This window comes from Salvelinus namaycush, chromosome 16 (genome assembly GCF_016432855.1).
Source record: "Salvelinus namaycush isolate Seneca chromosome 16, SaNama_1.0, whole genome shotgun sequence".
NCBI lineage: Eukaryota > Metazoa > Chordata > Actinopteri > Salmoniformes > Salmonidae > Salvelinus > Salvelinus namaycush.
The window spans coordinates 22,344,943-22,415,627 of record NC_052322.1 but is presented as its reverse complement, the minus strand read 5'-3'; the positions used below and the strand labels follow the sequence as shown (position 1 = coordinate 22,415,627).

Here is a 70,685-nt window from a genome sequence, read left to right as displayed (position 1 = left end):
GTGTGTAGATGGCTTGACAGAAATGGTAGCAGAAGGTGAATGTTGCATAAATATCCAGATGATGCTGCATACCGTTTTGCGCAATAAAGCTTGAGGCGCTGTGCATACAGTTTGATGCATACAGATTCGATAAATCCAACCATAGCCTTGACAAAAGCTGAAACAGGCAGGTATTTACGTCCACTCAGAACATTACTACTTTTCGCAAATATCTTAAAGTACATTACATAATTAACCTATGAACTGTAGACTAATCATCATGACTGCTGCTGATGATACTGATGTGACGTCACCAAAAATATAGGAAACCATGTACCCTGAAAAATACATGTAAAAATATAGAAAATCATAACACTCAAACCAAATGGTATACGCACACCCGCACAAAAACATATTCATGTTGAATAATCAGGGACGTTTTAATTTCTCACCGCTGCGCTGGATACCATATCAATACGCATGCGTCGGTCTCTCCGGCTCCGGTCTCAAAACGAGAATCAAGGTAGAAAAGCGGCCTACTTTGATTATTCTGTATTATCTCAAACATCGTACGAAATTGCGTTGTCATAAATTAAAGTCGTGTTTGAATTGTGCTTCTTTAAATAGTCTAACGTCTATTTATGCTTGAATGTTGTTTTTTGGCCCTAAACGTCTGTTTGTAGCTAATGTTAGCTACACGACTAATAACTATGTGGCGGCAGCTAGCTTGCCCTGTGTTTTCCACTGATACAATAACACGATTTAGCATTACTGTGGTGGCTTTATAACTAGCTAATTATAGCGTTCTAGTATATCCCGGTTTATTCCTTTAAACATTTATCGAGGGACCCAGGAAGTAACTAATGGGTTAACATTTGCTAACTAACCAGTTGAGAACGTTAGCAAAGCGAGTAACAAGCAGCTAGCTGTAGACACTAATTAGCTAGCTAACTATGCCAAATTGCCATGACGCACTGACAAGTCCTCAACCTTTCTACCATATGGTTCGTATCTTTTGTGTGGTCTATTGGATGCTAGCTAGTTGTCCCAAGCTAGAAATGTTTGCTGCCAACTAGTTAGCGCTAGCTCACGAAGTCAAGTTAGTTAGACGTCTTGAATTTCCGGATACACACCCAGAATCAGACATGTTATATTATTTTGATGCAGGCAGTGGGTCAGGTCAGCTGCAGTATGCCGCATTCAGGTGCTGGTCGGAACTTGGAAATGTTCGACTTGTTAACTAGTTGAACGCAGCAGGTGTATAAATGCGACCAGTTTGCAGGAACCCCTCTTTATACTTCTGTTGGTCAGTTTTTATCTTAGGACAGGCGGGAGGCAGGGGTGCTCCAGTAGTTTTTGTTTGTTTTGTTTTTTGCTCACTTTAATACATAAAAAAAAAATATATATCAACAAACAAAAGAGGAATAGTCACATGCAAACAAGCATACAACAAAATATTTACATTGCCAGGAATCCTAAACAAACAAATCATATTCATTAATAATACAACAAGTTTGAATTGCCTTTTTGTTTTTCATTTGAGTTAAAGTGGTGCCATATTGTTGAAACTCATTTATAAAGTGAAAAAAGTTAGGTTTTGAATTAGACCATTTGCATTTGTGAATTTGAAATTTACCTAGTATTATTAGCAGTTGAATTAAATATACTACATCTTTATCTATGTCAGAATTTCTGAAATAAATCATATCATAACCATTAAATAGTACAACCGGTCCTATTTTTTTGTAACAAAATTATGTATGTCAATCCAAAACATTCTACTATAAATACAGGCAAAAAACAAATGCAAAATGGTCTCCTCCATTCTACAGAAATTACAGTTATATTCAATATTCAGCTTGATGTGCTCCAGTAGGTGACAATGCACAATAACTGTTGGTTGACAGCCACAGATAAACCCCATAGAAGAAGGGGTGACAAAGGTAGCTAGCTAGCCGTACACCGGTAGACAAGGTAATTTGCCCCGCCTGTCGGGCACTGTTTTCACACAGTTCTGTTAAGGACTGCGAGGGCAGGCGGGAGTGAAGGACACTGTGCTAGCTTAGCCAGCTAGACCTAGGGAGGACTCTGGTACGCTGGAGGAGGGTGTGACACTGTGGTAGATAACTAGCATGCTAGGTAGCACACGGTGTCGCCCAAAGATTTGAATAACTAACCGAGCCTGTTGTTTCCAATGGGAGCAAATTAATCATAGTGGGAAGAACAAGCAAGGAGTTGAGATCGTCTGCGTTGCCAAGCGCTAAAATAGAAGTAAGTTCTATTTGTGAAGCAGATCGCGCTGCAAGTCCTGCCTCTCCCATCTCCTCATTGGTTTATAGAAGCAGGTACCCACGTGCCATCTCCTCATTGGTTATACCCACATGGGTGACTGAAAGACGAACAAGGTCAGTGGCGGTAATGCACCTAATTTATGAAAGTTGCCAATCTCAATATAAAGTTGAGAAGAAAAAGCCTAGGAGGAGAGATGACTAGAAACGATTCGGTTGACCGTTTTATGTGTGGATTAATTGTCGGAGTAGAGGACCTTGTGCATTTCAAGTAAAGTAACAACTCAATGTTTATATACCAGGACAAATTAGCTAGCAACAGCAAGCTAGCTAAATAGGACAACTTCGCTAGCAAGTGCAAGCTAGCTAGCTAAATTGCCATAAATGTTAAATGCTTTTTGACCTGTCCCCAAATTTATGTAATTGGTTCAGAGTTTGTTTTGATATTTTAACCTGCATGTCGTGATCGCGTTTGGTGTGGGGGGACAAAAATAATTTTATGCACGATGGCGCACAGCCGGTTTGGGTTCTGTGTTATTCTAAACAATGCAAAGGGTAAAGTCTACAAAATGCAGTCCACTCTGTTTGTTACAGATTCAAGTTTTGGAAAATTGTAATTGTTTGGAGATCAAATGTTTCATTTATAAGAATATTTTCAGAATGTTATCCAAAATCCATCTCGCTCAATCTTCTCCCAATGCCAGCCCCTGGGCTTCCTCTCATCACCATATTTGGAAGTGAGTGGAAATGCTTCACATTTATACATCTGGTGAAATATCTGGCTCATTGTTTTATCTGTGGTATCGCCCCAGCCTTCCGTCTTCTTTGCTAGCGGGAGGCGTGGATGACCGGTAGACAGTGTGCTTTGCCCCCACCTGTCGAGCACAGGTTTTCTCCGGTACACAGCAGGCGGGAGGCGAGGGCAACACCGTGTGCTAACTAGCAAGCTAGCACAGAGTGTCGCCCTGGGGGTGACAGGTAGACAGTGTCTTTCGCCCCCGCTTGTCGGGCACTGTTTTCCTCAGTTCTGTTAATGACGGTGAGGGCAGGTGGGAGAGAAGAACACTGTCTACCGGTGTTTCTCCCGATCAAAACTGAAAGCGCGAACCACTGCATTTAACCACGGCAAGTTGACTGGTAATATGGTTGAATACAAACTGTGCAGTTATGCCCTCCGTAAGTCGATCAAACAGGCAAACGTCAGTACAGAGACGAAGTGGAGTTGCAATTCAACGGCTCAGACACGAGACATATGTGGCAGGGACTCCAGACAATCACGGATTACAAAGGGAAAATCAGTCATGTCACAGACACTGACATCTTGCTCCCGGACAAGCTAAACACCTTCTCCTGCTTTGAGGATAACACAGTGCCACCGACACGGCCTGCTCCCGAGGACTGTGGGCTCTCGTTCTCTGTGGCCGACGTGAGTAAGACATTTTAAGCATGTTAACCCTCACAGGGCTGCCGGCCCAGACGGCATCCCTAGCCGTGTCCTCAGAACATGTGCAGACAAGCTGGCTGGAGTGTTTACGGACACATTCAATTGCTCCCTGTCCCAGTCTGCTGTTCTCACCAGCTTCAAGATGTCCACCATTGTTCCTGTACTCAATAAAGCAAAGGTAACTGAACTAAATGACTATCACCCCATAGCAGTCACTTCTGTCATCATGAAGTGCTTTGAGAGGCAAGTTAAGGATCATATCACCTCCACTTTACCTGTCACCCTAGACCCACTTTAATTTGCATACTGCCCCAATAGATCCACAGACGATGCAATCGCACTGCACACTTCCCTATCCCATCTGGACAAGAGGAATACCTATGTGAGAATGCTGTTCATTGACTACAGCTCAGCCTTCAACACCATAGTACCCTCCAAGCTCATCACTAAACTCAGGGCCCTGGGTCTGAACCCTGTCCTGTGCAACTGAGTCTTGGACTTCCTGACGGGCCGCCCCCAGGTGGTGAAGGTAGGAAACATCACCTCCACTGCGCTGATCCTCAACACAGGTGCCCCACAAGGGTGCGAGTTCAGCCCCCTCCTATACTCTCTGTTCACCCATGACTGCATGGCCACGTACGTCTCCAACTCAATCATCAAGTTTGCAGACGAGTAGTGGGCCTGATTACCAACAATGATGAGCCTACAGGGAGGAGGTGAGGGCCCTGGCAGAGTGGTGCCAGGAAAATAATCTTTCCCTCAACGTCAACAAAGCTAAGGAGCTGATTGTGGACTTCAAGAGACAGCAGAGGGAGCACGCCCCCATCCACATCGACGGGACCGCAGTGGAGAAGGTGAAAAGCTTCAAGTTCCTTGGCCTACACATCACTGACAATCTGAAATGGTCCACCCACACAGACAGTGCGGTGAAGGAGGCACAACAGCACCTCTTCAACCTCAAGAGGCTAAAGAAGTTTGGCTTGGCCCCTAAGACCCTCACAAACCTTTACAGATGCACCATAAAGAGCGGTTACTCAACCCTGCACCTTAGAGGCTGCTGCCCTATGTAAATAGAAATGGAATCACAGGTCACTTTAATAATTGAACACTGGTCACTTTAATAATGTCTACATACTGTTTTATTCATTTCATATGTAAATTCTGTATTCTAGTCAATGCTACTCCGACATTGCTCTTCCTAATATTTCTATATGTCTTAATTCCATTCTTTTACTTGTATATTTGTGTGTATTGTTGTGAATTGTTAGATACTACTGCACTTTTAGAGCTAGGAACACAAACATTTCGCTAGACCGCAATAACATTTACTAAATAGGTGTATGTGACGAATAAAATGTGATTTGATAGCTAGCAAGGAGGACTCCTTTTTTGGGGGAGTGTTCATGCAGGAACCAATGGGGAAATTACAGAGTTTCGACTAGCACGTGAACGCAGCATTCGCTGCCGTATGACCATTATCTTATTACACTTCATGGAGGTCTCAACGGCACAGCTGATACATGTTGACATGAGCTTAGCATGTTCAACAGGTGACGGACATGTTCTTCTCCGCCCCTCCAGATGCTGATGCCCAAGAAGAATCGTATAGCCATCTACGAGCTACTCTTCAAGGAGGGGGTGATGGTGGCCAAAAAGGATGTGCATCTGGCTAAGCACCCGGAGCTGGCCGATAGGAATGTGCCCAACCTTCACGTAATGAAGGCAATGCAGGTTAGATTTTGTACTTTCTTCTGGTGCCTCATATAGTGTTACATGATGGAGAGTGAAAATAGAGACTAAGATGGGATAAACTTTATTGTCCCCAAGGGGAAATTTGTCTTTGACACGCAATAAACTGGGGCGGCAGGTAGCCTAGTGGTTAGAGCGTTTGGCCAGTAACCGAGCTGACAAGGTAAAAATCTGTCGTCTCTGCCCCTGAGCAAGGCAATTAACCCACTGTTCCCCGGGCACCGAAGACGTAGATGTCGATTAAGGCAGCCCCCCGCACCTCTCTGATTCAGAGGGGTCCGGTTAAATGCGTTAGGCACATTTCATTTGAAGGTATTGAGTTGTACAACTGACTAGGTATTAGAGGTCGACCGTTTAATCGGAATGGCCGATTAATTAGGGCCGATTTCAAGTTTTCATAACAATTGGAAATCGGTAATTTTGGACGCCGATTAACTAGGCAAGTCAGTTAAGAACACATTCTTATTTTCAATGACGGCCTAGGAACGGTGGGTTAACTGCCTTGTTCAGGGGCAGAATGACAGATTTTTACCTTGTCAGCTCAGGGATTCAATCTTGCAACCTTACGGTTAACTAGTCCAACGCTCTAACCACCTGCCTCACGAGGAGCCCGCCTGTTACGCGAATGCAGTAAGAAGCCATGGTAAGTTGCTAGCTAGCATTAAACTTATCTTATAAAAAACAATCAATCAATCAATCATAATCACTAGTTATAACTACACATGGTTGATGATATTACTAGTTTATCTAGCGTGTCCTGCGTTGCATATAATCGATGTAGTGCGCATTCGCGAAAAAGGACTGTCGTTGCTCCAACGTGTACCTAACCATAAACATCAATGCCTTTCTTAAAATCAATACACAGAAGTATATATTTTTAAACCTGCATATTTAGCTAAAAGAAATCCAGGTTAGCAGGCAATATTAACCAGGTGAAATTGTGTCACTTCTCTTGCGTTCATTGCACGCAGAGTCAGGGTATATGCAACAGTTTGGCCCGCCTAGCTCATTGCGAACTAATTTGCCCGAATTTTACGTAATTATGACATAACATTGAAGGTTGTGCAATGTAACAGGAATATTTAGACTGGTGGATGCCACCCGTTAGATAAAATACGGAACGGTTCCGTATTTCACTGAAAGAATAAATGTTTTGTTTTCGAGATAATAGTTTCCGGATTCAATCATATTAATGACCTATGGCTCGTATTTCTGTGTGTTATTATGTTATAATTAAGTCTATGATTTGATAGAGCAGTCTGACTGAGCGATGGTGGGCACCAGCATGCTCGTAAGCATTCATTCAAACAGCACTTTTGTGCGTTTTGCCAGCAGCTCTGCTGTTTATGAATTCAAGCCTATCAACTCCCGAGATTAGGCTGGTGTAACCGATGTGAAATGGCTAGCTAGTTAGCGGGGTGCGCGCTAATAGCGTTTCAAACGGCACTCGCTCTGAGACTTGTAGTAGTTGTTCCCCTTGCTCTGCATGGGTAACGCTGCTTCGAGGGTGGCTGTTGTCGATGTGTTCCTGGTTCGAGCCCAGGTAGCGGCGAGGAGAGGGATGGAAGCTATACTGTTACACTGGCAATACTAAAGTGCCTATAAGAACATCCAATAGTCAAAGGTATATGAAATACAAATGGTATAGAGAGAAATAGTCCTATAATTCCTATAATAACTACAACCTAAAACGTCTTACCTGGGAATATTGAAGACTCATGTTAAAAGGAACCACCAGCTTTCATATGTTCTCATGTTCTGAGCAAGGAACTTAAACGTTAGCTTTCTTACATGGCACATATTGCACTTTTACTTTCTTCTCCAACACTTTGTTTTTGCATTATTTAAACCAAATTGAACATGTTTCATTATTTATTTGAGGCTAAATTGATTTTATTGATGTATTATATTAAGTTAAAATGAGTGTTCATTCAGTATTGTTGTAATTGTCATTATTACAAATACATTTAAAAAATCGTCCGATTAATCGGTATTGGCTTTTTTGGGGTCCTCCAATAATCGGTATCGGCGTTGAAAAATCATAATCGGTTAACCTATACTGGGTATCCCCCTTTACCCTAGCAGAATATGTCCTCAACTGTTGCCCTTGTCCTCAACTTGACTGTGACCCTCCCTCTGCAGTCTCTGAAGTCAACTGGGTACGTGAAGGAGCAGTTTGCCTGGCGCCACTTCTACTGGTACCTGACCAATGAGGGCATCCAGTACCTGAGGGACTTCCTGCATCTGCCCCCAGAGATTGTTCCCGCCACTCTGCGTCGTCAGATGCGCCCGGAGACCGCCCGGCCCAGGCCTAAAGGTATATCTTGACCATGTCTGTGTCACCTGGGGCCTGTTCAGGAGGGTTCAAAGTTCAGATAGAAATATACGCTTCATGGATGAATAGTGGTGAATGTTGCAGGTGTTATAGTAGTGTGCAGATCAGAGGAGTGGTGTAAAACATATCTTTCTGTTTCAGGTATGGAGGGTGAGAGAGGTGAGCGGCCAGCTAGGTTTAACCGTGAAGGAGGAGACCGAGACAACTACAGACGTTCTGCTGCACCACGTGAGTACTCAAGTCACCTGTTTATTACGTTCGATAACGATGCACCAATATGGAAACACTGAGCCGATGCTAATATTTGCTTTGCCATTGTGGCTGATAGGGCATTGCAGCAAATGGTAAACTTTATGTAAATTACCTGAATCTCTACTTGTCTGATGATCATACTTTCTGTCCTTTTAGCTGGCGCAGACAAGAAGGCTGAAGCAGGCGCTGGTGCAGCTACTGAGTTCCAATTCGTAAGTAAAGTATTTAAAATCAATAGTGGGTACCATGCCTTATTGTAGCCTAATGCCCAATTGTCAATTGAGATCTTCAAGGATTGAAAACTTACCAACTGGTATTGTGTGTTGCAGAGAGGCGGATTTGGACGTGGCAGAGGACAGCAACCACCACAGGAGTAAAGCACTGACTCTGTTCTTGTACAGTATAATAAAAGGGGATTGCTGTAATCTCAGTGTGTCATGAATTTCTAATTGCATTGGATGGTGATCATAAGATATATACACTTCACAGGAGGTTGGTGGCACCTTAATTGGGGAAGATGGGCTTGGGGTAATGGAATGGTATCCAGGAGTTTGATGCCATTCCATTCGTTCTGTTCCAGCCATTGTTATGAGTCGTCCTCCCCTTAGTGGCCTCCTGTGATACACTTGAAATTGTAGGTGGTAATGAGACAACTTTTATTTTTAATCTAGAGGAGTTGGAACACATTTCTCCAACTGGAGTCAACAAGAAAATACAAAGAAACCCAAAGAAAAGGGAACACTGGGTGTTTTATTAATTGGCAGAATTGTTTTACAATCTTCAGTCTTCACATTTTGTTCTGTAATTCCCCATTGAAGAAGAAATCAGTGATATGTGTATTTGAGTTACCCCCGAATGGACCATTGCATGTAATGATTTGGATTTGACCATTTTTCAGTTTACATCAGTCATCACGAAAGATACATATTTCATCATTGGATTTGCTTTATATGCTGTTAAGACCATTAAACTTACCAGTAAACTGAAGTCATCAAGAACAGGAACATTTTACCCAGAACTGCCATCACATAGTTAGATGACCCATAACCACTAGATGGCGCCATCACAAAATCTCATGACACGGTTGGGTTCAGTATAATAGAACTTTGCGCAATATTGAATTCAATGGAAACTTCTGTACTGAATGACCAGTTGAAAAACACTTATGGTGGCCCAGCGGGACATTATCATATGGTGTGCATCACGAGCTTTACGATTTCAGATGGTCACACCCACCAAACGCACCTCAAAGGCTGTTGAACTGTGCACAACGTTTTGGGGGAAACGTCATTCAGTGCAAACGTTAAAGCGAACTGAACACACCCCAGGACTCACAGACAAACAACATGGGGCATACTGAAATTGCCAATCCCTACTGGCCATATAGTGAGAAATAAAGCCATGCATGTACTTATAAGAAAGTAAGGGGGATACCTAGTCAGTTGTACAACTGAATGCATTCAACTGCGAGTGTCTATAGTCATTACGTCCTGGTGCAATATCATATGACTATCTTAGGTCTACCATGAGTAGGCCTGACCTTTTCTATTTTTACAAGTAAAAAAACACCACATATTCCCTATGTTCAGGTTCCATGTAAAAAAAGAGGAAAGGAAAATCTAAAAACCTCACCAGGCAGTTACTAGTACATAAATGTTGCATAAACAGCTAAAAAGGAAATGCAATGCATCCATCTAACTAAGCAAAGCTAGCCAACTGAGGGCCCAATATACCATGGGTCTAGGGCCATTTCAAGGTTAGGACTAGGCTGTTGTGTAAAACTTAAAAACATTGCCAGAGGAGATGAATAAGGCTGAGAACTAATTTAACAGCTCTTTGTGCCAGATCAGTTGGGTCAATGGGTACGTTTGGCACGATCCAGCTCAGCAAGAATAGAATATTCTCATTCTTTGTGCCCTAAATTATGCTCAGTTGAGAAATCTTCTGCCAGAGCCAGTCAGTTACATGACAACTTACATAGTTTTTTCTTGGGAGGGTTGGGGTCCTGAAACAAGATTTTATAAAACATCATTATCGAAATTGGCACATACCTACTAGCCCATCAGGGCAAAGTACAGCGTGAAGTAGAATCTACACATCAATTTCCGTGGGCCAGGGAGACAAGCAAACAACAGTACCAAACTCCAGGGCCAGTAGTGGAGAGTTGGTCTCTGCATTGACATATGTTAATGTTCTATAGCCTATCTACCAATCCCAGTTATTCTTGTTCACTAGTCTTGACTGGGCCAGAATCACTATGGTTCTGAGACTTATCAGCATCCATCCATTCATCAGATCAATGGCATGATTGATTTAAATGATCAATTTGAACAACCAATGATGAACATACCTAAAGTAGACAAATAATTAATTAAGACCTATTTAAAAAGTGCCTTTCAAGAAACAACAAAAACCTAACAAAACAAATATAGCTAACATAAAAACAAAAGTCCAGTGTTCATTTAAGGGAAACTGCAGAATTATATCAGTGTAAACATTTGTTAGAATACAATTTAGAATTGATGGATTCACATGAGCGTAAATTTGCCCTCACCAAAACGTGCAGGTGATTTACCTTGGTATTGCATCTCCTGTTGTGCAACATCTCTTCCTGCATCACACACACACACCAATCAATCAACAGCCCTCACCTTACATCAATACACACACCGAGAGATTAGTACAGACTGAAAAACGTCCGTCATATGCAATCAATCACCATCATACCATTAGAAAATAAATATGAATATTAACAACAAAGTAAATGGATATAGAATTATCAAGTGAAAACCATGAAGACATCAATTTTAGTGGGGTCCAGAGTATGACACACACGTTATCCAGCAGTGGCATAATCTTCCAAGTGCCATTTTAAATTAGCCTTACTATTCAAGCACAATAAACAACACCTAATTACATTACTACCCACCTCCTGATGCACAACATGATTCAAAAACTCTGCAAGAGCACGTCTCCTGCACCAAAAACTAGTTTGGGTTCTTGTTCCTTTCCCCTGAGGATCAGATAACATGCATAATTCTGTTTTTCTGGTCATTTAATTGTAAAACCAATCAATATATTATCTTTATAGTCTAGACAGACAACAAGACGTGCAGATTATTTACATTTCAATGTTCGGGTTAGATGTGCCCTAGTGTGATAACAAAAGCCAAAGCTACTATGGGAGTGTTTTTTTATGTCAGCCCCCTTATCAAAACTTCTCTCTCCAATCACCAAAGCTTGTGCTTTCATCACAATGGAGCCCGTTTTGTACCAGATAATTCCATTCCTACAGATTACATCACACAAGACACACCCATGTACTTTTACCACACATACAAAACAGGAAACTTTCCAACAAGCCCATCTAACCATTAACCAAATAAATGCATTTTTAGATGATTAGAAAAGATATGAAAAGAAAACAAACTACAGAAAATGTCATACTGAAAAAGCCTGTCATACTGTATAACTCTTAGACTAACGATCTGTCACGGTACATGGTGAGAGGTTATGTCATTCTTATGACTGCCATATAAAGGGGTGTGGCAACTAAATGGTAAACACATAGCATACCAATACTTTACATCACCACAGCAGAGAGTTGCATTCAACAAACCTCACATTTATGACAGAGAGGAATGAGGGACAGAGGAAAAGGAGGAAGAGTTTGGGAATACCTCATGCAATTATTAATAAAAATCAAGAAAAAAAACATTTAAATTACAAAGTATTATATCTTCTTCACCCAACACTTCAAGTCTGTACCTCCACTCTGGCACCACAAAAAAGGCTGTCAAGGCAAACATTTCTGTTGATGTTTTGAAGTTGAAAAAATAAGTAGTAGTAGGAGGAGGAGCACGATTAAGTAAGAAAAGGAAGCGGGTAAAAGTTGTGGAGAATTCTCCAGGAGTTTCTGTGTTTTAGCTATCTTATACTCGATCTAGAGTTATGGTTGATGTTGTAGGTAGGGGAGTGGTCTCCTCCCCCTATTGTGGCCACCAGGGGCGGCATGTTGCTGCTCAGGCAGCCCTGCTGTAGGGCCTCAAAGTACGAGGCCTGCACAGGCTTGTGGCACTGCAGCACTCTGCTGGCATCATCTGTCTTAAACCATTCCCTTTTTCTACCTGTCAACAGAGGGACAACGAGCGGAGTTAGAAAGGGGGCTACAAAAACAGGTTAAGTCTAGATTAACTCAGGAATGAAATGCCTATGAAGGATCTACAATAGTAGTAGTAGTAGTAGTAGTAGTAGTAGTAGTAGCAGCAGTTGTAGCATCTATTATAATCAGCTGGTCAATCTGTTGCCGATTAATCAATTTGATCACACATAACAAAATAGATTTCCAGTCATCACAGCTTTCACAAACACCACAAAAAACGTGTAAAAATGTACCAATATTCACAGAGTCCTCCCAGTCTTCTAACATCTCTGTAACCATTAGGACATAGACATATGTTCTGTGCTTCCTGTCTGTGTTCTGAGAAAGAGGAAATCAAGAAAAATTGTTAGTGCTCAAGGTTAGGAGGCAAACAGTGGAAATAAACTAGCAGTCCCTCCCACCCCAAGTTTAAAGACAAGCAACACAAAGACATGGAAAAACACAAACTTTTTCAGCTCACCTCGAAAATTCCTAGTAGTCGCCCCAATGTCCCCTTGACACCAGCCTGGAAATACAACATGTTCAGTAGAAGTGAAACAGCAGATTAAACCTTGAATAGCGATTCTTAGTAAAAGCAGGACACTACAATGTTTTCACCCGATGAGACCTGGGGGTTCTGAGAATTGCTGCCATTTTCAGTCCCAGAGCGGAGGTAACGTCATGGAGGAGAGGGAGGGAGGGATCAGCTCCTATTAACATGGTGTCATTGCAGTACTTTCTTCTTCAGGTTACAGTTTTACTCTATTTATAAACATGGACTCTCAATCAAGAGGCTCCTCAACCCATTCAGTGAATAGCTTACATAGAAGAACATTTAGATTTTTCAGAGCTGAAATAAGGGCTGCTAAGTCAACTAGTGTAAAATCAGTACATCAACAAAACCCTGCAAGAACATTTGGCCAAGACAACAATACATCAGATTGTGTTTCACTAACAAATGAGCTCAACATTGATCACAAGGAACTCACAAATGAGGCTGAATACAGTTAATGGAAAACCAATAGACTTAAAAGACTAGAAGATCTGAAACCCTACCTGAACCCTACCTCTTTAAAGAGTATCTTAAATAATCCCACAGCAACCCCCCTCGCCCCCCAAAAAACTAAATAATAAAATAATTGCCTTTCGTGAACTAACACTCACACTTGACTTCCCCCACCCCACTAGCACTGCCTTTGCTGATAGCTAGTTTATTTCTGGAAAATGTATTTACTGAGATATTTGGTTGTCCCACCTAGCTATTTTAAGATGAATGTACTAGCTGTAATTTGCTCTGTATAAGAGTCTCTAACAGTGTCTAAATTACTAAAATGTAAATGTTTAAAGATGGCATTATCCCATTTGTTCAACAGAAAAGGTTAGCTTCAGTTCAAATACCGTATATACCCTCTAAAGAACTTTAGGCAACAATTTAGCATGAGAGTAACCTTTCTATTAACAAAATTATGCTCAGGGACATCGAGTATTTTTCGGGAAATCAGATTATTAATTAATAAACACGTTATAAAAGTGTAATTACCTGTCTATACCAGTCTATACAGGCCTTTACCCTTTACAAACCATTTCAAAGGGCAACTGTGCAGAAGTGAAATGATACTTTCAATGAGCTCCTTGCATAATAAAAACTCTGAATGCACAAATGAAGTTGACAAGAAATTCAGCCTACCTCTTCACACACCTCTCGAACAGCAGCCACGTTGGGCTCTTCCTCCGGCTCCATTCCTCCACCAGGGACAATCCACTTGTCTTGAGTCCGGCTACTACTAACCAACAACACCTGCAGGCAGGGCCAGATTAAGAAATCATAAGCCCTAGGGCTATGCTTTTTTAATAGAAAAAAATTACCTTTTAAAAATGCATTTCATGCAATTCTACGTAATTTACATGATAGAAGACATTAGCTCAATCTTTTTTTAATCCCACACAAATGACCGAAATGAGTGGCTACTCCGACACAGACAAACTGAGATCAATCTGGTCTTGAATTCAAACAAGCAATAGCCCAGGCCAATGAAGCGACACACAGACTGTACAATATTAGGAGGAAATATATATATATATATATATATATATATATATATATATATATATATATATATATACAGTACCAGTCAAAAGTTTGAACACACCTACTCATTCAAGGGTTTTTTCTTTGTTTTTACTATTTTCTATATTGTAGAATAAAACTATGAAATAACACATATGGAATCATGTAGTAACCAAAAAAGTGTTAAACATATCAATATATATTTTACATTTTAGATTCTTCAAAGTAACCACTTTTTGCCTTGATGACAGCTTTGCACGCTCTTGGCATTCTCTCAACCAGCTTCATGAGGTAGTCACCTGGAATGCATTTAAAATTAACAGTTGTGCCTCGTTAAAAGTTCATTTGTGGAATTTCTTTCCTTCTTAATGCGTTTGAGCCAATCAGTTGTGTTGTGACAAGGTACGGGTGGTATACAGAAGATAGCCCTATTTGGTAAAAGTCCAAGTCCATATTATGGCAAGAACAGCTCAAATAAGCAAAGAGAAATGACAGTCCATCATTACTTTAAGACATGAAGGTTAGTCAGTACAGAACATTTCAAGAACTTTGAAAGTTTCTTCAAGTGCACTCGCCAAAACCATCAAGCGCTATGATGACACTGGTTCTCAACAGGACCGCCACAGGAAAGGAAGACCCAAAGTTACCTCTGCTGCAGACGATAAGTTCATTATAGTTACCAGGATCAGAAATTGCAGCCCAAATAAATTCTTCACAGAGTTCAAGTAACAGACACATCTCAACATCAACTATTCAGAGGAGACTGCGTGAATAAGGCCTTCATGGTCAAATTGCTGCAAAGAAACCATTACTAAAGGACACCAATAATAAGAAGAGACTTGCTTGGGCCAAGAAACACAAGCAATGGAAATCTGTCCTTTAGTCTGATGAGTCCAAATTTTAGATTTTTGGTTCCAACCGTTGTGTCTTTGTGAGACGCAGAGTAGGTGAACGGATGATCTCCGCATGTGTGGTTCCCACCGTGAAGCATGGAGGAGGAGGTGTGATGTGTGGGGTGCTTTGCTGGTGATACTGTCAGTGATTTATTTAGAATTCAAGGCACACTTAACCATCATGGCTACCGCAGCATTCTGCAGCAATACGCCATCCCATCTGGTTTGGGCTTAGTGGGACTATCATTTGATTTCCAACAGAACAATGACCCAAAACACACCTCCAGGCTGTGTAAGGTCTATTTGAGCAAAAAGGAGAGTGATGGAGTGCTGCATCAGATGACCTGGCCTCCACAATCACCCGACCTCAACCCAATTGAGATGGTTTGGGATGAGTTGGACCGCAGAGTGAAGGAAAAGCAGCCAACAAGCAGCCAACAAGGGAAGCCCTTCAAGACTGTTGGAAAAACATTCCAGGTGAAGCTGGTTGAGAGAATGCCAAGAGTGTGCAAAGTTGTCATCAAGGCAAAGGGTGGCTACTTTGAAGAATCTAAAATATATGTTTTATTTAATAGTTTTGATGTCTATTATTCTACAATGTAAAAAATAGTAAAAAAATCATCAATGAAAACTGTGGAATCAGTCGGTGTGTCAAAACTTTAGACTGGTACTGGATATATATATATATATATATATATATATAGTCCATTCAGAAAGTTTTCAGACACCTGACTTTTTCCACATTTTGTTACGTTACAGCCTCATTCTAAAATTGATGAAATAAAACATTTTCCTCATCAATCTACACACAATACCCCATCATGACAAAGCGAAAACATTTAGTAAATGTATAATTATTTTTAAAAACATCAACTTATTTACATAAGTATTCAGACCCTTTGATATGACACTCAAAATTTGAGCACAGGTGCATCCTGTTTCCGTTGATCATCCTTCAGATGTTTCTACAACTTGATTGGAGTCCACCTGTGGTAAATTTAGTTAATTGGACATGATTTGGAAAGGCACACAACTGTCAGTAAAAGGCACATGACTGCCCGCTTGGAGTTTGCCAAAAGGCACCTAAAGGACTCTCAGACCATGAGAAACAAGATTCTCTGGTCTGATGAAACCAAGATCGAGGTCTTTGGCCTGAATGCCAAGTGTCACGCCTGGAGGAAAACTTGCACCATCCCTACGGTGAAGCATGGTGGTGGCAGCATCATGCTGTTGGGATGTTTTTCAGCGGCAGGGACTGGGAGACTAGTCAGGATCGAGGGAAATATGAACAGAGCAAAGTAGAGAGAGATCCTTGATAGAAACCTGCTTCAGAGCACTCAGGACCTCAGACTTGAAGCTGTAATCACTTCCAAAGGTGCTTCCAGGTGCTATTTGTTTTTTATTTCTAATACATTTGTTTTTGCTTTGTCATTATGGGGTATTGTGTGTAGATCGATGAGGGGGGGGGGGGGGGGGGGGGGGGGACAATTTAACCCATTTTAGATTAAAGCTGTAATGTAACAAAATGTGGAAAAAGTCAAGGGGTATGAATACTTTTGAAAGTACTGCAATGGCCCAGAGCTAACAGACCCTGCATTGCATAATAAACTAATTTGGAAACTCTGGGAAAATAAAGTTATTCAACTTTAATATATTCAGCCTAGGCATCTACAGTTAAGGTTAATGTAAGTTGTAAAATTGTACTTAAAAACAAATCCAATAACATGTTAACCGCAGGCGATGTTGCCACCAAACAAGCATATGCTTTAGCTGACATGTAGCCTATTCTCTACATTCGAAATAGCTACCCCACCAGACTACAGACTACTTTTAAGGCTGGCAACCTGTACTCCAAAAGGCCCGTTCAACCTCCACACTCCTAGCCTCGGATTTACCTCCTTCTCACTCTCGTTCCTGAAGCACAGACAGGCGGCGCGTTTCTTGTAGCCATCCCCGTCATATATCCGCGTTTGATTCGATTTGATCTTCATCATGTTGGGGTAAAAAAAAGTGAACCAGAAACTCAGAAACACGGTCACAGCCCACTGTGGGAACCCGTGTGAAAGGCTATCAATTTCTACAACAGACTTCTTCTCCGCTTAATTTTTCATTTTTCTCTTGCACAGACGCCATTATAAACTGCGTAAACTACGCACCACGGTAGATAGAGTAGTCAAACGTAGCCTTCACATATCGGTATTCACGTTTCAATCTTTGAGAATGAGAGTATGAAACTGTAAACGCAGTCGTGGTCGGTCTGGTAGATCTCTAGTTTTACCCAATGATGTGTACAGTGCCTTCAGAAATAATTCACACCTCCTGATTTTCACATTTTGTTGTGTTACAGTCTGAATTTAAAATGGTTTAAATTGAGATTTTATGTCACTGATTTAAAGTATACCAGTGCCTAAACAATTGTAGGAGTAAAACTGCTTAATAAAAAGTCACATAATATGTTGCATGGATAATATTGTTCAACATCATTTTTAAATGACTACCTCATACAATTATCACTCAGTCAAGTAGTGAATTTCAAGCACAGATTCAACAACAAAGACCAGGGAGCTTTTCCAATGGTTTGAAAAGAAGGGGGGGAAGGAGACATTGAATATTCCTTTTAGCATGGTGCAGTTATTAATTACACTTTGGATGGTGTATTGAGTCACTACAAAGATACAGGCTCCCTTCCTTACTCAATTAAAGGGAAACCGCTCAGTGAAACTGGAAACCGCTCAGGGATTTCACCATGAGGCCATGGTGATTTAAAAAAAGTAACAGAGTTTAATGTTAATGGCTGTGATAGGAGATAACTGAGGATGGATTAACAACATTGTAGTTATGCTACAATGCTAACATAAATGACAGAGTGAAAAGAAGGAGGCCTGTACAGAAGAAACATTTTCCAAAACATGCAAAGAAATTAACTTTAGACCCTGAATACAAAATGTTACATTTGGGGGAAATCCAACACAACACATAACTGAGTACCACTCCTCATATTTTCAAGCATGGTGGTGGCTGCATCATGTTATGGGTATACTTGTCATTGGCATGGACTAGGGATGTTTTTTTTTTGTGTGTGTGTGTGGGGGGGGGGGGGGGGGGGGTGTTAAAAAACCCAGAAAAGAGCTAAGCACAGGCAAAATCCAAGAGGAGAACTTTATTTGTATTTTTTTAGGGGGTAGATTTAATGTTACAGAAAGATTGTGGGTTCTATCAATGTAATTTTATGCGTCATTTCCAATTCCCCATATTATATAGTGCATTTGGAAAATATTAAGACCCCTTTACTTTTTCCACATTTAGTTACGTTACAGCCTTACTCTAAAATGGATAAAATAGTTTTTTTCCACTCATCAATCTACACACAATACCTCATAATGATTAAGAAAAAAACACTTTTTTGAACCATTTTTGCAAAAAAAATAAAAAATAAACGGAAATATCACATTACATAAGTATTCAGACCCTTTACTCAGTTCTTCTTGGGTATGGTGCTACAAGCGTGGCACACCTGTATTAGGGAGTTTCTCCTATTCTTCTCTGCAGATCCTCTCAAGCTCTGTCAGATTGGATGGGGAGGGTCGCTGCACAGTTATTTTCAGGTCTCTCCAGAGATGTTCGATCGGGTTCAAGTCCAGGCTCTCTCAAGGACATTCTGAGATGTGTCCCAAAGCCACTCCTGTTGTTGTCTTGGCTATGTGCTTAGGGTCGTTGTTCTGTTGGAAGGTAAACCTCCTCCCCAGTCAGATCCTGAGTGCTCTGTAGCAGATTTTCAATAAGGATCTCTCTGTACTTTGATCCGTTCATCTTTGCCTTGATCCTGACTAGTCTCCCAGTCCCCAAAGCATGATGATGCCACCACCATGTTTCACCGTAGGGGTGGTGATCGGTATACACCAGACCTGACTCTTGTCCTTCAGGTCAAAGAGTTCAATCTTGGTTTCATCAGATCAGAGAATCTTGTTTTTCATGGTCTGAGTCCTTGGGTGCCTTTTGGCTAACTCCAAGCGGGCTGTCATGTGCCTTTTACTAATGAGTGGCTTCCGTTTGGCCAGTCTACCATAAAGGCCTGATTGGTGGAGTGTTGTAGAGATGGTTGTCTTTCTGGAAGGTTCTCCCATCTCCACAGAGGAACTCTGGAGCTCTGTCAGAGTGATCATCGGATTCTTGGTCACTTCCCTGACCAAGGCCCTTCTCCCCCGATTGCTCAGTTTGGCCGGGCGGCCAGCTCTAGGAAGAGTCTTGGTGGTCCCAAACTTCTTCAATTTAAGAATGATGGAGGCCACTGTGTTCTTGGGGACCTTCAACGCTGCAGAAATGTTTTGCTACCCTTCCCCAGATCTGTTACTCGACACAATCCTGTCTCGGCGCTCTACGGACAATTCTTTCGAACTCATGGCTTGGTTTTTGCTTTGACAACTGTGGGACCTTATATAGACAGGCGTGTGCCTATCCAAATCATGTCCAATCAATTGAATTTACCACAGGTGGACTCCAATCAAGTTGAAGAAACATCTCAAGGATGGCCAATGGAAAAAGGATGCACCTGAACCCAATTTTGAGTTTCATAGCAAAGGGTCTAAACTGTTTTCGCTTTGTCATTATGGGTTATTGTGTGTAGATTGACGATTACATTTTTTTATTTAATCAATTTTAGAATAAGGCTGTAACATAACAAAATGTGGAAAACGTCAAGCGGTCTGAATACTTTTCAAATGCACTATTTAAAAGTTTGGGGTCACTTGGAAATGTCCTTGTTTTTGAAAGAAAAGCTAATTTATTGTCCATTAAAATAACATCAAATTGATCAGAAATACAAAGTAGACAAATTTGTAAATGACTATTGTAGTTAGAAACAGCAGATTTTTTATGGAATATCTACATACACGTACAGAGGCCCATTATCAGCAACCATCACTCCTGTGTTCCAATGGCACGTTGTGTTAGCTAATCCAAGTTTAAAAGGCTAATTGATCATTATAAAAATCCCATTGCAATTATGTTAGCACAGCTGAAAACTGTTGTTCTGATTAAAGAAGCAATAAAACTGGCCTTCTTTAGACTAGTTGAGTATCTGGAGCATCAGCACTTGTGGGTTCGATTACAGGCTCAAAATGGCCAGAAAAAAAAAAACTTTCTTCTGAAACTGGTCAGTCTATTCTTGTTCTGAGAAATGAAGGCTATTCCATGCGAGAAATTGCCAAGAAACTGAAGATCTTGTACAACGCTGTGTACTACTCCCTTCACAGAACAGCGCAAACTGACTCTAACCAGAATAGAAAGAGGAGTGGGAGGCCCCAGTGCACAACTGAGCAAGAGGACAAGAACATTAGAGTGTCTAGTTTGAGAAACAGATGCCTCACAAGTCCTCAACTGGCAGCTTCATTAAATAGTACCCGCAAAACACCAGTCTCAACGTCAACAGTGAAGAGGCGACTCCGGGATGCTGGCCTTCTAGGCAGAGTTGCAAAGAAAAAGCAATATCTCAGACTGGCAAATAAAAAGAAAAGACTAAGATGGGCAAAAGAACACAGACACTGGACAGAGGAACTCTCATGGAACTATAACGAGGCTATATACAGGGGGTACCGGTACCGAGTCAATGTTTGGGGGTACAGGTAAGTCGAGTTATTTTGTACTTGTAGGTAGGGGGAAAGTGACTATGCATAGATAATAAACAGCGAGTAGCAGCAGTGTAAAAACAAAGGGGTGGGGGGGGGCGTGTAAATAATCCGGGTGGCCATTTAATGAATTGTTCAGCAGTCTTATGGCTTGGGGGTAGAAGCTGTTAAGGAGCCTTTTAGTCCTAGACTTGGCGCTCCTGTTCCGCTTGCCGTTCGGTAGCAGAGAGAACAGTCTATGACTTGAGTGACTGGAGTCTTTGACAATTAGTCTGACAAACACGCTCTAGCTCTGCCACCTTTCACAGCAGATGATGAAGTGAGACATCGGCAGATGAGCCATTTTTACTAATCTGCTGGAGAACCAGTTCGGATTTAAGTATAACTTCTGTATGACTGAAGCTTTTAGGTGAGAGGTCCAATGCTAACCCCCTAGAGTCGACTGACGCACCGGTGCGTCAATCTAAGTAACATCATAAAAAATTATATTCAAAATCCATCAGTTTAAGCTAGTGATATGTTTTTTGCATTGGATGCATCTCAATCTTCCTTTCCTGTGGCGGTCCTCATGAGAGCCAGTGTCATTATAGCGCTTGATGGTTTTGGCGACAGCATTTGAAGAAACTTTCAAAGTTCTTGAAATGTTCTGTACTGACTGACCTTCATGTCTTAAAGTAATGATGGACTGTCGTTTCTCTTTCCTTATTTCAGCTGTTCTTGCCATAATATGGACTTGGTCTTTTACCAAATAGGGCTATCTTCTGTATACCACCCGTCACAACACAACTGATTGGCTCAAACGCATTAAGAAGGAAAGAAATTCCACAAATGAACTTTTAACAAGGCACAACTGTTAATTTTAAATGCATTCCAGGTGACTACCTCATGAAGCTGGTTGAGAGAATGCCAAGAGTGTAGAAAGCTATCATCAAGGGAAAAGACGGCTACTTTGAAGAAAAGTGCGCTCAAATATAAAATATATGTTTAACACTTTTTTGGTTACTACATTTTAGTTAATAACAAGTGTTATTTAATCATTTTGATGTCTTCCCTATTATTCTACATTGTAGAAAATAGTAAAAAATTAAGAAAAATCCTTGAATGAGTAGGTGTGTTCAAACTTTTGACTGGTACTGTATATACACATATATATATATACAGTTGAAGTTGGAAGTTTACACACTTAGGTTGGAGTCATTAAAACTTGTTTTTCAACCACTCCACAAATGTCTTGTTAACAAACTATCATTTTGAAAGTCGGTTAGGACATCTACTTTGTGCATGACTCAAATAATTTTTCCAACAATTGTTTACAGACAGATTATTTCACTTATTATTCACTGTATCACAACTCCAATGGGTCAGAAGTTTACATACACTAAGTTGACTGTGCCTTTAAACAGCTTAGAAAATTCCAGAAAATTATGTCATGGCTTTAGAAGCTTCTGATAGGCTAATTGACATCATTTGAGTCAATTGGAGGTCTACCTGTGGATGTATTTCAAGGCCTACTTTCAAACTCAATGCCTCTTTGCTTGACATCATGGGAAAATCAAAAGAAATCAGCCGAGACCACAGTTCTGCCCACAAATTTCCTATAGGATTGAGGTCAGGGCTTTGTGATGGCCACTCCAAAACCTTGACTTTATTGTCCTTAAGCCATTTTGCCACAACTTTGGAAGTATGCTTGGGGTCATTGTCCATTTGGAAGACCCATTTGCGACCAAGCTTTAACTTCCTGACTGATGTCTTGAGATGTTGCTTCAATATATCCACATCATTTTCCTTCCTCATGATGCCATCTATTTTGTGAAGTGCACCAGTCCCTCCTGCAGCAAAGCACCCCCACAACATGATGCTGCCACCCCCGTGCTTCACGGTTGGGATGGTGTTCTTCGGCTTGCAAGCCTCCCCCTTTTTCCTCCAAACAGTGGTCATTATGGTTGTTTCATCAGACCAGAGGACATTTCTCCAAAAAGTACGATCTTTGTCCCCATGTGCAGTTGCAAACCGTAGTCTGGCTTTTTATGGCGGTTTTGGAGCAGTGGCTTCTTCCTAGCTGAGCAGTCTTTCAGGTTATGTCGATATACGTAGGACTCGTTTTACTGTGGATATAGATACTTTTGTGCGTGTTTCGTACTGCATCTTCACAAGGTCCTTTGCTGTTGTTCTGGGATTGATTTGCACTTTTCGCACCAAAGTATGTTCATCTCTAGGAGACAGAACGAGTCTCCTTCCTGAGCAGTATGACGGCTGCGTGGTCCCATGGTGTTTATACTTGCGTACTATTGTTTGTACAGATGAATGTGGTACCTTCAGGCGTTTGGAAATTGCTGGATGAACCAGACTTGTGGAGGTCTACAATTTTTTTTCTGAGGCCTTGGTTGGATTTTCCCATGATGTCAAGCAAAGAGGCAGTGAGTTTGAAGGTAGGCCTTGAAATATATCCACAGGTACACCTCCAATTGACTAAAATGATGTCAATTAGCCTATCAGAAGTTTTTAAAGCCAAGCTGTTCCAAGCTGTTTAAAGGCACAGTCAACTTAGTGTATGTAAAACTTCTGACCCACTGGAATTGTGATACAGTGAATTATAAGTGAAATAATCTGTCTGTAAACAATTGTTGGAAAAATGACTTGTGTCATGCACAAAGTAGATGTCCTAACCGACTTGCCAAAACTATAGTTTGTTATCAAGAAATTTGTGGAGTGGTTGAAAAACGAGTTTCAATGACTCCAACCTAAGTGTATGTAAACTTCTGACTTCAACTGTATTTTTTTGTTAAATGCTCAACACAGAATAGCCGCATGTGCGCAAATCGTTTGGAGAAAAGATCCTTTCTATTTGATTCAGCTTTGTTCAATTGTATTCTTCATACTTTAAAATAATGTAAAATAATGCCCCCGAATTCTAGTGTAGCTCACAGCCATTTGGCATAGCATCAACAGGAACTAACATAAAGACAACTCAGAGTATCCTATTCTGTTCTTCTGAAATAGACTACATTTTCTTCATGTCATGCTTCTTTAGACCCTTCTAAAATAAATAATGGAATTATTGTGAAGGTGTAGGCTATATTACATGGATTTATTAGACTTTTTAAAAGGTAGATGTTCCAAAGGTCTGCATAGGCTATATGTGGAAGCCAGGAGATGCTAAATGTGTTAATGTTAATTAACGGTAAATTACCGTGAGACCGACAGTTATTTGCTTGACAATCACCGGCTGACCAAATTTCGTGACCGCCATAGCCCTACATGTGTTGAATACTTATTGAATCAAGATATATTAGTGTTGTATTTTCCATGAATCAAATCAAAATGTCAGACATTTTCTTCCACTTTGACATTAGAGTATTTTGTGTAGATTGTTGACATAAAATGACAAATCCATTTTAATTCCACTTTATAGCACAACCAAATGTGGAAAAAGTCAAGGCGAGTGAATACTTTCTGAAGGCACTGTATCAAATATATTTATAAAGCCCTTTTTACATCAGCAAATGTCACCAAGTGCTATATAGAAACCCAGCTTAAAACCCAAAACAGCAAGCAATGCAGTACGTGGCTAGGGAAAACTCCCTAGAAAGGCAGGAACCTAGGAAGAAACCTAGAGAGGAACCAGGCTCTGATGGGTGGCCAGTCCTCTTCTGGCTGTGCTGGGGGTGAGATTATAAGAGTACATGGCCATTAAGGCCAGATTGTTCTTCAAGATGTTCAAACATTCATAGATTACAAGCAGGGTCAAACAATAATCACAGTGGTTGCAACAGGTCAGTATCTCAGGATTAAATGTCAGTTGGCTTTTCATTTCAAAGCATTCAGAGGTCGAGACAGCCGGTGTGGTAGAGAGAGAGTCGAAAACAGCAGGTCTGGGACAAGGTAGCACATCCGGTGAACAGGTCAGGGTTCCATAGCCGCAGGCAGACCAGTTGAAACTGGAGCAGCAGCATGACCAGGTGGACTGGGATCAGCCAGGAGTCATCAGGCCAGGTAATCCTGACGCATGTTCCTAGGGCTCAGCTTCTCCTGGAAGGGAGTGAGAGAGGGAGGGAAAGATAATTAGAGGGAGCATACTTAAATTCACACATTACACCAGATATAACAGACTGAGCCCCGGCACATAGACTATTGCAGCATAGATACAGGAGGCTGAGACAGTGGGGGTCGGGGGACACTGTGGCCCCGTCCGACGATGCCCCCGGACAGGGCCAACCAGCCAGGATACAACCCCACCCACCTTGCCAAGGCATAGCCCCCACACCACTAGAGGGATTACAACAGACCACCAATTTACTACGCTAAAACAAGGCTGAGTAAAGCCCACAAAGATCTCCTCCACTGCACAAGCCCGAAGGGGTGCAAAACCGGACAGGAAGATCACCTCAGTGACTCAACCCACTCAGGTGATGCACCCCTCCTAGGGACGGCATGGAAGAGTACTAGTAAGCCAGTGACTCAGCCCCCATAACATGGTCAGAGGCAGATAATCCCAGTGGAGAGAGGGGGCGGTTCGTCTCTCCAGTGCCTTGCCGTTCACCTTAGCTCCCCTGGGCCTTTTCTGATGCTATGTATTGGCCAATGAGAGCCTTTGAAGCCACTGGTCGGCCATATTGGCATGTCTCAGAAAAGCAGTCCTCCATAGGAATGAATGGATTTCTACAGTATTTCATTTCATTGTTTCAAAGTACTTTTTGTGGTAGTGGGGATAGTAACATGAATACTTTTTAAACAGACTTTAAGGAAAGGGTTTTAATATCTTATTTAATTTGTATTTTTATGTTTAGCTCTCATAATATAATTCAAAAGTGTGCATGAAGGTGTCTGTAATAGAATAAATGTGGCAAAAACAATTGTAGACGTGTCACGTTCTGACCTTTATTTCCTTTGTTTTTGTCTTTATTTAGTATGGTCAGGGCGTGAGTTGGGGTGGGCAGTCTATGTTTGTTTATCTATGTTTTTCTATTTCTGTGTTTGGCCTGATATGGTTCTCAATCAGGCAGGTGTTAGTCATTGTCTCTGATTGGGAACCATATTTAGGTAGCCTGTTTTGTGTTGGGTTTTGTGGGTGGTTATTTTCAGTCTTTGTGTGTCTGCACCAGACAAAACTGTTTCGTTTCGTGTTATTCTCGTTTATCGTTATTTTGTTTGTTTGTTTAACATATTCTATTAAAATGGATACTTTTCCCGCTGCGCCTTGGTCCTCCTCTCTTCCTCCATACGACGAACGTTACAAGACGTTAGTAAATGCAATAGTTCTATAGTTTCCAAAATATTTTTTACAATGGTGGGGAAGTGTCGAGATGGAGGCATGGGGGCTTCAGAACAGCACCCCTGTCAGTCATCTTGTGTATATATACAGTGCATTCGGAAAGTATTCAGACCCCTCAACTTTTTCCACTTTTTAACATTACAACCTTATTTTAAAACTGATTAGATTGTTTTTTCCTCTCATCAATCTAGACACAATACCCCATAATGACAAAGCAAAAACTGATGTTTTAAAATCATTTTTGCAAATATATCACATTTACATAAGTAGTCAGACACTCTGGAGCAGGTTTTCATCAAGGATCTCTCTGTACTTTGTTCTGTTCATCTTTGCCTCGGTCCTGACTAGTCTCCCAGTCCATGCCGCTGAAAAACACCCCCACAGCATGATGCTGACACCACGTGATGCTTGGCATTCAGGCCAAAGAGTTCATTCTTGGTTTCATCAGACCAGAGCATCTTGCTTCTCAAGGTCTGAGAGTCTTTAGGTGCCTTTTGGAAAACTCCAATCAGGCTGTCATGCCTTTTACTGAGAAGTGGCTTCCATCTGGCCACTCCACCATAAAGGCCTGACTGTGCTGCAGAGATGGTTGTCCTTCTGGAAGCTTCTCCCACCTCCACAGAGGAACTCTAGAGCTCTGACGGAGTGACCATCGGGGTTCTTGTTCACCACCTGACTAAGGCCCTTCTCCCCCGATTGCTCAGTTTTGCCGGGCGGCCAGCTCTAGATCTGTGCCTCGGCACAATCCTGAAACGAAGCTCTACGGACAATTCCTTCAACCTGATGGCTTGGTTTTTGCTCTGACATGGGACCTTATATAGACAGGTGTGTACCTATCCAAACCAATCAATTGAATGTACCACAGGTGGACTCCAATCAAGTTGTAGAAATATCTCAAGGATGATCAATGGAAACAGGATGCACCTGAACTCAATTTCAAGTCTCATAGCAAAGGGTCTGAAAACTTATGTAAATAAGGTATTTCTGTATTTTTTACAAAATAATCGAAAAACTTGTTTTTGCTTTGTTATTGTGTGTAGATTGCTGAGGAAAAACAAATATTCAATACATTTTAGAATAAGGCTGTAACGCAATAAAATGTGGAAAAAGTCAAGGGGTCTGAATACTTTCCAAAGGCACTGGAAATCATTGGTTTTACCTGGTTTTTACAATCCTTTGGTCTAGTAGAGTCCAGGAGCCACACCTGGTTTAATGCTGTCCCCCTCCCTCCTCATAATCAGTGGTCAAGCAATCCATGCTGTAGAATTTGTATTTGCGCACACCCTGCACATTATGGTATCACACTGGAATATGCTTGACAGGGAGAGAAGCTCTGATCTCTGAACCTCTTCTAAACAGTTGTATTGTCACCAGTGAATTGTGTGATGACGTGATATGCTTATTCCAGTAACGTCCTTTAAAAAGTGAGGCAAAAGAACATGACTTTATTCACACCCGCAATATTTTTCCCTGCAATATTAGACTGAAAAACAATCATCCAGCGATCATACACTGTTTACCAGGGGGCAGGTGCTACTGACGTAAAGGCTAATCTGAAGATGGTGCTGGCTAAGGCAAAAATTGACGAGTATAGGGATATTGTTATCCACGTCAGCACCAACAATGTTAGGATGAAACTGTCAGAGGTCACCAAGCGCAACATAGCTTTAGCTTGTAAATTAGCTAGAAAGATGTGTCGGCATCAAGTAATTGTCTCTGGCCCCCTTCCCAGTTAGGGGGAGTGATGAGCTCTACAGCAGAGTCTCACAACTTAATCGCTGGTTGTAAAATGTTTTCTGCCCCTCCCAAAAGATAGAATTTGTAGATAATTGGCCCTCTTTCTGGGACTCAACCACTAACAGGACCAAGCCTGGCCTATGAGGGGTGATGGACTCCATCCTAGCTGAAGGGGTGCTCTCATCTTATCTATCAACATAGACAGGGTTCTAACTCATCTAGCTCCACAATGAGATAGGGTGCAGGCCAGGCAGCAGGAAAAATCTGGGAAATGTAAACATGGCGGTGTTCGCTTTAGCACTCTCACTGGAATAAAGACCTCCATCCCTGTCATTTTTTTAAAGAGACTGTGATAATACATCACAACTCAAAATAGAACTCCTTAATGTTAGATCCCTCACTTCCAAGGCAGTCATAGTCAATGAACTAATCATTGATCAAAACTTTGATGTGATTGGTCTGACTGAAACATGGCTTAAGCCTGATTAATTTACTGAGTTAAATGAGGCCCCTCCTCCAGGTTACACTAGTGACTATATTCGCCGCACCTCCTGCAAAGGCAGAGGTGTTGCTAACATTTTTTACAGGAAATGTCTAAAATGTATATATATTTTGAGCTTCTAGGTCAGGAAATCTATGCAGCCTACCCAAGCAATTTTTATAGCTACTGTTTACAGGCCTGAGCCGTGTACAGCATTCCTCACTAAGTTTCTTGAATTCCTATCAGGCCTTGAAGTCATGGCTAATATTCACATTTTTGTGACTTAAATATTTACATGGAGAAGTCCACAGACCCACTCCAAAAGGCTTTTGGAGGCATCATCGACTCAGTGGGTTTTGTCAAACATGTCTCCGGACCTGCCCATTGTCACAGTCATACCCTAGATCTAGTTCTGTCCCGTAGAATAAATGTTGTGGATCAAAATGTTTTTCCTCATAATCCTGGACTATCGGACCACCATTTTATTATGTTTACAATCGCAACAAATAATCTGCTCAGACCCCAACCAAGGATTAGCAAAAGCTGCACTATAAATTATTGGACAACCCACATTTATTTTTGATATTGTCGCAAAGCTAACTAAAAAGCAGCCTTCCCCAAGAGAGGATGGCCTTCACTTCAGCAGTGATGAATTCATTAACTTTTTCAACGAAAAGATCATGATCTTTATAAAGCAAATTACGGACTCCTCTTTGAATCTGCGTATTTCTCCAAAACTCAGTTGTCCTGACTCTGCAAAGAACTGCCAGGACCTAAGATCAATGGATACACAAGTTTTTTAATCCTGTATCTCTCGAAACATTCACGAAAATAGTAGTTGCCTCTAAACCTTCCAGCTGCCTACTAGACCCTATTCAGACCAAACTACTGAAAGAGCTACTTCCTGTGCTTGGCCCTCCCATGTTGAACAATCAACGGCTCCCTATCCTCCATATTTGTACCAAACTCACTAAAAGTGGCAACTAATAAAGCCTCTCCTGAAAAAAGACTAACCTTGACCCAGAATTTTTTGGGGCAAAAGCTGTTGCGCAGCAACTCTTCCTGAAGACAAAATAATGTATACGAAATGCTCCACTCTGGTTTTAGACCCCATCGTAGTCCTAAGACTGCACTCGTGAATGTGGTAAAGTACCTTTTAATGACATCAGACCAAGGCTCTGCATTTGTCCTTGTGCTCCTAGACCTTAGTGCTGCCTTTGACACTATCGATCACAACATTCTTTTGGAGAGATTGGAAACCCGAATTGGTCTACATGGACAGGTTCTTGCCTGGTTTAGATCTTATCTGTCGGAAAGATATCAGTTTGTCTCTGTGGATGGTTTGTCCTCTGACAAATCAATTGTACGTTTTGGTGTTTCTCAAGGTTCCGTTTTAGGACTACTATTGTTTTCAGTATATATTCTACCTCTTGGTGATGTCTTTCGGAAACACAATGTATACTTTCACTGCTTTGCGGACGCCACACAGCTGTAAATTTCGATTAAACATGGTAAAGTCCCCAAATTGCCTACCCTGGAAGCCTGTGTTTCAGACATAAGGAAGTGGATGGTGGCAAACGTTTTACTTTTAAACTCAGACAAAACAGATATGCTAGTTCTAGGTCCCAAAAACAAAGAGATATGCTGTTTGATCTGACAATTAATCTTGATGGTTGTAAAGTCGTCTCAAATGAAACTGTGAAGGACCTCGGCATTACTCTGGACCCTGATCTCTCATTTGACGAACATATCAAGACTGTTTCAAGGACTGCTTTTTTCCCATCTTCATAATATTGCAAAAATAAGATTTTTTTTTGTTGTCCAAAAATGATGCAGAAAAGCTAATCCATGCTTTTGTTACTTCTAGATTACAATATTGCAATGCTCTACTCTCCAGTTACCCGGATAAAGCACTAAATATACTTCAGTTAGTGCTAAATACGGCTGCTAGAATCTTGACTAAAACCAAGAAATTTGATCATATTACTCCAGTGCTAGCCTCTCTACACTGGCTTCCTGTTAAGGATAGGGCTGATTTCAAGGTGTTACTGCTAACTTACAAAGCAATACATGGACTTGCTCCTACCTATCTCTCCGATTTGGTCCTGCCGTACATACCTACACGTACGCTACCGTCATAGGACGCAGGCCTCCTAATTGTTCCTAGAATTTCTAAGCAAACAACTGGAGCCAGGGCTTTCTCCTGTAGAGCAAATTTTTTATGGAATGGTCTGCCTATCCATGTCAGAGATGCATACTCTGTCTCGACCTTTAGTCTTTACTGAAGACTCATCTCTTCAGTAAGTCCTATGATTGAGTGTAGTCTGGCCCAGGGGTGCGAAGGGGAACAGCAAGGCACTGGAGAGATGAACCGCCCTTGCTGTCTCTGCCTGGCCGGCTCCCCTCTCTTTACTAGGATTCTCTGCCTCTGACCCTAGTGCTCTTCCATGCCATCCCTAGGAGGGGTGTGTCACTTGAGTGGGTTGAGTCACTGAGGTGATCTTCCTGTCTGATTTTTCACCCCCTTGGGCTTGTGCGGTGGAGGAGATATTCGTGGGCTATACTCAGCTTTTTCTCAGGGTAGTAAGTTGGTAGTCTGTTGATATCCCTCTAGTGGTGTGGGGGCTGTGCTTTGGCAAAGTGGGTGGGGTTATATCCTGCCTGGTTGACCATGTCCGTAGGTATCGTCGGACGGGGCCACAGTGTCCCCGACCCCCCCATCTCAGCCTCCAGTATCTAGGCTGCAATAGTCTATGTGCCGGGGGACTAGGGTCAGTCTGTTCTATGTGGTGAAATTCTCCTATCTTATCTGGTGTCCTGTGTGAACTTAAATATGCTCCTCCTAATTCTCCCATCTCTCTCTCTAGCTGAGGAGGACCTGAGACTTAGGACCATGCCTCGGGATTACCTGGCCTGATGACTCCTGGCTGGACCCAGTCCATCTGGTCATGCTACTGATCCAGATCTGCTGTTTTGCCTGTGGCTATGGAACCCTGACCTGTTCACCAGACGTACTATCTTGTCCCGGACCTGCTGTTTCGACCTTCTTTCTCTCTCTCGCTCTCTCTACCACACCTGCTGTCTCGACCTTTGAATGATTGGCTATTAAAAGCCAACTGACATTTACTCCCGAGGTGCTAACCTGTTGCACCCTTTATAACCACTGATATTATTATTTGAACCTGCTGGTCATGTATGAACATCTTGTAAAATGATCTGGCATTAATGGCCATGTACTCTGATAATCTCCACCCGGCACAGTCAGAAGAGGACTGTCTACCCCTCTGAGCTTGGTTCCTTTCTAGGTTTCTTCTTAGCTTCCTGCCTTTCTAGGGTGTTTTTCCTTGTCACTGTGCTTCTGTATCAGCATTACTTGCTCTTTGGGGTTTTAGGCTGGGTATCTGTACAAGCACTTTGTGACAACTGCTGATGTAAAAAGGGCTTTGTAAAATACATTTAATTGATTGAGAAGGTGTATGACATAAATACATTGAGTTTACTGACTAAATATATGAAAAAGTAATTTAATTGAGTCTCCAATATGGGATAAATTACATTATTACGTATACGATGTGTATTTTCAAAATAGTACATATTTGAAACAGTATGTTAAACTTTCATTTAGTCTCCAATATGGGATATATATTATGGAATATGAGACGAAACGGTAACACTTTACTTGACACCCAGTGTCATAACCCATGGCCATAACCATGTCATATGTCATAACAGCTGACATAACTTGTCATAACATGGTCATAACACTGTCATGACCCATATATTTACACCTGTTGTGATATATATTGTGTTATTTTATGGCTGGTTATGACACTTACAGTTGAAGTCGGAAGTTTACATACACTTAGGTTGGAGTCATTAAAACTCGTTTTTCAACCACTCTACACATTTCTTGTTAAACAAACTATAGTTTTGGCAAGTCGATTAGGACATCTACTGTGTGCATGACACAAGTAATTTCCCCAACAATTATTTACAGACAGATTATTTCACTTAATCACAATTCCAGTGGGTCAGAAGTTTACATACACTAAGTTGACAGTGCCTTTAAACAGCTTGGAAAATTCCAGAAAATGATGTCATGGCTTTAGAAGCTTCTGATAGGCTAATTGACATCATTTCAGTCAATTGGAGGTCTACCTGTGGATGTATTTAAAGGCCAACCTTCAAACTCAGTGCCTCTTTGCTTGAAAAGTATCCACAGTAAAACAAGTAAAATGAGTCCTATATCAATGTAACCTGAAAGGCCGCTCAGCAAGGAAGAAGCCACTGCTCCAAAACCGCCATAAAAAGCCAGACTACGGTTTGCAACTGCACATGGGGACAAAGATCGTACTTTTTGGAGAAATGTTCTCTGGTCTGATGAAACAAAAATAGAACTGTTTGGCCATAACAACTATCGTTATGTTTGGAGGAAAAAGGGGGATGCTTGCAAGCCGAAGAACACCATCCCAACCGTGAAGAACGAGGGTGGCAGCATCATGTTGTGGGGGTGCTTTGCTGCAGGAGGGACTGGTGCACTTCACAAAATACATGGCATCATGAGGCAGGAAAATGATGTGGATATATTGAAGCAACATCTCAAGACATCAGTCAGGAAGTTAAAGCTTGGTCGCAAATGGGTCTTCCAAATGAACAATGACCCCAAGCATACTTCCAAAGTTGTGGCAAAATGGCTTAAGGACAAGAAAGTCAAGGTATTGGAGTGGCCATCACAAAGCCCTGACCTCAATCGCATAGAACATTTGTGGGCAGAACTGAAAAAGCGTGTGAAAGCAAGGAGGCCTACAAACCTGACTCAGTTACACCAGCTCTGTCAGGAGGAATGGGCCAGAATTCACCCAATGTATTGTGGGAAGGTTGTGGAAGGCTACCTGAAACGTTTGACCCAAGTTAAACAATTTAAAGGCAATGCTACCAAATACTAATTGAGTGTATGTAAACTTCTGACCCACTGGGAATGTGATGAAAAAAATAAAAGCTGAAATAAATCATTCTCTCTACTATTATTCTGACATTTCACATTCTTAAAATAAAGTGGTGATCCTAACTGACCTAAGACAGGGAATTTTTACTAAGATTAAATGTTAGGAATTGTGAAAAACTGAGTTTAAATGTATTTGGCTAAGGTGTATGTAAACTTCCAAATTCAACTGTATATAAGTGTCAAACCCCAAATTTATTCAACAAAAAAAATTCCCTGCCAAGAAGTTTCCTTCCGTTTTAAACTTTGTTTTTAAAATCCTTTGTTGTTGTTGTAATGAATTCTTTACAGTCATGTTTTTTCATCATATTTTAAATAACTTGTAGAAAATACACTTTATGACACTGTCCTGAAGGCATTATGACCATCCTTTGTCATTTTACTTGGACCAAAAAATATACACTTTATGACACTGTCAAGAAGCATTATGACCATCATAATCATATAAGCCAGATCGGCCTATCACGTACATTCCCTTATATCAGTCATCAGTCAAAAATAGGGTGTCTGGTCCTACTCCTGAAATCTGCTCCTGCATTCATCCCAGCCATCAGCAACAGAGCATTGGGGTATGTGCATGTCTGACATCAATGTCTGCGCAATTACAATGATAATTTAATATGGTCATAAAAAAAAATATATGTCACAATAGGTATAAATATGCAGTATGTGTCATGACAGTGTTATGTCAGCTGTATTGACATATTATGACATGGTTATGACCGTGTCTTAACATGTTATGTATCATGTTATGTTATGACACTGGGTGTCATGTGTTACGGATTAAACTAACCCAGTAATGAATTAGCTCTTCAATTAAAATCATAACCATTGAAATATTTGACATGATCATATTTGACAATAGGTTATAATTATTATAAAATCCAATCATGGCTTTCATCAGTGCCTTTATAAGTTTAGATATTTCTTTGCTGCAAGTCTGTATTTCTGGCCTATTTCTTGACATCCAAATGCAATCATAGTTGCTGTATGTGGAGTCTCAATCACTGAAAAGGGTTTAACCATACTACCGCCTGGGAGGCATGTGTTTCCGCGTGAGATGCGTGTTGATACCGAATTGAAACGAGAAAAAGTGTCAACAAAGTCCATACAATGAATGACGTTACTGGATATAAATATATCACATCATCATCACACAATTCACTGCCGACACAATCTGTTTAGAAGAGGTTCAGAGATCAGAGCTTCTCTCCCGGTCAAGCATATTCCGCGTGATACCATAATGTGCAGTGCATGCGCGGACGCAAACTCTACAGCGCGGATGGCTTGATTGAGGATTTTCGTTTGCGGGATAGGTTGTAGTCTGACAGCAGTATCAGACTACAGAGTGCGCACCTAGGGGCCTGGTTTATATGTATATATATTATGCACAGATTTGACTGTACATATGCCTACATTAAAATCCACGCCAATGTTGCTTGAATTTGGCCTGAAAATATGCAATTCATGTAAATGTTTCATAAGAATGTCTGATTAAGGCGATAGAAAAAATAAAGTATGCAAGAACAAGAGGATTTTGTAACAGATAATTGTGTAACAAAGAATAATGGTAAGGATCATTTGCCAACCCTCATCCTCAAATAAGGTAGGCTATGAAATATTGTTTTTGTTATTATTATTATTTGTGTATGCCTACTTGATTTACATTTTACTGCATTGTTAGGAGCCAGTAACATAAGCATTTCGCTGCACCCGCTATAACATCTGCTAAACAGTGTACGCGACCAATAAACTTTTATTTGATTTAGGTATAAACCAATTCCAAGTGGTATTGTTTATCGTCTATACAAGCACACAGTACAGGTAGGCTAACTGACAAAATAATGGAAACACTTGAGTAAATGAGGGTTCTGGCGGCTCGGTTATGGTGGTGGGGTGCATTTTCCTGGCATGGTTTAGGTTTACTCAACCGCTTAGAGGGCAAGGTAAACGCTAGTAAATACACAGCCATTCTAGTGATCACCTTCAGCCTACTGTATGGTGCATCTTTCTATCCTGATGGGAGTGGATGACAATACCCCCATCCACAGGGCACGAGTGGTCACTGAATGGTTTGATTGATGAGCATGAAAACTATGTAAACCATATGCCGTGGCCATCTAAGTCACCACATCTCAACCCAATTGACCACTTATGGGAGATTCTGGCCCGAGACAATGTTTTCCACCACCATCAACAAAACACCAAATTATGGCATTTCTCGTGAAAGAATGGTGTCGCATTCTTTCAATAGAGTTCCAGACACTTGTAGAATTTATGCCAAGGCGCATTGAAGCTGTTCTGGTGGCACAACCACCTATTAAGACACTTTATGGTGTTTCCATTATTTTGGCAGTTAGCTGTATGGTGTATTTATTTCCATGAAATAAGAATATAATTATAGCCTACTGAAATTCATGTTTTCATTAATAGGTAATTATAAGTAAATAGGCTATGCATTTTTACCATGTTATTATCACTATTCCGAGCTATAATGTAAAGTCGTATCGGACATTTTACGGAATGCACCTTTCAGTGGACCTTAGACGGCTTTCCGCTCCCTCTTTGGCTGTGGGTGACTTCATCGTTTGGGCCATGGATTGGTGGAACGGAGACCATATCATGCACACGTGACCCCTCTTTCTGGGAATGTTCCTGGAAAGACGAGCGCTCCGTCAACAAGGAAAACTAGGAAAGGAAACATTGTAAACCGAAAAAACTCAGTGCCCAGACCCTAGACTGGTAAAGAGTACACACTGATAGACTGCCAGGTCGTGCATTTAGAGGGCAGCTCGTGACATATTGTGGATTGTTTGTTGAATATATCCCTGAAAATATCATACATCATGCAGGATACCAAACAAGTGCTCCAGATCTTTCGTTGCGCTGTGTGACTCAAGGCTTCAGTTTGAATTGCTGAGGACATTAACTGTTTAACCAGTGCAGGTAAAATTAATGATTAGTTGCAGCAGCCAATATATATATATGTTCTGCGTTATTGAATGTATGGTCTCCAATACAGGAGAAGCCTAATTGTAATGCGGTTTCTATGCCAAAAAGTGGTTTATGCGCCAAGAAGACGTGAGTTGAGAGATTCGGCATCATATTTTGTTCGCAGCATTTAGCCTATTAATCATTTTTTAATCCAATCACATCACACTTTACTCAACATATTCTTAAGTAGTAGGCTACTGAATCTCATTGCATGTTCTATATTGGCTATCGGCGATGAAGTCTATGTTTGGCTATAGGATGTATCCAGACTACCGTTGCGCAAACTAGACCACTTTCATGTAGAATGGTGAAACATTTAAATAAACTGTGAAAAACGTGAAATATTCCTAATTAGTGTAATTTGGTTCTAGGAGTTAGGCTGCAGAAGATCTTCTGAAAAGGCTATTTCAAGGGTTAGACCTCTGGGGATTCCAAGAACGCACTTAGGCTCGTAAAGGTGAGTTATAGCCCCATTTCAAAAGCCGATTTTATAAAAATAATTATAGGCCTAGATGTGAGCCTACAACTTTAGTCTAAGACATACTGTATTTTCCATTAAGATTTGACAAACGACCATAATAGTTAATGTAGTGAGTGGAATTATTTGGACACATGTAGGACGCATAGGCTATTCAACACAGCAAATTATTCAAATCATGGAGTGATGCTAACACAGGTTAATTTATAGGGCTAGGCGTCAGAGTGTCTGGCTTTTGGAAATGGAAATTCTTTAAATCATTTTTATAGAACTGATTAGGCTCCTATCAATTTGTATGTGTGAGCTTTAGTTGATTTTTTAAGACTTTGGATGGGATACATACTAGGTGTCTAAAACAGATTGAGAACCATCGGATGCCCAAATCCTCCGGTGTACCATCGCCTTCAGGCCCAATGATTATTCCGACCAGTGCCCCCGACAAATCCCTCAATGCAGTCCGGCTAAAGGACAGCGAGCTGGAGCCACGTCGAATTGAGTCAAGAGAGGATGCCGCACGGTTGCAAAGAGCCATGTCTCACCTTCAGGAGTCAGGTTAGCATATGTTCGTTATTGTAGGTCTACATTTCGATTTATGGACTATTTCAGTCAGTTGTCTGACTAATGAGACATTTTCTGTCTCATTAGAATGCTCAGACAACAACCATATTGCATTAGACCTACAGCCGATTGAAATGTCATGTTACATTTTTTTTTCACTATTCAAACTTTATATCTGTCTATATCTGACATGAATGTAGCCTAACATTTAATTTCAGATGACATTATGTAAAGAATGTTTGACAGACTAAACGTATTGCACACTTATGCATCTAATATTTCCAGCTGCATGTCCCTCTCCCTCTTGCTCATGCTCCCCTCTGTGTGTTTTGCAGGCTGGTACTGGGGCCCCCTGACAGCTGCTCAGGCTAAGCAGGTTCTGATTGATGCTCCAGAGGGGACTTTCCTTTTGCGGGACAGCTCCTACCAGGGCTACCTCCTCACCCTGTCTGTGAAGACCAGCCTTGGCCCCACACACCTCCGTATAGAGCACGCCACTAGCATGTTTGGCTTCGACTCTGTAATTGTGGCACGGCCACGACTGCGGAGGTTTGAGGGTGCTGTAGATCTGGTGCAGCACTATGCCCTGACTTACAAGCATCTGGCCACTCAAAATGACACAGGGGGGGGTAACCCTTCGGCCCCTACAGAGAAAACTCTGCAGCTCAAACTCACCCGGCCCCTCCATAAAGTCTCCCCTAGTCTCCAGCACCTTTGCCGCATCACTATCAACCAGCATTCTCGCTGTCACCAGGACTTACCCTTGCCTAGGCGGCTACAGGACTTTTTGCTGGAATACCCTTTTGTGTTGTAGGAAATGTTAATCTGATTTTTTGATACTCCTGAATTGTACTGTTAAATCTGACAATTTCGATCAATGTCCTAATATAGTGCTGAAAATGGGCTTCCCCCCCACCTCATCAGCTGTATACAAGCTGGTTCCTAGATTACAATTTAGCAGACTTCTTTACAGATATCAGTGGCAAAATGTACCTACTTGGGGTATATTATTATTTCCTGAAATATCACCACCTTAGGTTAGTTAAACTAAATCAACAATTGAGAGTACTGAAATGGAATGCTGAAAAAATAACATACAAAAGAAAATAGATAAGAGCTTTGTTATTGTTATATAAACGGTATTGAAGAAAGATTATTGCATTAGAAATGGACCACATTCATTAAAAACACAATACACTATTTCACCTCATACCATGGCTTTTATTGTGGGGGATTTTTGATTAATATGAATCATGAAGATTACCGAACCATAGTCTTGCTGCAAAGGTGGCTGATCTGAGTGTCCTATCCATTCCTATTTTTTCTGAATCCTGGAGTGTAACTTGGTCATTATCAAGGTTGTGTAGTTTCAGCTGATCTCACTAACTTTTTGTTTTTTTAAAGACTGTCATTGTGGTAATCAATTTCAGGTCCAACTTAGGTTTCCTTATAGATCTTTGAGATGCTGAAATAACCATCTCTTGAACTGAGGAATAACACAATAAAAAACAGCAAAATCCTGCTTGTGAAGCTTCCTCATATCCTTCAACACTGCCTTATGTATAAATGAGAGTGTGCTTTCTATCATGGTTTATTTGCGACCATTTTGCAGAGCTATTTGGATTTGACATTGATATGTTTTCATGTGTGACAGTAGCCAAATTAACTCCATTAATATTGTTGTTCTTTTTTATGATGATCACTGATCTATGTCTCAAAGTCGGGGGAATTGGCCAATTGAAACAATATAAGAATGCAATGCGAGAGAGTGTGCCATGTTTTCTCTTTTTTTGTGGTTATACTTTGGTTAAATTGTTTAACAGGGAGCATTAAAATCTTGTATTGGTTACAAAAAAATCACTCTCTCTGTTTGTTTATAATTTTGGACTTGAGGGAATATGATTAAATATAGAATTGTTGTTTTTAGTCATTAGACTGAATACGTTCCAGAACATTTTAGTTACTATAAGCCTCCTATGGGAGGCTACAATAAACCCAAATGAACATAGAAGATATGCAAAATTAATGGACCATTATTTGTGTTTCCATGAAATGTTCTGCTTTTTAAATGTGAAAATCAAGTATAAGCCTCATCTATTTATTTTGCCACAGAGGAATTACATGTTTTTAGATAAACCATTTTGTAATACAAATGTGATCTTTTATAACTGCCTATTTATAGCTGTCCCTGTATCTGCCTCTTGAGAATGATTCAGAATGGCAAAGGTGCATTATGACAGGATTTTGATTAATCCCTTGACCTGGTTTGCTCAGCTTCAGCTCACCGCTCCTTCTAGGAAAGTAAAGACAGGGAAAAATGCAGTGCTCTTTGAGGAAACCATAGAAACTACAGACAATAGTGTGTGTGTGTGTGTGATGGGAGGGGGGGAGGGTTCTGCACTTGTAAGCCCTCTTTTACCTTTCCCAGAATGATTAAGCCCGTTTCTGTTTGACCCCATGTTCACCCATAGGTTCTCTGGTGAAGGTTATCCGGTGTTTCTTTTAATTTCAACATGGACATTCATTGATTATTGTACAAAAACAATCTCCCCACTCCCAGCTTACGTCATTACAGAGACATACTGCAAGTGTGCACAGCAAAGGTTGGGGCTTATGCTGTAGTAATATGATATCTCACTAATGCAGAGGTGTGTGTGTGTGTCTGAGTGTGTCGTTTTTTGTTGAGCCCATTGAATGACTCACCATTCCTGGAATAAGGATTCCTGAAGGCTGCTGCAACCACAACTCACCCCCAGATGATTATCACTCAAAGCCCCAACTACAGAGAGAGTGGAAGAGAGATGGACAGACAGAGAAAGACAGGGTGCGGGATAAGACAATTTTGAACAATCACTTTTCATAATAATTTGCCATATTCATTCATGGCTTCTGTTTCTGTCTCAATAGACATCTTTATTACAGTTATTTTTATTACATATTCTTATCTACCGCTTACTTCCCAGTAAGGGACTTCCTTAGAGGACCCTGACCTTGAATTTAACGTACTGTTCTGTAAATGATTGAAATAGTGGGTATGATTAATGAAAATACATTTATGACCTTTTTACTGTAGATTGAATAAACACAAATATAAATGTTTCTTCAGAGTTCATCCTCTTACTCTGGTGTAGAAGTGCTCTTTAGAACTGCCCAAATAATCACATTATTCTAGGTTCAAATCGCAGCAAAAACTGCAGAGCAACAAGTCCATGTATAGTAAATGTCCATGTATTGAATTAATTTAGGTTTACCTAGACCCACAAGTAAAAAGATGATTTCATCTCCCCAGCACCAACATGAGTTGAGGTCTTACATTAGGACAAACTTACTCAGTGCCAAATATGATTGCTCTTTACTTTCTCCATCCCCTCAAAATCAAATAAAATGTTATTTGTCACATGCTTCATAAACAGGTGTGGACTAACAGGCCCTTCCCAACAATGTAGAGAGAAAAATATAGAAATAACAGAAAAATAATAACACAAGGAATAAATACACAATGAGTAACGATAACTTGGCTATATTCACGGGGTACCAGTACTGAGTTGATGTGCAGGGGTACGAGGTAGATACTGCATGTACAGTGGGGCAAAAAAGTATTTAGTCAGCCACCAATTGTGCAAGTTCTCCCACTTAAAAAGATGAGAGAGGCCTGTAATTTTCATCATAGGTACACTTCAACTATGACAGACAAAATGAGAAAAAAAAATCCAGAAAATCACATTGTAGGATTTTTAATTAATTTATTTGCAAATTATGGTAGAAAATAAGTATTTGGTCACCTACAAACAAGCAAGATTTCTGGCTCTCACAGACCTGTAACTTCTTCTTTAAGAGGCTCCTCTGTCCTCCACTCGTTACCTGTATTAATGGCACCTGTTTGAACTTGTTATCAGTATAAAAGACACCTGTCCACAACCTCAAACAGTCACACTCCAAACTCCACTATGGCCAAGACCAAAGAGCTGTCAAAGGACACCAGCAACAAAATTGTAGACCTGCACCAGGCTGGGAAGACTGAATCTGCAATAGGTAAGCAGCTTGGTTTGAAGAAATCAACTGTGGGAGCAATTATTAGGAAATGGAAGACATACAAGACCACTGATAATCTCCCTCGATCTGTGGCTCCACGCAAGATCTCACCCCGTGGGGTCAAAATGATCACAAGAACGGTGAGCAAAAATCCCAGAACCACACGGGGGGACCTAGTGAATGACCTGCAGAGAGCTGGGACCAAAGTAACAAAGCCTACCATCAGTAACACACTACGCCGCCAGGGACTCAAATCCTGCAGTGCCAGACGTGTCCCCCTGCTTAAGCCAGTACATGTCCAGGCCCGTCTGAAGTTTGCTAGAGAGCATTTGGATGATCCAGAAGAAGATTGGGAGAATGTCAGATGAAACCAAAATAGAACTTTTTGGTAAAAACTCAACTCGTCGTGTTTGGAGGACAAAGAATGCTGAGTTGCATCCAAAGAACACCATACCTACTGTGAAGCATGGGGGTGGAAACATCATGCTTTGGGGCTGTTTTTCTGCAAAGGGACCAGGACGACTGATCCGTGTAAAGGAAAGAATGAATGGGGCCATGTATTGTGAGATTTTGAGTGAAAACCTCCTTCCATCAGCAAGGGCATTGAAGATGAAACGTGGCTGGGTCTTTCAGCATGACAATGATCCCAAACACACCGCCCGGGCAACAAAGGAGTGGCTTCGTAAGAAGCATTTCAAGGTCCTGGAGTGGCCTAGCCAGTCTCCAGATCTCAACCCCATAGAAAATCTTTGGAGGGAGTTGAAAGTCCGTGTTGCCCAGCAACAGCCCCAAAACATCACTGCTCTAGAGGAGATCTGCATGGAGGAATGGGCCAAAATACCAGCAACAGTGTGTGAAAACCTTGTGAAGACTTACAGAAAACGTTTGACCTCTGTCATTGCCAACAAAGGGTAAATAACAAAGTATTGAGATAAAGTTTTGTTATTGACCAAATACTTATTTTCCACCATAATTTGCAAATAAATTCATTAAAAATCCTACAATGTGATTTTCTGGATTTTTTTTCTCATTTTGTCTGTCATAGTTGAAGTGTACCTATGATGAAAATTACAGGCCTCTCTCATCTTTTTAAGTGGGAGAACTTGCACAATTGGTGGCTGACTAAATACTTTTTTGCCCCACTGTATATATAGGTAGGGATAAAGTGACTAGGCAACAGGATAAATAATAAACAGTAGCAGCAGTGCATGTGATGAGTCAAAAGAGTTACTGTAAAAAGGGTCAATGCAGATAGTCCGGATAGCTATTTGGTTAATCATTTAACTATTTGGCAGTCTTATAGCTTGGGGATAGAAGCTGTACAGGGTCCTGTTGGTTCCAGACTTGGTGCATCAGTACTGATTCCCATGTGGTAGCAGAGAAAACAGTCTATGACTTGGGTGGCTGGAGTCTGACAAGTTTTAGGGCCTTCCTCTGACACCACCTGGTATAGAGGTCCTGGATGGCAGGGAGCCCGTCCCCAGTGATTTACTGGGCTGTATGCACTACCCTCTGTAACACCTTGCAGTCGGATGCCAAGCAGTTCCCATACCAAGTGGTGACGCAGCCAGTCAAGATGCTCTCAATGGTGCAGCTGTAGAACTTTTTGAGGATCTGAGGGCCCATGCCAAATCTTTTCAGCCTCTTGAGGGGGAAGAGGCGTTGTCGTGCCTTCTTCACGACCGTGTTGGTGTGTTTGGACCATGCTCTCGACCCGCTCCACCACAGCCCCCTCGATGTGGATAGGGGCGTGCACGGCCCTCCGTTTCCTGTAGTCAGTGAAAATGTCAGTGAAGACACCTGCCAGCTGGTCAGCGTATGTTCTGAGTATCCATCCTGTTAATCCATCTGGCACCGCGGCCTTGTAAATGTTAACCTGTTTACTCAAATCGGCTACGGAGAGCGAGATCACATAGTAGTCCGGAACATCTGGTTCTCTCATGCATGGTTCAGCGTTGCTTCCCTCGAAGGGAGCATAGAAGGCATTTAGCTTGTCTGGTAGGCTTGTGCCACTGAGCAGCTCACGCGGCTGGGTTTCCCTTTGTAATCCATAGTAGTTTGCAAGCCCTGCCACATCTGATGAGCGTCAGAGCCGGCGTAGTATGATTCGATCTTAGTCCTGTATCAACGTTTGGACTGTTTGATAGCTTGTCGGAGGTCGTAGCGGGATTTCTTATAAGTGTCCAGATTAGTGTCCTGCTCCTTGAAAGCGGCAGCCCTAGCCTTTAGCTCAGTGCGGATGATGCTTGTAATCCATGGCTTTTGGTTGGGATATGTAAGTACGGTCACTGTGGGGACGATGTCGTCGATGTACTTTTTAATGAAGCTTGTGACTGACGTGGTGAACTCCCCAATAATATTGTGTGACTCTCAGAACATATTCCAGTCTGTCCTAGCGAAACAGTCCTGTAGCTTTCTGCATCCCTGACTAATGACACATGTTTTTCCTAACGTTCACCATAAGTCACCATGATCTACCTACTCTATGGCTCACACTATACATGTTTGTTTCCCCCCAATTTTGACTAAGGATTGTCCATTTTTCGCCCTATGTATTCTCTCATTGTGTCTGCCTGTAGTTATTTGTATTAATTACCAAACAGGCATTACATGATCCAATTGTCATGCATCTCCATCCCTCTTTCCCCATTTGCAATATAATTTCAAATGTTCTCTGAACTGGCGGCCTATGAGACAGAAAGAGAGACATCTGTTTACACAAGCTTGTTCTCTGTTTTCTAGGGCCTGGTGAGGGGAGGGGACTGGTGGTGCAGAGCCGGAGGGATTGAGGGTGAGAGAAGGATGCGCAAAGGCAGCTGCACTCAGAAAAAAATGGAATTGCAATTCCAGCAGTATTCTTTCCTGGAAGTAGGGAAATACTGTGAGATTCCACTCTCTCACTGCTCCCACCACCTCTTCCAGCCCCCGTCCCCCATACATGCCTAGCCCCTCATACATGCATGCGTAAGCTACTCCAACACACAGGCATTTCCACCTCAATATGCCCAGTGAAAATAAATCAATATTGTTGCATTTGATTGGGCTCTGGAGTTTTTCTTGATCCTATTACCTGGCCAGAAAAAAAGTCTCGGCCCTAGTCGATAGAGGATTAATTCCACCCTTACAACTAAATCTCAACCCACCATACAACTATCCACCAAAAAAGAAAAATGAAAACTAAACACAATACATAACTAGTAAACCAAAGAGTTTAAGTGGCTATGACAGTACTTGAATGCTGTACAGTATGAGTTTTGCGACACCTACAGACACATCAGGTGCATAGCTATCATTCACCCTCCGTTTGTTCCAGAGACGTTTCATTGGCTGCTTCCATCCGTTACTCATTGCTTGCATTCGTGGGTTGGCTTGTCAATCAAAGTGCTATTTTGTTTTCTTCCTGGTTAGCTTCACAGTGACAGAGGAGCAAAAACATTCGGTGAGTGTTCATTACACCTACTTTTCTAATCATGGTAAATTGGACACATAATTTAGAGCTAGCAATGTGGTTATCCGCAGTGATACTCTTCTAAGACACTTGCAATTATTAAGCCAAAGGTAAAAATAACTTGAGCTACGCCAGCCAATAAGCTGTGCCTTTAGATTGGTATGCGACAGCTAGCTAGCTAGAGCTGCAAGCTAAACGCACGATGTATGACATTGCTTGCATAACAACTTTAACGAACCAATAAATATAGATAATAGGCTAGTTAACATCTGATTAGTAGGTGTGGCTAGTAGTTAGAAAGCCATCATACAACCCGGTGTCGTGACTCGTGCGGTGGTGGTGGCCAGCAGCAGCTTTTTTGCTTGTTCACGTGCGTCGCCCTGGGCGCTGCGCAGATTCATTCAATTCTTCTTATCTGAATCTTAAAATTATTTGTATGAGTGTTATTTCACGAAATCAGAGCTCAACCTGGGCAGCATTTTACCCAAGTCCACCCATATGGACATTGTGTGGATCACATGACTATAGAATTGTAGGGCATATCCAAATAGAGTACCACAGAATGAGTCATAATAACCATTCAACCTAGCGGTCAAAGAAGGAAATGGTTCCAATCGTTTTTCCACAATGAATTCTTCCCATAGGGGATTTTAGAAACAGTTAAAATAAGGGCTGTGTTTCGTGTAGGCTCACCCTGGCATGGTGTTTTGATAACCGTGTACATCTCTCTAGGGCAAGGTGACTTATCAATATATTCACTTGTATTTATCCCCCCAAAATGAAATGATAATTAGCTGATAATGTGGCAATCATAAAGACCTACAAATGCCATGATGATTTGGACGAGACTGCTGAATTAAGGTAAAGGTAAGAATCTCTGGATTAACTATCTAATGTTAGCTAAATTTAGTAATTAATGAATTGGCTAAATTCCTTTTAAATGGGCAATTCTGTAAACTGTCTTGTGCCAGTTTTAAATTGACACAATACCTGTTAGCAAAGGTGTCAGCTAGAGATGACAACTTCTACAAATGCACCATTGAGGGCATCCTGTCGGGCTGTATAACCGCCTGGTGCGGAAACGGCACCGTTCGCAACCGCAGGGCTCTCCAGAGCACAACGCATTGCCGGGGGCACATTGCCTGTCCTCCAGGACATTTACAGCACCCGGTGTCACAGGAAGGCCAAGAAGATCATCAAGGACCACAGCCATCCGAGCTACGGCCTGTTCACTCCGGTACCATCTAGAAGACGAGACTGAGAAACAGCTTTTATCTCCAGGCCATCAGACTGTTGAACAGTCACCACTAGCCTTAGTCACTATTCTAGCCGGCTACCACCCGATACTTTACCCTGCACCTTAGAGACTACTGCCCTGTGTACATAGTTATTGAACACTGGTTATTTTAATAAAGTTTGCATACTGTTTTACCAGCTTTAGGTGTATATACTGTATTCTATATAACTACTGCTGTACACACCTTTTCTATCCATATACTGTCTTTTCACACCATTATATTTATGTACATTATATATATTTATTTTCTGTTCTCTGACCTTGCTCATGATGATATTTCTCAATTTTCTGGATTATGTGTGCATTTATTGATTTGTATTGCTAATTATTACTGCACTGTTGGGGCTAGAAACACAAGCATTTTGCTGCACCTGCTATAACATCTGTGTACCTGACCAATAAACTTTGATTTGAGCTCCTCCAAGTGACAATCATTTGAGAGCTGCGCGCTCTTGCTACCCGTCGGATTATTCCGCTCAAACTAGGTTGTGTATGGGCGTGTGTGATTAATCTACATAACAAACTAAGAGCTTCAGGAATTCATCTGTTTTTTCATCATTTTTATACAGTAGCCTAGATTGAAAAATAGCATTATTACAATATTTTTTCACAGGCTGAAGCGGGCCACTGATGTGGATGATTGACTGGCCCGGAGGGTTTCCAAAACCTCCCCTGGCCAGCGGGAAGCCCTGTATGTTGAGCCCTGATCTATATAAAATTTGGATTAGGATTTCTCTGCCCTTTTGTCCTCTTTTGTATATGCCTAACCAGCATGTGACCTTTTGGTCTTTTGCCTCCCTCAGGCATATTTCACACTGATTTGTGAAGGAAGAGAGACCATGTGGATGTCACATGAACAACAAGGATGAGACAAAAACAACTGGGAGTTAACTTGTTGAGGAGAGGACTGCTGCCGCCCTACTTCTCCATCCAACTGGGGATTTGCTGCCTGTCCCACCCTCCACCCAAACATATGCAATGAACAGCACTACTCAGCCCCCTGCCATCATAGACGGGGATGTGGCAGTCAGTTCTGTGTTGGTACCATTCTTCCTCATCACCTTCATCGGGATAGCTGCAGCTGTGGTGAGTGGCTAACAGGGACATCACATGTTGGCCTACATTGATACAGTGAAGAAGTACTACTTTGATGAGCTACAGCTTTTAAAAAAACATTTTTTACCAGCTAAACTACTTCTTTTAAAAAAAATTGCAGGTGATGTATGTGCGCAGGAAGAGAAGGTAACTTGCTTTTATTAATTAATTTTATTCTCTTCTTTATTGCTCTCAGCAGGTGTATGGTTGCTTATTAAATTGGCCAACTCCTTTTGAACAATACCCAGAATTCCTGCAATAATGTCCAAAAAGTGTCTTCTTACATTGGTCTCCAATTCACGGTATACTCCTTTCCTATTGTGTGTTTTAGAATTGACAGGCTCCGGCACCAGTTGCTTCCAGTCTATACCTACGACCCCTCAGAAGAATTACATGAAGTTGAACAGGAAATGCTGTGGAAAGAGGAAGATACTAAGGTATGATTTAACCCTAATCTTTGTCTATGAATCAATTGATAAGCTGCAGTAACATCTGGGATCCCTCCTATGTGGCACTTTTTTATCCCATACGAAAAATAAAACGTGAAACTTTTACAAACACTAGATGGCAACATTGGCCACGCATAAATATAGGCCTTTTTACGTAATGTAGTCACAGATAGAGGAAGGAGACGGAAGTCTCAAAGGATGTATACATCTGAAGCATACATTTAGAACTTCTACTCACCACCAAGTATGGTGATGAGAGGAAGTCCAGTGGCGGGAAGTGTGAGAAGATGGAGCTAGATTAAATTTGGCTGACATTGTGCAAATGTCGATGAAACATTCGATATCAATACAGTTTTCTGTTCCCAAAATGACAATATTTTATGAACAGCGTGCACTAAGTTTTGTAGACTTGACCCTTTGCCAAAGTTTCAAGAACTTGCATTGTTTAGGAGGAGTCCGAAGGCAAATTGAGTTATTGCACATTCACACTTCACAGAGAAGGCGTTCCCTAACGGAAATATGGAAATGCATGCTAAAAAGGGCCAATAAGATCTTGCTAGCCCGTGCTTGGCTCTGCCCACCTCCTTGCTTGTTCTGCCCACTATGCTTCATTTGCTCCCATTGGAAACAACACATATATATTTTTTAAACTCTGCTGGCCAGTATCTTTGATGTAGTAGTATCAAATGGAGCAACTTGTGGCTCATCTTTGTTTGTAATTTTTTTTTTAATAATAAAGAGCTGTAGAATAATCTTTGCTGCCTTTTTAGGAAGATTTTATGAATGATGATATTAACAAATGTAGACATTTATTTGAGAACTTGGTCAAATGTAAAGGTAGGTTTATTTTGCGGAGAGGCGGTACAACTAAGTACCCTCACTTATATGTGAATTAGAGTACGGAGCAGTCTGACTGCTCGTTGGATGCCTTTCTATCTGATTCTTCCAGACAATTTTGTCACCTGACGTGCTATCACTTTACATTTGCGTGCGGTATAAACTGCGTGTCGTCCATGTGGGGGAAAAACTCTGAGCTGGATCTGTTGGAGCTTGAGCTGTTGTTTCCGACATGGGTGTAAGTCAATTCAACTTTAGGCACACTTTGTGGGTCACTTAAGATATTTGCACAAGGTGTTGACTTCAAATGCATACCATATACAACAGCAATGAGGAAGATGAGTTGATCTAAAATCTAGTATGTGTCTTCAGGTGGTGAAGGGTTGGGCACGGTCCTACCAGCAGCAACGTCCCCTGTTGATGAAAGATGCCCATGCATGAGTGTGTTGGAGCAGGACATCGATCTGTGCCATCCTACAGATCAGTGGAGTTAACCCTTGAGATGCCAGATTTGTCAATCATTAAACACAAAGGGGTTTTAGGAAAAGCATGATAAATGGGAACAGCCTGTCATGCCTTTGCATCATCATCTTTGTCATTACCATTATCATCCATCAGTCATCATCTCTGTTGGAGCATTTACTTTGTACAGCGTCAGCCTCTAAGCTAAGGGGAGGTTGGTTATTATGTGAACCTCTGATGCCATGCCCGTTTTCCCGAAAGCCATACCCTAAACCACGACACGTTGGCTAACTACTAGTGGACATTATTTATTTGAGATTATTTATTCATTTTTTTTTTTAACTGTGTTTGTGTGTATGTAGAGGTGGGTGTTACTGAAACATTTGCCTTAATGTCCATTGTTACTGTTTTAAGTAGTACTATACCAGTGAGATTAGCAAAGCCTTGACCTTGGGTGGGATGCTTCCCGTTGTACTACTAGTTTTAGTGGTGTAAAATTAGGTTACTATGTCCCTCACTATTCAATGTCATAAGTTACACAGATGTGCAGTCAATCAATTTGAGTCCTGCAATTTTCCTTGTTTGTTGCACTGTGAATACCATTATCAAAGCAACCAAAATAATACCTCCTCGTCATCATCCAGATATGCGATGATAAAACGGTGGTGAGAAGAGAGAGCAAGATTGTTTCCTTTTCTCTCTCTCTTTTGTTTCACTTGAGTTGTTTCAAACATCACATTCAGAAATAGGATGTGCAGAGAGAGAGAACCCTCTGGCTGTATCTGGGATGTCACATGATGGCCAATGAATGTAGATAGTCAAGCAGCCTCCCCTACCCCACCCACTCCTCTCCATTATTTAGCTGTGACTACTGCCCTAAAAATGTCCTGTCTGGAAGACAGGGCAACAGGATTCTTCTAGCAGAAGAATGTCATAGGCCTGACTGTATGCAGTATTCAGGAAACCTCATGTGTCGTTAAAGAAATGAGTGAACAGTGATTCATCCTTGGATAATGTGCTCTATTCTAGGTTACCCACCTTTCCTCCTTGCATTTGTGAATGTCATATTCAGGATGAGAGATGAAGGCTCCCATTGAAATCAATCATCTTATCAGCGCATGTATATGTATGTAGGAGTCCACTCAATAATTTAAACAGGGAAATATATATCATGTATTTCCATTAATTTGAATGTGGAATTTAGACTTTTGACTTGAATAATTGACTTTTTCCTGAATGCTAATGGCTACGTATTACGCTCCACTATTTATAAAGTCGGAGTTAATTCCCATGCACATTAAACATATAATGCATTCGATTTAAAATGCGGTGTTCTGAAAAGAAAATACAGGATAGACTGATGAAAATACATGTAATTTTGACATCACTTATCAAGATTTTGCACACTATTGTTCAAGACTGATTATTTTTGTTGCTTTCCAATTGAAGCACTAATTGACTGTCCATGAAGTAAACTTGTATGTGTCTTAGTGAGAATATGGACTTTTTATAGATGGTCTGGATGTAAAGTAAAGCAAAAATAAAATGGAAAGGAGTTCCTATCCTGTCTTTGTAATCATTTGATATCAGTAAAAATTGGAGAAACTGAAAGAGCGGTGATAAGCCAATTAGAAACTGTAATAGGTCTAGAGTATACATTAGTCTGGCTTACGTTATTCTCAGAAGACGGTGAAGAGGATGCAGGACAAGACATGACCAAAAAAAAAGTATAAATTCTTGTATTTATTGACCCTTTCTGGATACAAATTGTCATAGTGCGCAATAGAAATATAGACATTGTATATTAAAAAGAATGATCCCATCTCATTAACTTGAATGAATTACATAACATGGATGATGTTGGTACATAGTCAAAATAGTTGCAGCTGTGAATGGATATATGTAATTACCGGAGTTCCACATGAGCATCATGCATCCCAAATGGCACTCTAACTATATAGTGCTCTACTTTTGACCAGGGCTCTGGTCAAAAGTAGTGTACTATAAAGGGAATAGGGTGCCATTGAGGAATGCATACATGGAAAAGCGCCTGGTGCCAAAGCTGCACCGAGGCCTACAACAGAATAACCTGGAGAGAACACCCAGTCTTTGTCACTAAACACACATGACAATCTGAATCAAGCAAACATTTCAGTGCACCAGAAGTAGGATTTATTAAAAAGATAAAACACACTGTCTAATCTACCACAGTCAAACACAAATTTGCAAAGCTGACAGATCTTCATGACTTTACACATTTTTGTGACCCGTCTCTGTACGCTCGCTTTAAAAACAAAGAGGAGCAGAGGGGGGTGTGAGAGCACACCTTCACTAGTAGCTAGGCTAGGCAGTCTTTAAAATACCAAATAACAGTCAGATTAAAAAAAGACCACGTAATACAAACATTTCTCACACACTTGCCAGAGTTTACATTGTACATTTGAAACCAGTTGAAGAATGCAATATGGGAAAGTTTAAAGTAAGCTGTCGTCAAGTGAGGTATGAGATTCTGGGCCTTGTCAGGCCCGTTGCAGTTTTCCGGGTTTTTATAACAGATTGTAGCAGCTTATAGGTTTAAGGAGAGACCCAGTAACTGGACTGTGATCTTGAGATCCCTGACACTGAGAAACACAAACAAAACAACATTGTTTTTCTGGAGTAGACAGCAGACACTGACTATCCTCACAGAAAAAGCAGAATATTTCAACATCCTGTACAAAGTGATGACGACACAACAGGCCTTGTAAAGCAGAGAGAGGAAAAATGGAATGATCAGCTATTATACAGACCCATTGGATAAAACAGTGCCACAACAGTAACAATCCAGCTCCTAGTTTGTTACACAGTTCACCTAGAGCTGACCAAGTGGCCATGGGTTGCAACAAATGCTGTAGACTGGGAGGACCACATTAAGAGGAACAGCAGATGCCACAGAGTTCAAAAAGTTTCCTGGAGTGTTGAGAGAATGTAGCTCCCCAATAAATGAATCCCTACCCATCCTTAAGCCATTACGACATTATTATGATGAGTTTTCGTAGACATCAAAGCAGCACAATTACTCAGGTATTTGAGGGCATGTTATGACCCAGAGGAACACGATAAAACACAATCAGTCTGATCAAATCTTTGATTAGTAACAGTACACTTTAGTTAACACAAGCCTTTTCCAGTGTAGCCCCGAAGAGGCTATAGGGAGACGAGCACAAGCCACATCAGAGGCTAGTTAGGGACAGCTTATTTTGGATGGGAGGGGGTAGGAACAATTCTGCACAATCAAAGAAGTAACAGGGAGAGGTCTAATACAGAGATTTTAAAATGTCTATAATAATATATTTAATGCTCATACTGTATTTTCTCCATATCAGCTTCTCCGCTGGTAAATAGATGTAAGGGATAGATTAAGCACTTCACACTTAAAAACAGCAAGTATAGGCAAAATTCACCTTTTGTCCAATAGAAAACAAGTTTATATGACCCACCAGCTCAAGATACCGGTGTTAGGGAAAAAATGAGTAACACTAAGCCGAGAGAATGTCCTATACACTGTCTTTTGAAAGAAGCGTGTCCAAAAACTCACCAGAACATATTTTTGTCCAGTATAAAAGACTTGCAATACCACGACATACACATTGAGAAACGGTTGTCCGTCACCTGTACTGTGATTCTTTGATAGATATGCTTGTTAAGAAACATCCATTGGTTTTCCAGTGCAGTTGCAAATAGAGGTTGGATGAAGTGTGTTGTTGACCCTCCTTTAGCGAGAAGGCAAGAAAGTGAACCGTAGAAAAGAGGTTGGGGTGGCACCGGTATTGGAGATTCAGCCTAGCTCTGGTTGACAGGAAGTCAGTATGTTGAGTGAGGTAGCATGGGTTGCAAGTTTACTGGTCTTTCTCCGCCTCCTCTTCAGATGATTCCTGGGTTGCCTGTTCCTCCTTTTCCTGAAAAGAAACCAAACACAGACCACAGTCAACCCATGTTTCTACTGGTTCACACCAAAAATATAACACAGTAAGAAAAAGGGATCTCATCAAATATAAGTCACAAGAAGTGCATCAATCTTTCAACTACAATAACTGCCTTGCAATATGAACAACGGTATCTATTGGGAGTCTTTAGGATTTGGGAGGGACTTGTACAGTGGCCTTGCTAGTGAAACATCGGAGTATTGAAGTGGAAGAAGGAGTGTGCATGTTGATCACATCTCACTGATAAACAAAACCAGCGTGAAAGTCCCTAGAGCCCCCAGGGGAGGACTTGGCCATCTGTAGTGACTCATCTGAGTGGTGAGTCACACAGTGAGGCATCCTTCGCTCCCTCCCTCCCGCTTTACCCCCCCTCTACCTCAAACTCCCACCGACTCCTCCCACTCTGGCGCAGGAGAGTCCATTCATAAAAAGAGAGCCCAGTTAGGTGGGTAACTATGGGTCATTCCCCGCTGTGACTAATGCAACACAGGCTTCTGGGAGTAGGCTACACTCACGCTTATTTTATTTAAGGCCCGAGTATGCTTACAGTGGAGGCAAAGTTCGGTTGGTTTGTGCCGGATTAAACTGTAGTTTTTAAATAATTTTGCAACAATTCCTTTATCCTAGACATTTTTTGAAGAATGGAGTGAAATATGTATCACTATGTCAACAGTGATGTATGAAATTGTAGTTAAGCCCATTAAAAAAAATGTAATAGATTTAACTTAAACATGTATTTCCAACTATACCTAGTCGGTTTCAAAGACTCACTCAAGACAATGAACTCAACATACACTTGTGCAGAAATCAATAGTAATAAAAAAAACCAGAAGATTGGATGTGTAAATATGTATAAAATACTATGTACATAACACAAAGCATATACAATACGGACCAATGGATCTGTGTTTCCAATCAGTAACAGTGGTTCACTCCAGTGCAATATCGAATCAATAAACAGCATGTCTGTAAGGCAAAGACAGTTCCTCAATAGCTTTATAACATAGCATAAACAGAAATGCATAGCATCCTTTAATACGTCTCTCAGTCCAGTGCAGGCTTGCTTGCCAAGACTTCCATGAGCTCTTTCTGCTGGCTCTCAATCAGGCCCGGGAGATATACAGACTTAAAACATTTGTATAGATCTGGCGGATAACTGGCCTCAAATGTAACCATAGCTTCCAGCATACGGCTTGCATGCAAACTATTCCCTAGCCTCCCTCTCGCCTGCTCAATCTTTTCACCCTGTTGTAAATACAATGAATACATTTTGACGATGGAAAGACAGCGCACATAAGGGTCCTCAGAGTCCGAGGTCTCCTCTGGGGTTTGTTCTCCCTTAAAGATAAATAAAGAAAAAGACATGAGTCTTTTAGTACAGTTAGGTACAGCTAAGGGTTACAGTTTCATCAACAACAAATTCAATACCACAAAACACCTAATGAACACATTCTCCTTAACGCAAAGCTCAACTACAAGCAAAGCTAGATTATTAACATTGCTTACCTCGTCCCAGCTGTCTTCAGAATCGCGTGAAGACGAGTCCCACGGGTCAGTTTTTAGGCCAAAATTTGCCAAATCCTAATTTCGGAGCTATCAGTGCCATCTGGAATGTGCGTTGTTTCAAAGAGGACATGACAGACTCCAGGTGTAGTTGACTTCACACCTGGTAGCTGGTTGTTGCAAACAGAAAAGGTTAAGTTGAAAGTTTTAATTTGCACACAATGGTTGCCATGTTTTTTTTTATGGTGGAAGAGCAGTGAAACCGTCCCACAACTTTATTCAACCAATCACAGGGGTTGAAGATAAGCAGAAGCCACTGGGGTTGAAGTTCGCCTGGGACGACGAGTTTGATTGTTCGTTTACGTCCTTTTGTTTCTACGAACAAGCCAAATTTCGCTGTAAGCATGCTAACTTAACTTCTTATGGCTGCAGGTGCAGTATTGAGTAGGTTGGATGATTGCTAATCATCCAAGCTACTCAACATAATTGCTAATATATGGATATTATTATTCGTATTGGATAGAAAACACTCTGAAGTTTATAAAACTGTTTGAATGATGTCTGTGAGTATAACAGAACTCATATTGCAGGCAAAAACCTGAGAAAAAATCCAAACAGGAAGTGGGAATTCTGAGGTCGGTAGATTTTCAACACAGCCCCTATTGAACAAACAGTGGGATATGGATGAGTTTGCACTTCCTACGGCTTCCACTAGATGTCAACAGTCTGTAGAACCTTGTCTGACGCCTCTACTGTGAAGTGGGGCCTAAGGAGACAGGAAATAGTCAGGTCTACCATGGCCTGGCCATGCTCTGACCATGCGCGTTCACATGAGAGGGAGCTATGTTCCATTGCCCATCTGAAGTCAATGTAATTCTCCGGTTGGAACATTATTCAAGATTTATGTTAAAAACATTCTAAAGATTGATTCAACACATCGCTTGACATGTTTCTACTGACTGTTACGGAACTTTTGGACATTTCATCTGCTTTTAGTGAACGCGCTTCCTAACGTTGGATTTGTTTACCAAACACGCTAACAAAAATAGCTATTTGGACATAAATGATGGACATTACCGAACAAAACAAACATTTCTTGTGGAAGTGGGAGTCCTGGGAGTGCATTCCGACGAAGATCAGCAAAGGTAAGTGAAGATTTATAATGCTTTTTATGAGTTTTGTTGATTGCACAATTTGGCGGGTAACTGTATGGCTTGCTTTTGTGGCTGAACGCTGTTTTCAGATTATTGAATATTGTGCTTTTGCCGTAAAGCTTTTTGAAATCTGACACAGCGGTTGCATTAAGAACAAGTGTATCTTTAATTCTATGTAAAACATGTATCTTTCATCAAAGTTTATGATGAGTATTTATGTTATTTGACGTGGCTCTCTGCAATTTCTCAGGATATTTTGGAGGCATTTCTGAACATGGCGCCAATGTAAACTGAGGTTTTTGGATATAAATATGAACTTTATCGAACAAAACATATATGTATTGTGTAACATGAAGTCCTATGAGTGTCATCTGATGAAGATCATCAAAGGTTAGTGATTCATTTTATCTCTATTTCTGCTTTTTGTGACTCCTGTCTTTGGCTGGAAGAATGACTGTGTTTGTCTGTGATTTTTCTGTGACCTAACATAATTGTTTGTGGTGCTTTCGGACACTTTGGTGGGATTAACAACAAGATTATCTTGAAAATGGTATAAAATACATGTATGTTTGAGGAATTTTAATTATGAGATTTCTGTTGTTTGAATTTGGCGCCCTGCACTTTCACTGGCTGCTGTCATATCATCCCGTTAACGGGATTGCAGCCATAAGAAGTTAAGACCTTCGGGATTTCTAACAGCAGTGAGCATGTGGAGGGGAACCAAACAGTGACAATTTAAGAGTGAGTCAGAGTCAAGGGGGGATTAGTTAAAGGTAATATTAACACCTATGATAATAAGAGCTACTCTTACCTCTTTCTTGGGTCTTCCCCTGCGTTTCATCCCTGCAGTTGAGGCTGCTGGTGCCTTCTGTAAAATGAGGGAAGAAAAACAAACAATTAATCTAACTGCACAGAAACCTGCTAATCTACTGTCACTAGAGGGCACTAATACTCATAGTAGGAAGCAGATGGTTTGAGGGCATTAGGTTCATTGGCTATTATCTCGGAATCTGACAGGAACTGCACACAGGGCACTCCAGCTCGCTGGCCACCTGGTCTGGGGCTCAGAGACAGCTGGTGAAACTGGGCAAGAAGAAACGAGCCCACTTCAGATCCATCCTTGCACACAGGGTTGGGTAGGTTAGTTTCTAAATGTAATCTGTTAGTTACTAGTTACATATCTATAATTGTAATCAGTAATGTAACTTTTTGATTACCCAAATCCATACTTTCCTTTACTTTTAGAATACTTTCACCTTATTAAGAGGCATGAGAAGACAAAAGGGATCCATCAAACGCATTTGGTGTGTCATCATAGTGGTCCCTGACTTATGGTCAGACTCGCTCACGTGGGAAAAGTGAAAATCTTTTTTCAATGCTGAATTGAATGTCATTGAGAAAACAGAAAGGTTTCTTTATTATGTCTCATCTTTTAACTAAATGCAATCTATTAGCTTCCTAAATGTAACTAGTTATATCTAGCTGTCCGATAACATGTTCTGATGGAATGGCTTGTCCTGCACTTTGTTAAAACCCAGGGTGCATTGAGTGAATGTTGAAAAAATATTTTGGTTCCTTTCTAAACGTGTTAAAAATGTTTTAAAAAATTCAATGCTGAATTGAATGTCATTGAGAAAACAGAAAGGTGTATATTTTTTGCAAACATCCTTTCTGAATTTAAAAGTAATCCAAGAAGTAATGTAGTTTTTCAAAAGTAATATTTTTGCTGGTAATGTAACAGTATTTTTGTCAATCAGATTACATGTAAACAGTTACTCCCCAACCCTGCTTGCACATAAACACACATGCATATATACACACATATATCCTTTTCCTGCACACACACAGCGCCTAGAGGAGCGTGGGGGGTTGGGGCGAGGGATAGAACTTGTCTGTTGCTATGGTGATGTGAGGGAGAAAAGAACTAGGGCTGTGTGTTGGGGGGTAATGTCAGCTTGCGGCCTCTGCACCTGCACCACACTGTGCATGACAAGCTACAGGAAGCTGGAGGACAGGAAGTCAGGGGGAATTAACTGAAAAAAATGAGCGTCTCTTTAAGCAGCCAGTAAACCCAAGATCTTACAAATGGAAGCTCTGGCCCTGCTATTTTTAAGACTTGAGGTGAAAAGGGCCAAAATAATTACAGTTAACCTATAAATCATACTTAACAGGACATCCTTTCAACAGGAGGAGGTTAAACAGTGGTGGAAAAAGTACCCAATTGTCATATTTGAGTAAAAGTAAAGATGCCTTAATAGAAAATGCCTCAAGTAAAAGTAATCCAGTAAAATACTACTTGAATAAAGTCTAAAAGTATTTGGTTTTAAGTATCAAAAGTAAAAGTAATAATAATAATTTCAAATTCCTTATATTAAGCAATCCAGACATCACTTTTTTTTTTACTGATAGCCAGGGGCACTCTCCAACACTTAAGACATAATTTACAAACAAAGCATTTGTGTTTAGTGTGTCCGCCAGATCAGAGGCAGTAGGGATGACCAGGGATGTTCTCTTGATAAGTGTATGAATTGGACAAATTTCCAGTCCTGCTAAGCATTCAAAATGTAACGAGTACTTTTGGGTGTCAGAGAAAATGTATGGAGTAAAAAGTACATGATTTTCTTTAGGAATGTAGTGGAATAAATGTAAAAGTTGTCAAAAAATGTAGATAGTAAAGTACAGATACCCCAAAAGTATTTTTACATAAATACTTTACACCTATTAGATTAGCTACCACTGTGATCCTTAAAGATAATCAACAGTCATGGGTACATGACAATTTCTTAGTACTTGAGGATGAGGTTGAAAACTCGGGTAGTATCAAGTTAAAACCACAGGGACATCTAAAACTATAGGAGCTGGCGACAGCTGTTCCATCTGACCCTAATGGTAATCTATGGTCAACAGTGGCCTGCACGATCAAATGTCTAATGTGGTTTTTGCAGGATGACTGAAAGGTGGCTGCCAAGCCTAGTTGACAGTCTAGCAGGTTAAATTCATTCGGTTGAGTAAAATAGGGCTAACATATTGCCTTACCTTGCCCTTGGTGACAGTCTTGTTCTTGCTACCCTTTGGCCTTCCCCTGGGCCTCTTTGGAGTAGGGGACCCACTGGGCTCCTGAAAGAAAAATATGGGAAATGGTCAGGTGGACAGCACAGCGTTACATTTGAACAGTCAAAGATGCCAACGCATAAAATGGTGGTTCTATAGTTGTTGCGCCCAAAGGTTTGACACTATGGACGTAATGATGAATGAAGTGTCTTTTTATGGAGGGCAAACAACTCAGTCTAATTCCATGTATGATGTGATACGACATGCAGCTTCTTACATGGAATACTTTGTTATTCATGACACTAAGAGTGCACTGTTCAAGGTCAGTGCAACTGACACCTGTTGCTACTTTAAGACTAACAGGTGGTCACAGCTACATTGCCAAGTTCCATTAACTGTAACAAGCTGACAGTGGTTTAGATGACAGTGGTTTAGATCAGACCAAAAATATAGTAGTTGTAAATAAGAGGTAGTATGTAGGGAGTATTGGTATAGTATAACACAAAGATAATATACCACTGTGCAGACCTGTGTTCAGAATAGACTTCTAGGGCAGATTTAACTGTTGCGTCAATTGCAAAACTCATTAGTCCAAAACAATACATTCAATGTAACAAAAATGCTAACATGATCACTCAACAGGGATGGTGGTGGTTCAACAGCAAACACAAATAAACATGATTAATGCATTTGGCTGTATATTATGGAGGTGCAGGTTTTTATTACCTCCTCAGTCTGTTTACAGCAGCAGCTACTAGCAACAACGCAATCCAATACCAACAACACCCTCAGGAGAGTGACAGCAACATGGACCAATCATTGCTTCTACTCCGCTTACATAAACCAATCAGTTAGAAGCAGAGGTGGGGTATGTGGGTTACCACTGGTTTAAGGGGTTCAGGTTACATATCAATGACAGCCTGCCAGACCACAGGTTGATTGTCATTACATATGCACACAGCCAGGCCTGGTGAGGAGGGGGTGGGGGAAGGTAAAAAGAGAGACCTATCCAGTGACTCTTTACACTAAGTCACATCAAGAGAAATGACACAATGAAGTCAGGAGTCCTCCATGGTGAAACTACATAGGAATAAGACACCTCTGACGGGCAACACTACTGCTTTCGGTGGGTTCTGAAACCTGCTGCAGGATCAGGTTTTGGTTGACCAGTTAACTTAACCAGGAAAACTCTGTGCTCTAGTTGTTGTGGGCATAACCAGGCCCGGGAGCCATAACCAAGTAGGACACAGACTGTTTCCTGGTCGCACATGATCTATCATACGGAAGAAAGGTGGTGTTGTTTTATGAAGCTACTTACATCACAACCACTTTTCACCTGTGGCTGTTTCCTTGGTCTTCCACGTCCCCTCTTCTCTGCTCCCTCCTCTTTTGGTGAGATGGTACCCTTGTCACTCATGTTGATTTGTAATCCTGAGATTAAAAAAGGAAAATAACATTTTAATAATAGGGTCGATTTTCACAATGCATGTAAATAACATATACCACAATATCATACTAAGAAATCTCCAGAACAACAATACTGACTCTTATTTTTTGTTATTACATTAGCAGTCTTATTACAGTGTAATTACATAGTAGGTAGAGTGCCATAATAATGTATATTGCATTTGACTTATCCCAATGTATTTGCAGCACTGTTTGTCTCATTTGTGCTCCATTAGTGGTATAGGCTACTGATAAATAAACGGGGGATGCCAGTCAACCAGCTTGTGTGAACGATTCTATTGCCCAGGGTCTCCCAAACGAGGTCCTGGGGCCCCCCACCCTGGGTGCACGTTAGCCATAGGACTACACAGCTGATTAAAAACAATCAAAGCTTAATAATGAGCTGGTTATTTGAATCAGCTGTGTAGTGCCAGGGCAAAAACAAAACGTGCACCCAGGGGGGGCCCCAGGACAGAGTTTGGGAAACTCTGGTATAGCCTACATACAGCAGGATTCCGCGCGCAACGGAGACCGTGTATACCAAGCAAGTAGTGAAATGTCCTGGCTTGGTGTAGGCTGCAACAGCTCAGCAATGTTTAAAGCCCAGTCGCTACGGATACCCAGTAGATTCAGTGCGCAGAATAGGCAAATGAAAACAAAAAGAGGATAAACGAGGTAGACCGTCTCTCGAAATTCAGTCGGAATAGACTGTATGCAATATCGTTGTTTGAGTACAAAAATCAGCACACCAACGTTATCAAATAACATTTACAACATTCACGCTTATCAGCCTATCGAATTATATGTCAAAATAACACGCAGACGTGACCGTATGCAAGGTCAGCTTTGTGTTCACCGCAATGGTTTGGATTACTCCTACCTTGATCCCTTGAAGATTATGGCCCTCGAACGAATTCCCGCACAAACCAGTCGCTAGTTTTACCGGTTGAATCCTTTAACTAAAGCTCTTGTTATATATTCGACAGAGACTACACAACGCCCGCCCCTTAAATTCCAGTCTGTGCAGCACAGCAACTAGAGAAGCAGACTATAGAATAGAGCCCCTAGACTAGAAGTAAAACATATTGTAGAATGTTTTATTTACCTGATTTAAAATTTAAGCTGCCGATTCAAAGCGTGCTAAAAATAGCTGTCTGTCTCTCTTCAAGATAAAGGAAATGCGCCAGCCTCAAGGAGTTTAGGGCAATTTAAAGAGGCGTCCTCACAGTAGCGATAACATTGAGGGCGGAGATATGATAAGTGGGCCACCCCAACACCCGTCATCCACCCCCAACCCCAGGTGGGCCCTGGAATCGAACCCACTACCCTGGCGTTACAAGCGACATGCTCTACCAACTGAGATACAAAATACTACCCCAGCAATATAAAATTATTAAATATTTCCCTAGGTTTATGTAGCTTCAACTCATATTTTTTTTAATGTGATGTTTCTTTCATAGAAAGTAATTCCTAGATGACTACAAACAGTACTGGTCAAACGTTTGGACACACCTACTAATTCCAGGGTTTTACTTTATTTGACTATTTTCTACATTGTAGAATCAGAGTGAAGACATCAAAACTATGAAAAACACATGGAATCATGTAGTAACCAAAAAAGTTTTAAACATAAAAATGTATTTTATATTGGAGATTCTTCAAAGTAGCCACCCTTTGCCTTGATGACAGCTTTGCACACTCTTGGTATTCTCTCAACCAGCTTCATGAGGTAGTCGCCCGGAATGCCTTTCAATTAACAGGTGTGCCTTGTTAAAAGTTAATTTGTGTAATTTATTTCCTTCTTAATGCGTTTGAGCCAATCAGTTGTGTTGTGACAAGGTACGAGTGGTATACAAAAGATAGCCCTATTTGGTAAAAGACCAAGTCCATATTATTTTAAGAACAGCTCAAATAAGCAAAGAGAAACGACAGTCCATCATTACTTTAAGACATGAAGGTCAGTCAGTACAGAACATTTCAAGAACTTTGAAAGTTTCTTCAAGTGCAGTTGCAAAAACCATCAAGCCTATGATGAAACTGGCACTCATGACTGCCACAGGAAAGGAAAACCCAGAGTTACTTTGCTGCAGAGGATAAGTTCATTAGAGTTACCAGTTCGGATTGAATGACCTTCAAGTAATGAAGGACTGTCACGACTTAGAAGTCGGTCCCTCTCCTTGTTCGGACGGTGTTCGGCAGTCGACATCACCGATCTTCTAGCCATCACTGATCCATTTTTAATTTTCCATTGGTTTTGTCTTGTCTTCCTTCACATCTGGTTTCAATCCCATCAATTATATGTTGTGTATTTAACCCTCTGTTTCCCATCATGTCCTTGTCAGAGATTGTTTGTTTTGTATGTTCGTGATTTATGTATTGGTGCGCGACGGGTTCTTGTACCCATTTTTATTTATTATGTACTTTGATTTTGGAGTTTTGTTAAAGGCTATTAAACTACTCCATTTTTACCAAGTTCGATTCTCCTGCGCCTGACTTCCCTGCTACCTACAGACACGACATTACAGAATCTCTGACCCAATTATGGAGTCAGCAGGAAAAGGTACCCCGGCCATGGAGGTGGAGGAGCGCATCCAGGGTCATGAGGTAAAGCTTCACCATCTGGGCGTCGCCATGGATCGCGTTGTCCAGACTATGGACCGCTGGGAGAGACAGGGAGTTCTTCCAGCGCCTCCACCAGCACAACCGGGGTCTCTCTTGAGCGCCCCTTTCTCACCTGAACCCAGTAGGATCCGTCTCTCCATGACACAGGAGTACGACGGGATTGCTGCCTACTGCCAGGGTTTCCAACTAAACATCTATCTGGCCACGGTCCACCCAGCTCCATCGGACCGTGAGAAGGTGTCCGCCCTCGTCTCGTGCCTCACCGGGAAAGCCCTGGAGTGGGCCAACGCCGTGTGGAGAGAGGGAGATGCGGCGTTGGACCGTTTTGAGGAGTTCCCCCGCCGTTTCCGGACAGTCTTCGACCACCCACCCGAGGGCAGAGCGGTGGGTGAGTGCCTCTACCATCTGAGGCAGGAGACGAGGAGCGCACAGGAGTTTGCCCTGGAGTTTACGACCCTGGCTGCCGGCGCGGGATGGAACAACAGGGCCCTGATCTACCGCTGCAGTTTGCGTGAGGACGTCTGTCGGGAGCTGGCCTGCAGAGACACCATCCTCACGTTCAACCAGCTGGTGGACCTGTCCATCCGGCTGGACAACCTGCTGGCTACTCGCGGATGTCCAGATCGGGGTCTGGTGGTTCCATCCTCCCGCACCCGCTCTCCGATACCAATGGAGCTGGGAGGGGCGGTGCGCAGGGAGACCGGAGGGGGTTTCCGCTCGTGCACCATCTGTGGCTGCAGAGGTCACACTGCTGGTCAGTGCCGGGTTGGTTCCTTTGGGAAGCGAGGCAGTAGGCAGGGTACTCTGGTGTCACCCCAGGTGAGCTGGCACCATTCTCACCCAGAGCTCTCTGTTGCACATGTTTGTGTCTGTCACTTTTCCTGAGTTTTCCCCTCATTCCCAGCATAAGGCGCTCTTCGATTCAGGTGCGGCTGGGAATTTCATTGATAGAGCGTTAGCTCATAGTTTAGGGATCCCCATTGTTCTCGTGGATGTGCCTTTCCCCATTCACGCCTTAGATAGTCGACCATTAGGGTCAGGGTTAATTAGGGAGGTCACCGCTCCTTTGGGTATGGTGACGCAGGGGGGTCACACGGAGAAAATGTATATTTTCCTTGACTCTCCTGCGTTTCCCATGGTGCTGGGCCTACCCTGGTTAGCTTGTCATAACCCCACTGTTTCTTGGCCACAGAGGACTCTCACGGGGTGGTCGCGAGAGTGCTCAGGTAGGTGTTTAGGGGTTTCCGTTGGTGCTACTACGGCGGAGAGTCCAGACTAGGTCTCCACCGTGCGCATTCCCCCTGAATATGCCGATTTGGCTCTCGCCTTCTCAATTACCACCTCATCGACGGGGCGATTGTGCGATAGATCTCCTGGTAGACGCTGCACTTCCCAGGAGTCACGTTTATCCCCTCTCACAGGCGGAGACGGAGGCTATGGAAACATATGTCTCCGAATCCCTGCGTCAGGGGTACATTCGGTCCTCCACTTCACCCGTCTCCTCAAGTTTCTTTTTTGTGAAGGAGGGAGGTCTGCGTCCGTGTATTGACTACCGGGGTCTTAATCAGATCACGGTGAGGTATAGTTACCTGCTACCGCTCATAGCCACAGCGATAGAGTCAATGTACGGTGCGCGCTTCTTCACAAAACTAGATCTCAGGAGCGCTTACAATCTGGTGCGTATCCGAGAGGGAGACGAGTCGAAGACGGCTTTTCGTACCACCTCTGGGCACTAGGAGTACCTCGTCATGCCGTACGGGTTGATGAATGCGCCATCAGTCTTCCAAGCTTTTGTAGACAAGATGTTCAGGGACCTGCACGGGCAGGGTGTAGTGGTGTATATTGATGACATTCTGATATACTCCGCTACACGCGCCGAGCATGTTTCCCTGGTGCACAAAGTGCTTGGTCGCCTGTTGGAGCATGACCTGTACGTCAAGGCTGAGAAATGCCTGTTTTTCCAACAGTCCGTCTACTTCCTAGGGTATCGCATTTCCACGTCAGGGGTGGAGATGGAGAGTGACCGCATTGCAGCCGTGCGTAATTGTCCAACTCCCACCACGGTAAAGGAGGTCTAGCCAACGACTATCGGAGGTTTATCCGGGGTTTTGGTCAGGTAGCGGCTCCCATTACTTCACTGCTGAAGGGGGGTCTGGTGCGCTTGCAGTGGACAGCTGAGGTGGACAGGGCTTTCAGTCACCTGAGGGCTTTGTTTACCTCGGCTCCCGTGCTGGCCCATCCGGATCCCTCTTTGGTGTTCATAGTGGAGGTGGATGCATCCGAGGCTGGGATAGGAGCTGTGCTCTCTCAGGTACGCCACCGAAGCTCCGCCCTTGTACCTTCTTCTCAAAGAAGCTCAGCCCGGCGGAGCGAAACTATGACGTGGGGGACCGGGAGTTGTTGGCTGTTGTCAAGGCCCTGAAGGCGTGGAGACATTGGCTTGAGGGGGCTAGACACCTTTTTCTCATCTGGACTGACCACCGCAATCTGGAGTACATCCGGGCGGCGAGGAGACTGAACCCTCGCCAGGCAAGGTGGGCCATGTTTTTCACCCGGTTTGTGTTTACCCTTTCTTACAGACCAGGATCCCAGAACATTAAGGCAGACGCATTGTCCCGGCTGTATGACACAGAGGAGCGGCCCATGGATCCCACTCCAATACTCCCAGCCTCTTGTTTGGTGGCGCCGGTAGTGTGGGAGTTGGACGCGGACATTGAGCAGGCGTCACGTACAGAGCCCGCTCCCCCTCAGTGTCCAGCTGGGCGTCTGTACGTTCCGTCTGCTGTCCGCGATCGGCTGATCTATTGGGCCCACATGTCACCCTCCTCTGGTCATCCTGGGATCGGTCGGACGGTGCGCTGTCTTAGTGGGAAGTACTGGTGGCCCACTTTAGCTAAGGACGTTAGGGTTTATGTTTCCTCCTGCTCGGTGTGTGCCCAGTGCAAGGCTCCTAGACACCTGCCCAGAGGTAAGTTACAACCCTTACCCGTTCCACAACGGCGGTGGTCGCACCTGTCGGTGGATTTCCTAACCGATCTTCCACCTTCACAGGGTAACACCACGATCCTGGTCGTGTGGATCGTTTTTCTAAGTCCCGTCGTCTCCTCCCTTTGCCCGGTCTCCCTACGGCCCTACAAATTGCGGAGGCCCTGTTTACACACGTCTTCCGGCACTACGGGGTGCCTGAGGATATAGTGTCTGATTGGGGTCCCCAGTTCACGTCAAGGGTCTGGAAGGCGTTCATGGAACGTCTGGGGGTCTCGGTCAGCCTTACCTCAAATTTTCACCCCGAGAGTAACGGGCAGGTGGAGAGAGTTAACCAGGATGTGGGTAGGTTTCTGAGGTCTTATTGCCAGGACTGGCCGGGGGAGTGGGCGGTGTTCGTGCCCTGGGCAGAGATGGCCCAGAACTCGCTCCGCCACTGCTCCACTAACCTTTCTCCCTTTCAGTGTGTATTGAGGTATCAGCCGGTTCTGGCTCCTTAGCATCAGTCAGACCGAGGCTCCTGCGGTGGACGACTGGTTCCGGCGCGCGGAAGAAACATGGGACGCCGCCCATGTCCACCTTCAGCGTGCCGTACTACGCCAGAAAATTGGCGCAGACCGTCACTGCAGTGAGGCTCCGGTGTTTGCACCGGGGGACAGGGTCTGGCTCTCGACCCGAAACCTGCCCCTCCGCCTGCCCTGTCGGAAGCTGGGTCCGCGGTTTGTGGGGACATTTAAAGTTCTGAGGAGAGTGAACAAGGTATGTTACAGGTTACAGCTTCCCCCCGATTACCGCATTAACCCCTCGTTCCATGTGTCTCTCCTCAGGCCGGTGGTGGCTGGCCCACTCCAGGAGTCTGAGGTGCGGGAGGTTCCTCCACCCCCTCTGGACATCGAGGGGGCCCCGGCGTACTCCGTTCGTTCCATACTGGATTTGAGACATCGGGCGAGGGGCCTTCAGTACCTCGTGGACTGGGAGGGGTATGGTCCGGAGGAGAGATGCTGGGTTCCGGTGGAGGACGTGTTGGATCCTTCCATGCTGCGAGATTTCCACTGTCTCCATCCGGATCGCCCTGCGCCTCGCCCTCTGGGTCGTCCCCGAGGTCGGTGCCGACGCGCTGCTGGGGGGGGGGGGGGGGGGTACTGTCACGACTTCCGCCGAAGTCGGTCGACGACACCGATCTTCTAGCCATCACTGATCCATTTGTCATTTTCCATTGGTTTTATCTTGTCTTCCTTCACACCTGGTTTCAATCCCATCAATTACATGTTGTGTATTTAACCCTCTGTTTCCCATCATGTCCTTGTCAGAGATTGTTTGTTTTGTATGTTCGTGATTTATGTATTGGTGCGCGACGGGTTCTTGTACCCACTTTTATTTATTATGTACTTTGGTTTTGGAGTTTTTTAAAGGCTATTAAACTACTCCATTTATACCAAGTTCGATTCTCCTGCGCCTGACTTCCCTGCCACCTACACACACGGAATTACAAGGACTGTCGTTGCTCTACATAATTCCATGTGTTATTTCATAGTTTTGATCAAAAATCTAATCAAATGTTATTTGTCACATGCGACAAATAGACCTTACTGTGAAATGCTTACTTACAAGCCCTTAACCAACAGTGCAGTTCAAGAAATAGAGTTAAGAGAATATTTACTAAATAAAAAGTAACATAGTAGAATTACATAACAAGAACGAGGCTACGGGTTAGTCGAGATGTTTTCACTATTATTCTACAATGTAGAAAATAGTCAAAATAAAGAAAAACCCTTGAATGAGTAGGTGTGTCCAAACTTTTGACTGGTACTGTATACTAGAAATCAAGTAAATTAAGTTGTATTGTTAGTAGTCTATTCTATTTGTCCTCTTGCTCAGTTGTGCACCGGGGCCTCCCACTCCTCTTTCTATTCTGGTTATAGTCAATTTGCGCTGTTCTGTGAAGCGAGTAGCACACAGCGTTGTACCAGATCTTCAGTTTCTTGGCAATTTCTCGAATGGAATAGCCTTCATTTCTCTGAACAAGAATAGACTGACGAGTTTCAAAATAAAGTTATTTGTTTCTGGCCATTTTGAGCCTGTAATCGAACCCACAAATGCTGATGCTCCAGATATTCAACTAGTCTAAAGAAGGCCAGTTTTATTGCTTCTTTAATCAGGACAACGGTTTTCAGCTGTGCTAACATAATTGCAAAAGGATTTTCTAATGATCAATTAGCCTTTTAAAATCATAAACTTGGATTAGCTAACACAATGTGCCATTGGAACACAGGAGTGATGCTGATAATGGGCCTCTGTACGCCTATGTAGATATTCCATTTAAAAAATCAGCCGTTTCCAGCTACAATAGTCATTTCCAACATGAACAATGTCTACACTGTATTTCTGATCAATTTGATGTTATTTTAATGGACAAAAAATGTGCTTTTCTTTAAAAAAAGGACATTTCTAAGTCACCCCAAACTTTTGAACGGTAGTGTATATTTTTTTATTTAACTAGGCAAGTCAGTTAAGAACATATTCTACCCTGGCCAAACTCTAATCCGGACGATGCTGGGCCAACTGTGCGCCGCCCTATGGGACTCCCAATCACGGCCAGTTGTGATACAGCCTGGAATCGAACCAGGGTCTGTAGTGACGCCGCTAGCACTGAGATGCAGTGCTTTAGACCACTGTGCCACTCCAGAGTCCATTTGTGGGGAAAAACACATTCTGATTGGCTGGGCCTGGCTCCCCAGTGGGTGGCTGCACCCCTATCCAGTCGTGAAATCCATAGATTAGGGCCTAATTCATTTATTTCAATTGACTAATTTCCTTATATGAACTGTAACTCAGTAAAATCTTTGAAATTGTTGCATGTTTCTGTTCAGTATAGATAACAAAACATGAAATTAAAAGAAACAATGGAAATCTCTGTTATCAGATATATCCTGTATACTGCCCTGATTTCTGCATGACTTAACTACCAACGTACTGCATGCATAGTCGTCCTCCTCCATAGGTAGCCCACTAGACTAGACCTATATCTGTTCTTGAATGTAAATCCCCCCCATCTGGAGTGGATGGGGTCACTATGCATGTGAAACAGATAGGTGTCACACCGTTAACTGCTGTCCCATTGGGACACACTGGGACACACTCTTAGCAGCAAATGGCTCCGTATCCCTCACTCTGCCAAAACATAGGATAAGGGACAGACGACAATGGGCCATCTATGTAATGGAGAAGTGTATTATACCTCGCCACCTCCCCCTCAGACACACACCTCCCATCCATAATAGGATGGAACAGGAACACTTCCCAATCCCTTCCACCTCTGGCTCAACAAATGCTTTCCATGTGCCTGCTAGACTGCTATATGGTTATCTATAGGTTCCTTCTGTCTGTCTAGGGCTTAGTTTCATACCAATAAGCCCACAAAAACAAATAAAACAACAAATGAATTAATTTAAGCTGCCCTACATAAATAAAATGACACACTCTTGCTGTACCTTTGCATAAATGTTCTATGTTGATAAAGCATGGATTATAAAGAAATAGGGAACTGTGAAGTAAAATGTAATAATGCTATAATTACAAACAGCAGGGTGATATGTTTATTGAGCAATTGGCACATTATTGAATAATTCCAATAATAGTTGGTACTTCTGTACGTTAACAAAAAAAACTGTTTATTAGCTAGGGTACTTTTGACACATTTTCTGACCCAGTTTCATCTTTTCAAATTTTAATGAAATTGTGATGGTGTCAGAGGTAAATAGTTAGGTAAAGGAATTGTTAGCTAAATAGAGATTTGAGCATGTGGGTACAGAATCTGGTGAGATATACAGTGTATGTAAGCTACTGTACATGGTGGTCAGATAGGATGAGTGGGTTAAAGGGGGGATTGGATGGGGGATGAATGGAGAGAAGTGCTCTTTTTCTGAATGAATCCAATGTTCTGCTCAGCATGTGCTTGCCTGGCAAGCCAGCTCTCCATCTCACTCTATTCACTTCCTTCCTCTCTTTCTTCCCCCAGTCCCCCTAACTCATCCACCCCCAACTTCCCCCCATGTCTCTGCTATGCTCAGGCTGAGTCCCTCTATACTGGGATGAACACAGGGCAGCCAGCCCAGAGAGTGTGTGTGCCTAAGGAATGTCCTCCTCCCAAATATGGGATGAGCCCTGCTGCTGAACCATGCAGCATCAGCCTGGAGCAGGACGGGGGGGGATGATGGACTGTAGCTGATATTACTTTTAAATATATATATTTTTATTAGACATGGCAGAACTGTGTAAGAAATAACAGAACTGTGTTCAAATACATGTGTTCTCACATGGTGAAAAAAGTATTTTCTAATACTGAGTATACCAAACATTAGGAACACCTTCCCAATATTGAGTTGAACCCCCCCCCCTCCTCCCTTTGCCCTCAGAACAGCCTCAATTCGTCGGGGCATGGACTCTACAAGGTGTCGATGTTGGCCCATGTTGACTCCAATGCTTCTTTTTGAGGAAGTCTCTTAAGAGCTTTGCACACCTGGATTGTACAATATTTGCACATTATTGTTTAAAAAATTAAGCTCTGTCAAGTTGATTGCTGATCATTGCTAGACAGCCATTTTCAAGTCTTACCATATATTTTCAAGCTGATTTAAGTCAAAACTGTAACTAGGCCACTCAGGAACATTCAATGTTGTGTTGGTAAGCAACTCCAGTCTACACTGAGTATACGAAACATTAGGAACACCTTTCAATTGTCTCACGGCTTAAAAATCCTTCTTTAATCTGTCTCCTCCCCTTCATCTACACTGATTGAAGTGCATTTAACAAGTGACATCAATAAGGGATCATACCTTTCACCTGGATTCACCTGCCCAGTCTATGTCATGGAAAGAGCAGGTGTTCTTAATGTTTTGTATACTCAGTGTATAATTACCACCAAAGTATTTCACAGAAAGTGGACAACACCTGTACTCTAAATTGTGAGTACTGTGGCATTACAAAGCTGTCTGTTGAAAGATAACACTCAGGCTTGAATATAAATACTTTAATTTCAATAGAT

General features: G+C 42.0%; 5 protein-coding genes across 9 annotated transcripts; 3 read left to right on the top strand and 2 right to left on the bottom strand.

The window, feature by feature from the left end:
- The first annotated feature begins 444 nt into the window (after nucleotides 1-444).
- On the top strand, nucleotides 445-8,472 carry LOC120061190 (40S ribosomal protein S10). Of its 2 annotated transcripts, none has more exons than XM_039010802.1 (6): nucleotides 445-502; nucleotides 5,293-5,442; nucleotides 7,603-7,777; nucleotides 7,937-8,023; nucleotides 8,204-8,259; nucleotides 8,377-8,472. In XM_039010802.1, the coding sequence occupies exons 2-6, from the start codon at nucleotides 5,293-5,295 to the stop codon at nucleotides 8,422-8,424; spliced, it is 516 nt and encodes a 171-aa protein (XP_038866730.1). In that variant the 5' UTR covers nucleotides 445-502; the 3' UTR covers nucleotides 8,425-8,472. The 2 variants fall into 2 exon arrangements, with proteins under 2 accessions (XP_038866730.1, XP_038866729.1); XM_039010801.1 differs by lacking the exon at nucleotides 445-502 and adding an exon at nucleotides 918-983.
- Nucleotides 8,473-8,777: 305 nt separating this feature from the next.
- On the bottom strand, nucleotides 8,778-17,314 carry LOC120061191 (diphosphoinositol polyphosphate phosphohydrolase 1-like). The gene is made up of 5 exons (XM_039010803.1): nucleotides 17,045-17,314; nucleotides 13,876-13,986; nucleotides 12,670-12,714; nucleotides 12,443-12,527; nucleotides 8,778-12,174 (listed from the first exon to the last, which is right to left on the bottom strand). The coding sequence occupies exons 1-5, from the start codon at nucleotides 17,141-17,143 to the stop codon at nucleotides 11,975-11,977; spliced, it is 540 nt and encodes a 179-aa protein (XP_038866731.1). The 5' UTR covers nucleotides 17,144-17,314; the 3' UTR covers nucleotides 8,778-11,974.
- Nucleotides 17,315-35,907: 18,593 nt separating this feature from the next.
- LOC120060704 (suppressor of cytokine signaling 2-like) lies at nucleotides 35,908-39,130 on the top strand. The gene is made up of 4 exons (XM_039010107.1): nucleotides 35,908-36,211; nucleotides 36,631-36,716; nucleotides 37,084-37,289; nucleotides 37,631-39,130. Exons 3-4 carry the CDS (start codon nucleotides 37,112-37,114, stop codon nucleotides 38,107-38,109), a joined length of 657 nt encoding a protein of 218 aa, XP_038866035.1. The 5' UTR covers nucleotides 35,908-36,211; nucleotides 36,631-36,716; nucleotides 37,084-37,111; the 3' UTR covers nucleotides 38,110-39,130.
- Nucleotides 39,131-44,685: 5,555 nt separating this feature from the next.
- On the top strand, nucleotides 44,686-50,477 carry LOC120061186 (small integral membrane protein 29-like). 2 transcript variants are annotated; one of them, XM_039010792.1, is made up of 6 exons: nucleotides 44,686-44,766; nucleotides 46,876-47,158; nucleotides 47,289-47,314; nucleotides 47,499-47,604; nucleotides 48,566-48,691; nucleotides 48,826-50,477. In XM_039010792.1, exons 2-5 carry the CDS (start codon nucleotides 47,051-47,053, stop codon nucleotides 48,647-48,649), a joined length of 324 nt encoding a protein of 107 aa, XP_038866720.1. In that variant the 5' UTR covers nucleotides 44,686-44,766; nucleotides 46,876-47,050; the 3' UTR covers nucleotides 48,650-48,691; nucleotides 48,826-50,477. The 2 variants fall into 2 exon arrangements, with proteins under 2 accessions (XP_038866720.1, XP_038866721.1); XM_039010793.1 differs by lacking the exon at nucleotides 48,566-48,691.
- A 161-nt stretch (nucleotides 50,478-50,638) lies between these two features.
- Nucleotides 50,639-61,237, bottom strand: LOC120060703 (high mobility group protein HMG-I/HMG-Y-like). Of its 3 annotated transcripts, none has more exons than XM_039010106.1 (5): nucleotides 60,915-61,069; nucleotides 59,907-60,019; nucleotides 58,574-58,654; nucleotides 56,349-56,405; nucleotides 50,639-52,853 (listed from the first exon to the last, which is right to left on the bottom strand). In XM_039010106.1, the coding sequence occupies exons 2-5, from the start codon at nucleotides 60,003-60,005 to the stop codon at nucleotides 52,794-52,796; spliced, it is 297 nt and encodes a 98-aa protein (XP_038866034.1). In that variant the 5' UTR covers nucleotides 60,006-60,019; nucleotides 60,915-61,069; the 3' UTR covers nucleotides 50,639-52,793. The 3 variants fall into 3 exon arrangements, with proteins under 3 accessions (XP_038866034.1, XP_038866033.1, XP_038866032.1); XM_039010105.1 differs by lacking the exons at nucleotides 50,639-52,853; nucleotides 60,915-61,069 and adding exons at nucleotides 54,322-54,553; nucleotides 61,140-61,237; XM_039010104.1 differs by lacking the exon at nucleotides 50,639-52,853 and adding an exon at nucleotides 54,322-54,553.
- Between the last annotated feature and the right edge of the window lie 9,448 nt (nucleotides 61,238-70,685).

Bases quoted from the DNA above. Each gene is read 5' to 3' on its own strand.
- LOC120061190 (XM_039010801.1), top strand. From the start codon at position 933: ATGCCAAATTGCCATGACGCACTGACAAGTCCTCAACCTTTCTACCAT. The intron at 8,024-8,203 runs GTGAGTACTCAA...CTGTCCTTTTAG, and splicing joins CAGACGTTCTGCTGCACCAC to CTGGCGCAGACAAGAAGGCT. The intron at 8,260-8,376 runs GTAAGTAAAGTA...TGTGTGTTGCAG, and splicing joins CAGCTACTGAGTTCCAATTC to AGAGGCGGATTTGGACGTGG.
- LOC120061191 (XM_039010803.1), bottom strand. From the start codon at position 17,143: ATGATGAAGATCAAATCGAATCAAACGCGGATATATGACGGGGATGGC. The intron at 13,987-17,044 runs GTAAATCCGAGG...CCCTGCCTGCAG, and splicing joins GGAACGAGAGTGAGAAGGAG to GTGTTGTTGGTTAGTAGTAG. The intron at 12,528-12,669 runs GTGAGCTGAAAA...CCTCTTTCTCAG, and splicing joins GACTACTAGGAATTTTCGAG to AACACAGACAGGAAGCACAG.
- LOC120060704 (XM_039010107.1), top strand. From the start codon at position 37,112: ATGCCCAAATCCTCCGGTGTACCATCGCCTTCAGGCCCAATGATTATT. The intron at 37,290-37,630 runs GTTAGCATATGT...TGTGTTTTGCAG, and splicing joins GTCTCACCTTCAGGAGTCAG to GCTGGTACTGGGGCCCCCTG.
- LOC120061186 (XM_039010792.1), top strand. From the start codon at position 47,051: ATGAACAGCACTACTCAGCCCCCTGCCATCATAGACGGGGATGTGGCA. The intron at 47,159-47,288 runs GTGAGTGGCTAA...AAAAAATTGCAG, and splicing joins TCGGGATAGCTGCAGCTGTG to GTGATGTATGTGCGCAGGAA. The intron at 47,605-48,565 runs GTATGATTTAAC...TGATTCTTCCAG, and splicing joins GGAAAGAGGAAGATACTAAG to ACAATTTTGTCACCTGACGT.
- LOC120060703 (XM_039010105.1), bottom strand. From the start codon at position 60,005: ATGAGTGACAAGGGTACCATCTCACCAAAAGAGGAGGGAGCAGAGAAG. The intron at 58,655-59,906 runs GTAAGTAGCTTC...TTTTTCTTTCAG, and splicing joins AGGTGAAAAGTGGTTGTGAT to GAGCCCAGTGGGTCCCCTAC. The intron at 54,554-56,348 runs GTAAGAGTAGCT...TGCAACAACCAG, and splicing joins GGGGAAGACCCAAGAAAGAG to CTACCAGGTGTGAAGTCAAC.